This window comes from Malus domestica, chromosome 17 (genome assembly GCF_042453785.1).
Source record: "Malus domestica chromosome 17, GDT2T_hap1".
NCBI classification, from domain to species: Eukaryota; Viridiplantae; Streptophyta; class Magnoliopsida; order Rosales; family Rosaceae; genus Malus; species Malus domestica.
The window spans coordinates 10,164,171-10,235,895 of record NC_091677.1 but is presented as its reverse complement, the minus strand read 5'-3'; the positions used below and the strand labels follow the sequence as shown (position 1 = coordinate 10,235,895).

The window sequence follows — 71,725 nt, the reverse complement described above, 5'->3', positions numbered from 1 at the left end:
ACCCTTCGAACTTACTCCAAGATGTTTTAGTTGAGGAGGGAATGTAATTTCTTTATTGTTCAACTGAGGATAGGTTACATTGTTGTGTAGGACACTCTTTTTCCCTTAGACTAGGTTGAAATCCCCGGCAAGGTTTTTATCGAGACCTAGTATGTACACTATCCTCAGGTTGTACATATTCTTTGCCTTTTAATGAATATCATACCGTTTCTCAAATGTTAGTACCAAAATGTGTTATATTAAATTAATGTACCTAAATGTATGTACCGAAATGTATGCACCGAAATGTATGCACCGAGTACCAAAATGTATTATAATGAATTTAATGTACCTAAATGAAGAAAACAAAATATATCGAAATATATTGTATAACAAAAAATAGTTTATCTAAATGTTTACAACTAAATATATTACGATAAATGAAATGAAAATGAAAAATGAAAATGAAATATAATTAGTACATTAACATTAAGAAGAAAGGGGCTTTTAGATCAAGGTCCAAAAACATAGAGTATTTTTAAGAGTGAGTCCAGTTATCTAATTATATGTTTTTATTTCTTTTATACTCATTTTATATTCTCTTAAAATATTAAAAATCAATTAAAATCTTCTAATATTATGCATTTTCCAACTCCAAAAAATATAATTAATATCTTATAACAAAAAAACTAATATACTAACATAAATTTATCTACAAAACATTCTACCCTAACTCAAGTAACAAATATATGAATGTATATTATGCCTATACGTGAGATATGAAACCTAATTAAAAGATAGAAAAATCATAACATACCTACAAGTAACACACATTAATCTGTGACAGGTTGATTATAAAAAAAAAAAAAGAATATGTCATATAGGTACATGAATATAATTAACTTGTGATATAAGTTGATTATAAAAATTAAAAATAAAATCTATAAATAGGGTTTAAAGCAGAAGGAAGAATGAGAAATAACAAAAAGATAAATAAAAAGAAATAAGCAAAGAGATAGTAATTTGATTTTAATAATAAATCTTATTATTGAACAGATAACTATTGATAATTAAATAATTAAATATAACAAATTAGACTTATTTTAATAAACTGGATTATTCCTACTATTGGTTCAAAAAATTAGACTTATATCAAGTTTCCCCAAGAAGAAAAGGAGAAATAATTAAAACATCAAAATAAAATTAATAAATGAGGTGATTAATGTATCAATGGACTAAAACTAGATTTTGATATTACTCATGGTTTTAGTCTAAAAACATATTTGCCAAAGAATATAATGAAATTTCCTATATGAATAAAGTTATTTATCCTTGATTTTAGGGAACTTTAACGAAAAACTCCTGGTACTGTTCAATTTAACGAAAAATCACATTTTTACACTAAAAAGTCAATTTTGGTATTTTCCACTTTACCTTTTATTTTGTCATTTTCATTAAAACTCAAAATTTTCAAACAATTTTCATTAGTTTTCCTTTGATTTTATTGATAGATAAGTATCGTAAGATGATGTTGACATTCCTAATGATGCGCCGGGCTTTGTTAATTAGTGTCAATCGTGATTCATACTTTTATGTTTATTGGATTGAGGCACGAATGATGATTTTGCATGTAGCCTTTAATTACCGTATAATTACTTAGCCTCACTTTCCTGTAAATTAGCAAAGAAATTTTTGAGTAGGTCGAAAATACGATTAGAAACATTTTGTGTCACAATACTAAATGTGTCGAATCGTGTTACTGACATGCTACAAAATATATCAAGCCGGTGGGACGGACTGACGGTTTCGGTGCTATCGGGTATCAGGTATCAGAAGGCACCGGTTTTTCACCAAGAAAACAAAAACGAAAAGAAATTTTGTAGAACCGGTCAACGAGTTTACAATCAGGCCCACTGACTTGTGGAGCGCCCATGTGAGCCGCGTGTAAGTTTTATTTTTGTTTTTAATTTCATACCCCCGCCCTCATATCAAAACCGGCGATGGAACCCAAGCAAACCAAAATTCTGTTAAACATCCTCACCGACATCCCACCTCATTCTAAAGCACCACTGCACCCTCATCGCCGCCCTCACAGCGGATGCCTTCACGCTAAACTCCGCTGTCACCAATGCAGACCACCACCACTCTCTTCGACTCGTTTCTCTCTCTCTCTCTCTCTCTCTCGGCTCTTGTGCTCTGGTGTGTGGGAGGTTGGGTGGGCTTGGGGGATGGAGATGGTGGCGGTGGGATTGGTAATTTAGCAGATGGCTATGCGCGGAGAGGGAGAGGAAGCAGAGAGAGAGAGGGAGTCTGTTTTAAGATTTTTTTAATCTTTTTTTGTTTTTATTTTAATTATTTTTATAAAACTTACTGTTCAGAAGTCGGGTGTTTTGATTTGTTTTATTCAAGAACACCCAACTCATAGTCATAGCCATGTATATTTGTACACAAAAACAGACAACTTACACTAAACTAAACCCCTTAGCAATATATAAAAAGGAAAATTAATGGAAATGATTTAAAAATTTTGAATTTTAACTATAATGATAAAATAAAAGGTAAAGTGAATAGTAGCATAATTGATTTTTTAATGTAAAAATATGATTTTTCGTTAAAGTAAATAGCACTACGAGTTTTTCATTAAAGTTCCCTGCATATAATAGTCTATGGCAAGTGATCAAGTCATTCAAACTCAACCGCAGGATCAAATCAAACGGCATGAAAAGGTACCTCCGGGGGGCGCCGAAGAAAAATAGATGTCAAAATGAATCATCAGTTTATGCTTTTCCTGGGTTATAATTCATCTTTCATATCCTTAAATGTCTACTAAGTTTCATTGGGAGAAGGGGAAAGCAAGCAAATACCTCACATGGAAGAGTGTATACTGTATACTCTTAACTACATTGATTAATGATCCATGGCGTGTGGGTGGATTTATATATGATCTAGTCTTTCATCCATGATTAATGATCCATGGCAGTAAGGGTTGGTTTAGTATTGCTGTGCTTTGAAAAAAAATTGTTTCTGCTGTGCTGTGAGAATAAACAGCTATGAAATAAAGCAGCAGAGTGTTTGGTAAATTTTTTTGTAAAAGTGCTTTTGAAAAAAAATAGCACTTTTATAGTGTTTGATAAACTTTTATGTAAAAAAGATGTGAAAAAAAACTGGTTTTTCAAAGCTGGGTTTTGCAGCTTTGTGTTTTTGGCTTTTTTTCATCCAAAACTGTGAAAAAAAACTGAAGCTGAATGTTTACCAAACATAAGAAAGCTCATAGCTTTTTTTTATAGCCATTTTTTTCAGAATCACCTCGGTACCAAACCAGGACTAAATCATGTCGGGTTAAGACTTTTACATATATTCAAGCTTTTGCTTTATATATATATAACCACAAATAAACTCTTTGCCATCAGGTGACCAAATAATGTATGATCATTTACTTTTAAATTTGATATCAAGATTAGTTGAGTATTGGATGTGTTTTTAGTGTTTTAGCTACAACCCTTCATTTCAAATTTGAAGGTGAGTGACCATGATTTCTTGGGCACCATGTTATCACAAGAATAGAACTTTGTATAACCATTTCCATAGAAGAATGTTAGCACACTAGAGTTATATGTTATTAAAGGTTATGTTGTCAAATTATAAATCATGAGTAGTGATAAAAACTTATCACAACAAAAACCTAAACATTTAGCATAACCATTTAAGAATTACAAGATAATATGCTAGTTGTTGTAGTGTGTTGATGCATAAAATCAGTGAGGACTTTGGTACAACAGAAAGTGTTAAGTTTGTGACCTTCGCTAGATTGCTCCGATCACTAGTGTGGATAAGTATGTAAATGGATAGGGACAGGGAAGCAAACACAAGATGTACATGGTTCACCCAGATTGGCTACGTCCACGGAGTAGAGGAGTTCTCATTAATTGTGAAGGGTTTACATAAGTACATAGGTTCAAGCTCTCCTTTAGTGAGTACTAGTGAATGATTTAGTACAAATGAGATTCGGAAATATTGTGAGAGAATGATCTCTATTTATAGAAGAGAGTTTCTAGTTTCATTTTGACATTGACACGTGTCGTGTTGTGATTGGCTTCTGATGTTGACACATGTCGCACTATGATTGGCTTCTGATGTCGACACGTGTCACGCTGTGATTGGCCTCCTGGTTGGAGGGAAACTCTTCTGGGTCCTTGATGATATAACATTGACCGATGCTCAGTAGTTTCGGGATTGGTCAAGTATGGTACAAACAATGCTCCCCTAAGTTCCTGAGTGAGGGAAGCTCCTCGATTGGGGACTTGCAAGATCCAAGCCATTGAGTAATCACGAAACTTCTAAGTACCGAAGTGTGGTATCATTTTCACTTGCCTTATCTGTCTCATATGTAGATGTGGCATCTTCTCTGGAAGTACTTTTCCTCCAACCAAGGGTGGTATCTTTAACTGATGAAGATGCACAAGGTAATGTATCAATTTCACATGAAGCTTACTTGTAGTTTCAGGCTTGGTCAAGTGCGATACAAACCCTACATTAGGAGTCCCCCAAGTCGCCGAGCTAGGAGATTTGCCGAATGAGGTAACAGACAAGGTAAGCAATCAGACGTCCAAGCAAGCAACCTGGATTTGAGGTTCGACTTCGACTTCCAGTTGATTGTTCTCATTCTCCTTGTGTCGTAAACAACAACAAGGATAAGGAGAAGCAAATAGAGAAAAGATGATATGAGATACTTTTGCTTTTGAAGAAGTAACTTTCCACATACTTATTCTTGAATTGGGCCAGAGGGTTTTCTGGTTTCCTCCAGAGTATAAGGCTGACTTAAGAATTTGAGGGTCAAAACAAGTCCATTAAATCTAGAATACGTTCGACCTTGATGATATGGGATATTTTTGCTATTGACAAAGTAGTGAATGTATCGGCACGTGTTCTGTTACGCTTGTCTCCACATGCTTCCTTGTATCCTTCTCATTTGCCCTATATGTTCCTCAGGCAGATGTGGTATCTTCTCTGGAAGCATAAGATGTTGAAGATGAGCACTCGAGAGCAATGCCAGGTAAGTAATCAGGCAAAGGGTTCCAGGCAGTCAGTTCCTGACTGGAAGCTTGATTTCAAGTGCTGGCTGATTGCTTTCTTTCTCTTTGTCTTGCAGGTAAGAACAATACCAAAGGAAAAGAAAGGAAAAAAACATGATATGGGATACTCCTGCTTTTAAGCCTGATGATATGAGATACTTTTGCTCTGGTGTGGCTTGTTTGCAGAAGTATTATCGGGAGGAAAATAAGCTGAGTATTTCGAAAGACTCTGCTGAGAGTGCCCTCTCGGATGTGAAGAAAAGTTGAGTATTTTTTTTATTTGCAGGTTTGCCTGGATGTGGAGGATGGAGGTCGACATATATAGGAGTCTTCCTAACAACAAGTAGTAGTGTTATTCCTTTACCCTTCTTGGTCATAGCAATGTAGTGGGAGCTGCAAGCTTCACATGTTTTAACTTTGTTAGAGCACTTTGAAAAAAATGGTTCGTGGTATCTGAAAAGCTGATGTTACGTGTGAAGATTACAGACAAGCTTTATCCAAGGAAATCTGGCTCTCAAAGTTCGGAGAGCGGTGCATCTTCGGTTTTCGAACAAGTAATCCTGTCGGAGATCTGGCTCTCGAGATTCAGATAACGGTGCCTCTTCTATTTTTGAGAAAGCAATCTTGTTGGGAGTCTGACTCTTGAGATTCGGAGAGCAGTGTCTCTTCGATTTTTGAGAAAGTAATCCTGTTGGGAGTCTGGCTCTCGAGATTCGAAAGGTGGTACCTCTTCGATTTTTTAGCACGTAATCCTGTTGAGAGGCTGGCTCTCGAGATTCGGAGAGCGGTGCCTATTCGATTTTTGAGAAAGCAATCATGTTGAGAGTCTGACTCTTGAGATTCAGAGAGCAGTATCTCTTCGATTTTTGAGAAAGTAATCTTATTGGGAGTCTGGCTCTCAAGATTCAGAGAGCAGTGTTTCTTCGATTTTTTAGAAAGTAATCCTGTTGGGAGTCTGGCTCTAGAGATTCGGAGGGCGGTACCTCTTCGATTTTTGAGCACGTAATCCTATTGGGAGTCTAACTTTCGAGATTCAGAGAGCTGTGCCTCTTCAATTTTTGAGCAAGCAATCTTGTTGGGAGTGTTTTCTCGAGTGTGAGTAAAGGTTGGGAATTTTTGCCAGTCTACCTTGCCACAGAGCACGGAGGTTGACACACATTGGGACTTTCTAGTTATCAAGCAGTGGTGTTGTTCCTTTACCCTTGTGGGTAATCGTAGGGTAGCTGAACCTTCAAAATTTATGTGTCTAAACTTTGTCAGAGATTTTTGGCAAAGTTATCTATGGTACCCGAGGAGCTGATGTTGCGTGTGGAAAGTGGTGCCTCTTCAGAATCCGGAGAGTGGTGCCTCTTCAATTTTTGAACCAACGATCATGTTGCCCTTTCTTTTATAAGGGCACCAATTGTGTACAAAAAGTACATTAAGAGAGTTATTGCTTGTAGGAATTTTTCCCTTACTTCAGAGATTTATTGCACCTCATTTCTCCTTCATCATTTCTGAGAATGTCTGGCCTATCTGACCGTCGTTTTGACTTGAACTTTGGTGAAGAGGCATCCATGCCTTCTTAAGACAACATATGGTGCCCATCCTTCTTATCCCCTACTAGTCCTCTTACCGTTAAAGACTCTGTGATAAAGAATGATATGACCGCTGTGGTGGTGGCCAGGAACCTTCTCACTCCCAAAGATAACAGACTACTTTCCAAACGGTCTGATGAGTTGGCTGTTAAGGATTCTCTGGCTCTCAGTGTTCAGTGTGCAGGTTCTGTGTTTAATATGGCCCAACGCCTATTTGCTCGAACTCGCCAAGTTGAATCATTGACGGCTGAAGTGATAAATCTCAAACAGGAGATCAGAAAGCCCAAGCATGAGAATAAACAGTTGCACAGGCTCGCACATGACTATGCTACAAACATGAAGAGAAAGCTCGACCAGCTGCAGGAATCTGATGGTCAGATTTTACTTGATCATCAGAGGTTTATGGGTTTGTTCCAAAAGCATTTATTGCCTTCGTCTTTTGGGGTTGTACCGCGTAATGAAGCTCCAAATGATCAACGTTCGGTGCCTCCTCCTTCTGGGGTTTTGCCTAGTATTGAGGCTCCGAATAATCACCCTCTGGTGCATTCTCTTTCTGGGGCTCTGCCGACTGCTGAGACTTCTCCTGAGCAACTTTTGTGAAGACTCCATCTTGTTTGTTTATTTTGATTCATGTATATGTACATATTTGTAACTTATCAGAGATATCAATAAACAAGTTTTGTTTCATTTCAACGTATTGTGTTAAATACACCAAGGTCTTCTTCACTAAGTTCTTTGAATTTTTCCTTTTGTTGAAACTTGTATGTTGAAGTATTGTGAGTGAAGCATGTAGGTTGAGGTAGTGCTCCCTTAATTTCCCGAGTGAGGAAAACTTCTCTTTTGGAAACTTGAAAGATCCAAGTCATTGAGTGGACATGAGACTTCTGAGTATCAAGGTGCAGTAGCATATGGTAGAAGTCCCCCAAGTCTCCGGTCGAGGGAGTTGACGAATGAGGCATTTCCTTTCTAAGTGGTAGCCCAAAACTCCTTCTTCATATATATTGGTTATGAAAGTTGTTAGGCCCAAAGAAGATGAGGCCTAGGCAATTTTTTTTTTTGATTTTTTTTTAATTTTCAAATTTTTGAATTTTCGAATTTTTGAATTTCCGAAAATATATATATTTTAAGCTTTATAGGTGAAGCTTTGTAGGTGAAGCTTTGAGGTTGAAGCTTTGTTGGGTACCATGAATTGATTTTGCTTTACACTATCTTGATCAAAATAGTGTGAAGCTTTTGTGTTGAAGCTTTGTAGGTGAAGCTTTTGTTGGTGAAGCTTTTGTGGGTGAAGCTTTTGTTGGTGGGGAAGCTTTTGTGGGTGAAGCTTTTGTGGTGGGGGAAGCTTTTGTGGGTGAAGCTTTTGTTGGTGAAACTTTTATGGGTGAAGCTTTTGTAAGTGAAGCTTTTGTGGTGGGTGAAGCTTTTGTGGTGGGTGAAGCTTTTGTTGGTGAAGCTTTTATGGGTGAAGCTATTGTGGGTGAAGCTTTTGTAGGTGAAGCTTTTGTGGTGGGTGAAGCTTTTGTTGGTGAAGCTATTGTAGTGGGTGAAGCTTTTATGGGTGAAGTTTTTGTAGGTGAAGCTATTGTGGGTGAAGCTTTTGTAGGTGAAGTTTTGGAGTTGAAGCTTTGTAGGTGAAGTTTTAGAGTTGAAGCTTTTGTTGGGTACCATGAATTGATTTTGCTTCACACTATCTTGATCAAGATAGTGTGAAGCTTTTGAGAATTTGTAGTTGTCATCCAATGATGAAGCTTTTGTTGGTGAAGCTTTTGTAGAGAAGCTTTGTTGGGTACAACGAATTGATTTTGCTTCACACTATCTTGATCAAGATAGTGTGAAGCTTTTGAGAATTGGTAGTTGTCCTTCATTGATGAAGCTTTTGTTGTTGAAGCTTTTATGGTGAAGCTTTGTTGGGTACCACGAATTGATTTTGCTTCACACTATCTTGATCAAGATAATGTGAAGCTTTTGAGAATTTGTAGTTGTCCTCCATTGATGAAGCTTTGTTGAATTTCCCCCTTTTTTTTTTGGCAAAACTAGAAATTTGAAAATGTGGGAGAGACAACATATACAAATTTTGCTTCCACACTATTGAGCAAGAGATTGTGATGCAAGCCACACCTTGTAGTAGTTGAAGGTTTGGATGAACCATATAAATTGAATTTGCTTCAAACATTCTTGAATTTGCCTCAAAAGTTTGAGAATTGTAGTTGCCCTCCATTGATGAAGCTTTTGTTGGCACCATAAATTGGTTTTGCTTCACACTGTCTTGATCAAAAGTGTTTGCAGCTTTTGAGAATTGTGGTTGCCCTCCATTGATGAAGCTTTTGTTGGCACCATAAATTGGTTTTGCTTCACACTGTCTTGATCAAGAGTGTGTGAAGCTTTTGAGAATTGTGGTTAAACTCCTTTGATGAAGCTTTTGTTGGCAACATAAATTGGTTTTGCTTCACACTGTCTTGATCAAGAGTGTGTGAAGCTTTTAAGAATTGTGGTTGCCCTCTATTGATAAAGCTCTTGTTGGCACCATAAATTGGTTTTGCTTCACAATGTCTTAATCAAGAGTATGTGAAGCTTTTGAGAATTATGGTTGAACTTCTTTGATGAAGTTCTTGTTGGCACCATAAATTAGTTTTGCTTCACATTGTCTTGATCAAGAGTGTGAAGCTTTCTACGAGTTATAGTGTTTGAATTGTTACAAAAGGGAAATGTCTGAAGCAGATGTAAGAAGGCTGAATAGCTTGATCTTCGTATGCCATGCACTGAAGTTGTTGTTGGCTTGCAATAAGACTTTGTTGGTGACTATAACTCTTGTTGGGCATAAATGCTCCCCTAGTTGAGTTGTCAAGCTTGAGGGTTTTTGATTACTTATGAATGCTAGGAGTTCACATGTACAAGTTATACCACTTGTCTTCTGGTAGGTGGAATGAATGGTGAGTTGCTTTCATCACTTAGTTGGTGGTAAGAATGTGGGTTCCTTCATCACATTTCATCACCTGGTTGGTGGCACGAGGATGAGTTCCTTCTTCACCTAGTTAGTGGCATGAATGGCAAGTTGCCAAATGATATTAGAGTACGGGTTGTACATTTCATCACCTGGTTGGTGGCATGAAGGAGAGTACAGGTTGTACATTTCATCACCTGGTTGGTGGCATACATAAAGGAGAGTACGGGTTGTACATTTCATCACCTGGTTGGTGGCATGAAGATGAGTTCCTTCTTCACCTGGTTGGTGGCATGAGTGGCAAGTTGCCAAATGATATTAGAGTACGGGTTGTACATTTCATCACCTGGTTGGTGGCATGAAGGAGAGTACGGGTTGTACATTTTATCACCTGGTTGGTGGCACGAAGATGAGTTCCTTCTTCACCTGGTTGGTGGCATGATTGGCAAGTTGCCAAATAATATTAGAGTACGGGTTGTACATTTCATCACCTGGTTGGTGGCATGAAAGAGAGTACGGGTTGTACATTTCATCACCTGGTTGGTGGCACGAAGATGAGTTCCTTCTTCACCTGGTTGGTGGCATGATTGGCAAGTTGCCAAATGATATTAGAGTACGGGTTGTACATTTCATCACCTGGTTGGTAGCATGAAGATGAGTTCCTTCTTCACCTGGTTGGTGGCATGAGTGGCAAGTTGCCAAATGATATTAGAGTACGGGTTGTACATTATATCACCTAGTTGGTGAGAATAAGGGCAAGGTGTCGAGGCACATTGTAGCAAGTATCGAAGAAACAAAGTATGTTTAACCCTTTCGAAGCACAATTGGGTTATGTATGGATGTGCTGGAATGTATGATGTTTATGTATGAATGTGTTGGAATGTATGATGTTTATGTATGAATGTGTTGGAATGTATAATGTTTATGTTGATTGATATAAGTGATGATTATGAATGTTTTGCTATGCATGAAGGGATCCATGCTTTTGATATGTGAACCATGTTAGTTGTAACACTTAATATCACATAGTTTGTGTCAAAGTACGCATGTTGAAGTTCTGAGTTGGAGTATAAGGGTAGGTTAGCGTGGACCAAGGGTTCCAGTGCTAGGAACGCAAAAGACTCAGAAGAAGTTGTCTGAATTCCCTCTTCTTTAAATATTTACCGAATGGCTTGTGTGACAAAAGATCTCAAGCGGTTGAGAGTCAAAACATTTTAATGTGTATGCCTTCTTATAATAGCATTTCCTTCAGTACCTAGTCGTCCACTTTGAAATAGTGAAGCTTGGCCCTATAGTCATAATAGTTGACGATACGTTCACCCATGGTTGTCTTGATACAAACTTTTATCCTTCTTGTTGTAATGGGCTTGCTGAGAGTAAAAATCCTTCCTCTTACCAAGAGACAGATACATTTAGTGACTTAGCGAGTAGCTAAATGAGGCAGGAGATGATGCAATGGGTGTCTGAATGGCCAATATCTCCTCACTTGGTAAAACTTGACTTCCACTTCCCATTTGTTGATAGGGGTTAACCATATGGGGGTTCCCTTGGTATATCCTTACTTCGGTGAAGACGTGGTTGTAAGCCTATGCCATCACTTCAGAGTAAGTCTTCTAAGTGTTGTCATTGATCATGTACTTGAAGAAACAATCACGTAGGCCTACCGTGAAGGCCTTGAGGGCGGTCTTCTCATCTGCCTCAGTGCAGCAAGAATACTCATGGCTGAAGCGACCGGCATACTCTCGTAGTGACTCGTCCGGCTTTTGGCAAATAGTGTACAAGTCATCTGCAGAATGTAAGTGATCGGTTTGGAAGATGTGTTAATAGACAAACAGTTTCCTCAATTCCTCAAATGAGTCTATTGTCTCAGGTGGAAGACGGTAATACCAGTTTAGAGCTCCGCCAGAGAGGGTAGAGGGGAAGAAAAGACATCGTTTTTCGTCGGTGTGCATCTGATATGCCATGGTGGACTCAAATAGGTTAAAGTGTTCAATTGGGTCCTCCATTCCAATATAGAGTTGTAAACCAAGCTTTTGTTATGTCTTCGCTTGAAAGGGGTGTTGAGGATCCTTCTTGTGAGAGGGCCAGGCCTGGGTTGGTTCCAGTCAGGTATCTCGGCCTGACGTTCGGCCTTCAACTTGTTTACTTCCTCAAAGAGCTGTAGGACAAGGGGGTCCTGAGTGGAGTCATGTACCACTGGAATTTTCTTTCGTAAGTCTCCATCGCCTCTTGGAAGTAGGAAAGTTTGAGTAAGGGCGTGTGATTTTTTCTTGGACTCGCCGTATTGACTTCTAGGGCGAGTCTGTCGGAATACCTCAGAGTCCCCCTTACCTTCATGTTCCTCTGGGACCTGTCGTTCTTTCCCTAGATTGACAGCTGGCTTGGGTCGTCAAAAGGGACCGAGTATTTCAGAAACCCTTGGGTCATTGATCTTTGAGCATATATGGAAGGGATTCTCTCGACATTGCTTTAGGAAGTCTCGGCAGTCACGATTAACGGTTTTCGATCCTTCCAACCCTTCTGCAAGGAGGTGTCTTCCTCCACTTCTTCTACTTCGGGTCGAAGCATCCGGGTTGAGAGAAGTCTCACGTTGATCAATGTTTTGATGATTAGCTCACTCCTCATCAGGGATACCTATGTCGAAATGAGGTGACCCTCTGTGTTGGGGGGCACCCAGATGATGGTTGATGTCCACAAGGGCAACGAGCTCGCGTGTTTGAGTACGCCTAGTTTCGTGGAGCGTCTCAAAGAGCTTCTCATACTGCTCCTGAAGGACCTCATTCTTCAATGCTATCTTATTGTTCTGAGCTTCTAGCTCATCGACTTTAGCTTGAAGAGCAACCCTATTTCCTTCCTTCTTTCGTTGTTTCGCACTAAGTGCAAGATGGGTGTCATTCTGTGTGTTCTGGCTTCCTTCGCTCCCCATGTTGGAGAGGGATGCCTAGTCAAAAGAGAGTGTATGAATGGTAGAAACCTGCTTGGTAAAGCTGAAGAGAGTGGGAATAAATGTCGTTCCCACAGACGGCGCCAAATATTGATGCACAAAATCAGTGAGGACTTTGATACAACAAAAAGTGTTAAGTTTGTGACCTTCGCTAGATTGCTCCGGTCACTAGTATGGATAAGTATGTAAATGGATAGGGATAGGGAAGCAAGCACAAGATGTACGTGGTTCACCCAGATTGGCTACGTCCATGGAGTAAAGGAGTTCTCATTAATTGTGAAGGGTTTACACAAGTACATAGGTTCAAGCTCTCCTTTAGTGAGTACTAGTGAATGATTTAGTACAAATGACATTCGGAAATATTGTGAGAGAATGATCTCTATTTATAGAAGAGAGTTTCTAGTTTCATTCTGACATTGACACGTGTCGTGTTGTGATTGGCTTCTGATGTTGACACATGTCGCGCTATGATTGGCTTCTGATGTCGACACGTGTCGCGCTGTGATTGGCCTTCTGGTTGGAGGGAAACTCTTTTGGGTCCTTGATGGTATAACGTTGACTGGTGCTCAGTAGTTTCGGAATTGGTCAAGTATGGTACAAACATAGTGCATAACTAAACCATCTGTTTTGGGGACTTATTAACTTTTGTTTCCCTTGATAAGGAGCATTCGTTTGTTTTTTAATTTGGTAATTTATTTGCACGGGATAATTGAGACATTCCCTTCTTTCATTAGCTTTTGATATCCATGAGAAAGACATGCATTCATCTCAAAAGAAATAATTTCCTGCTCACAATAATGAGATGAGAGACCTTATATGTGCTTGTAAGTAGTTAATCTACTTTCAATATTACTAATTAATTTTATGATGGAGTCTCAGCTTTCTTTAATGAAAATTTATTTATTTATTCAGTACATGTATGTAAATATTTCTGTATATTTTGATGTTGATTGTGGACCACTGAAATTCTTCTTCCCACTCCCAACCCGCACCCCACCCCCCAAAACCAATTTTCCTTGAACCTCTAATATATGTGAAGATTAAAGCGAAAGCACTCCTCATGGGAAACAAGTAAAAATTGATCAACCAATCGGCATATAAATTATCTAGGGCAACGAAGATGTTGCCACTTGTCGCCCATTTGTGCGTTGGTAGCTGCAAAATAAAGCAGTAGTTTCATGTATATGAAAACCTTAGTTCCCAACTACAAGACATTGAGAACAAGTTATAAATTGATTCAAATAAAAATGAGTTTGGGGGTTTGAGAAGTTTTTGTTTTGACCGGACTGGTGTTGGAGATCTGTGTAACTTGAGGAATGTTTGAGCTGTGGGCGTGGAGGGGACCATATCTTGGTCTCCATGATGTTTCATCGTAATTGTACAATTTTTTCGGATTATACAATCCCCCTTCTTTGAACTTAGAGCTTTACCTACAACTCGTACTAGTTTAACATATATTGCTGATTAAGAAAGTGGTTCCAAATGCTAGCACATATATTACTGATTAAGAAAGTGGTTTTTTTTTAATTCAAAATGGATCACTAATATTAACATAACTCATCACTTTGATGTTTGACAGTTAAATCATAAATCATTTTGATTATTTCTTGAAAAATCTGTCAATATCATCGTTAATTTTTACAAAATGATCAAATTGATTTATGGTCGAAAAACTCATGAACCACTTCTATTGATTTTCATTGTCAAAGACAAAAATGAAGGGTTATACCAATTTCAATAATAATTTTGGATAAAAAAACCTTAAGAAAAGTAAACAAGAGAGATTACGGCATACAATCTCACTACATTCTAACTAGTTTCGTATTAGTACTTGCCTTAAATAATAAATTAGTTACGTATATATATGCCTATTAACCAACTTGTGAGTATAGGGAGAGGCCAATTAAGGTAAGCCAGTGACGAACAAGTACCTCCAGGACAAAACATGAGGCTAATTAAACATAACCCGTAATTATCCACAAGAGTAGAGGTGTACGATTAAGAAGTTAGTAGCCAATTTGTGCCATGTACTATTGTTTCTGTTGACAACGAACGACATGATGAAGTTGACATGCGTAGGTATGCTTCGGTCAGTAAGTGGATGCTAGTCGGAGGAAATTTTATATTGGCTATGAGGATATAGAGTCACTAAGTGATTGCCACGTATCGTGAGTCTCTGCTCGTTTGGGGTTGGTTCGTGTGCTCCGGTATGAGTAATTAATTATTGGCGATACTTCAATACGATACTGAGTACGTGGAGATGCTAGTTGGAGGAATTTTTCTAGAGAGTATTTTTACTCATCATAATTTAATGTGATGTATATTTACCACTTTATTAATTATTGTTAGATGAATTTGAATTTTGAGATTCGTGTAGTGGATAAATATAAATCTCAAAATTCAAAATCATCTAACGATGATAAATAGGATGATGAGCATACACCACACTAAATGGTGATGAGAAAAAATGCACTCATTTTTCTATTGACTATAAGGATATATAGTCAATAAGTGATTGCCATGTGTCGTGTGCTTCCACTTATTCGGGGTTAGTTCGTGTGTTTCAATATGACTGCTAATTATTGGTGACGTTTGGTAGGTTTATGGTGCTTTACAGGTGGCTTATAGTCGGTAACTTTGGAAAAAAATTTAGTGGTGACGGGAACACAAGTGGTACACTACGTGTTTTAATAGGAATTGTGGAAAATTTTATTTTTTAAGTTATTAAATTTTTAGCACACATAACTAACAATTTGTTTAGTGATACGTGATGTACCACCCTTTGTACCGATCACACTAAAAAATTTCTCGTAACTTTGAGGATCATTCATTATGGTACAAATAATGTTCTTCCTCACTTCCCAAGTGAAGAAGAACTTCTCGGTTAGGAACTTGGTAAATCAAAGTAATCTTTTTTTTTTTTCAAATTTTTATTATAAAATTTATCATTAGTCTTCAATCGAAGACGGTTGCCAAAGAAGATGTCTTCACTAAGCCTTGTTATAGTCGTCAAAGGAGTCATGTTGGTGAACTTATCTTGCCTCCCAGCTTTATTTGGGCCAAGGGTTGCCGAAGGAGGTGTCCTATCACCTAGCATATCTCCACCAACTAACCGAATCACACTTGCAAAGGTCGATTCATCACACTGTTCCGTTGATTCAACTTCGGCCATCAACAAATTCATTCCAATGATAATCAATCTACTAATTGAAATTGTTGATATCAAAATCTAGTCAATTACCTTCTTAGTTTTGATTATCCGTATGCCAACCAACCATGAATTTTAAATGAACATATATAACTATCGTAGTAATTAATAACGTTGTGGTGCTCACCAAAAACTATATGTTTATAAAATTGTAATATGCCCCCTTTTTTTTTAAACGATGGGTTGCTAGTTGGTTTCACTTCTATCCCGGGAGAAAAACGTTGTAGCGCACAGTTTTGTCAATTGGAGTTATAAAGTAAATCTTGGATACCATTATTTTTAGGATTCTCCTGAATGGATTGAAACTCATTTGTTTAATGATATAAGTGAAGTCTAGGACTCAAACTGTTTGTAATAATTTATTGAGTTAGTTTTGGGGTGATCTACCCCCTTATGTTAAAAAAATGATGGATTTGTTGTGGCCTATATTTAATTGATAGGGAGAGGGGGCCGGCGGCACAGAGAATATATATATATATATATATAGAGAGAGAGAGAGAGAGAGAGAGAGAGAAAGATATGTGTTTGTAGGGTTGTGTAAAGGATGTGTTATTCCCCCTACACAGTGCCTTTATTTATAGTATAAGAGAGAAGAAATCATTCTCCTTCAAGAAATACAAGTTATAATAGGGAAGAATAACTAGAATCAAATCAAATCTAGGATTTACACAAATACACTTAAATTAGAAGTTTATAACACTCCCCCTTGAGTGTGTAAATACTCAAGTAGATTCAGCATCATGTAGAGTTAAGGAAGTTGACTCGTCGGCATTGATCTGGGAACATGCTATTCTCAAATAAAGTAGTAACTTGCATAAGGAAGTAAGTCTAACAAAAAACAAAAAAACAAAAAAACAAAAAAAAAAACCCTAAGGCAATGGTAAAAACTCAAGTAGGGACAAAATCCATAGTTTAAGGAAAAATGCATGAGTAATGCAAAGTCAAATGAAATGTCTACGGGACGTCATCATGGATATGATCAACCCAAGGTGGGTGTCGGGTCAAAACCTCGTTAGGTAGCAAAAACCCAGTGGGAAAAATGCTCTTAATCATAGGGAAAAAGAGTACATTAAGATTAAATAAGTATACTTCAAGATACTCCCCTTGAGTTTGACACAATTCCAAAGAGAACTAGCAATGTTACAACTCAAAAAGTTTACGCACATCAATTCCCTGAACAAGCTTCTGAAACGTCGCCTTTGGTAGTGATTTGGTGAAGAGGTCGGCCATATTATCGTGTGAACGGATTTGCGTGACTTCAATCTTCTAATGCTCTTGTTATTGATTTAAGAAGAAGAACTTTGGCACAATGTGCTTGGTGTTGTCTCCTTTGATGTAACCCTTCTTGAGTTGTTCAATGTATGTTATGTTGTCTTCATAGATCGTCGTCGGGATGTCAACGACGGGGTAAAGATTGCAGGAGCTTCAAATATGGCCCAGAACTGCTTTCAACCAAAAGCATTCTCGAGTTTCTTCGTGTAAGGCGAGAATTTCAGCATGGTTAGACGATGTGGCAACTAAGGTCTGTTTAGTTGACCTCTAAGAGATTACAGTGCCTCCAATGGTAAAGACATAACTCGTTTGAGAACACACCTTATGCGGATCAAATAAGTATCATGCGTCGGTATAACCAACAAGGCGAGAATCGACTCAAGATAAGGGCATGCGGCATCATTAGAGGATCCGTAGGGATAGAACAAGCCCAGATCCGTAGTACCTTTAAGGTAACGGAATATGTCTTTAACACCAATCCAGTGTCTGCGTGTTGGTGCATTTACTGTATCTTGCCAAAAGATTAATAGCGAATGAGATGTCGGGTCTAGTGCATTGAGCTAAGTACATAAAGCGCCTATCGCACTTAGATAAGGAATTTCAGGCTCTAAAATCTCTTCATCATCTTTTTTCGGACGGAAGGGATCTCGTTTTGCATCTATCAATCGAATGACCATAGGAGTACTTGAAGGCTTCGCTTTATTCTCGTTAAAGCGGCTCAACACCTTATGGGTCTAGTTCGATTGATGTACTAAGATTCCATCTGAACAGTGTTCTATCTCGAGACCGAGACAATATCGAGTCTTTCCTAGATCTTTCATCTCAAATTCTGACTTCAGGTGCGCGATAGTTCTCACGAGCTCTTCAAGAGTTCCGATGAGATTTATGTCATCAACATAAACTACAACTATCACAAAACCAGAATGTGACTTCTTAATAAACACATAAAAGCATAGTTCATTGTTCACATATCCTTGACTAGTCAAATACTCACTCAAACGGTTATACCACATTTTTCTGGATTACTTCAAACTGTAGAGTGAACGCCTGAGCCGAATTAAAAGCTTGTTCCAGGGTTTGGAAATATTTGATCCAATCAATGTAAGTCCTTCGGGAACTTTCATATAAATTTTCGTATCAACATCCTCATAGAGATACGCAGTTACTACGTCCATTAATTGCATACTCAGTTTTTTGGAAACTGTCAAACTAATAAGGTAATGAAAAGTAATCACATCCATAACGAGTGAATAATTTTTGTCATAGTCAATCCTGGGGCGTTGTGAGAAGCCTTGCGCAATAAGACGAGCTTTGTAATGCACAATTTCGTTCTTCTCATTATGCTTCCGAACAAAAACCCACTGGTAACCAACGGGCTTCACATGTGGAGGAGTAGGAGCTACAAGTCCAAATACCTTACGTTTCACAAGCAAATCGAGTTTGACTTGGATTTCTTGTTTCCAATTTGACCTATCAGTTCTATGTTGACATTCATCAAAGGAACAAGGTTCAATGTCATCGCTTAATATGATCTCAGTCGCTACTGCATATGCTAATGCATCGTGGACGATTATCTCATTTCTACACCAAACATCATCCAAGCTAGTATAATGGATTGAAATATCACGATTCTAGGAATGTGGATTCATCTCTTCAAGGATGCTTCCGTAATCTAGAATTTCCTCATGAGTTGGATAAAATGAGTAAGCGACATCCAGATTCATGGTAGGCTCTTCAGGGGACTGTGCTATGGGTTTCTTCTTCTGGGGGTGTGAATCCTTTAAACCAAGTGGTCTGCCACGCTTATGTGTAGGGGCAGATGATTGGCTAGCTGCCAATGTACGTGGATCGACCAAAATGGCTTCCTGGGCCTCAAGAAGGGAAATATATGATACATTTGGTACATCCATCTTTGCAAGCACATTTGCAGTTGGAATATGTGATCTTGTCGCTCATGTTAGATCGGTGAAAGCATTTGCCATGCTCTGAGCTATGCACTGAAGATCTAATATGTGTTGCCATTTAGTTTTAGACTAAGCGGTGTGGGGATCTAAATGAGACAAAGTGGGAGTCGTCCAAGATAATTCGCATCATTCTTTAGGAATGTTGACGCTCTTATCTCCCCCTAATGACAGAAAAACTATCTTATAGAAGTGATAATCCGTGAAACGAGCAGTAAACAGATCACATATCAAAGGTTCTAAGTAACGAATGATTGAAGGATAATCATATCTGACATAGATTCTCATCATTCGCCGAGGCCCAATTTTTATACGTAAGGGCGGCAAAATCAACACATAAATCGCACAACAAAAACCGCGCAGATGCGATATGTCTGGTTCGTATTAGGTAACCAACTGAATAGCGTTATATGGTTGGGTTGCAACAAGCTTTAGGCAAACCAACATGGCTGCGTGTAATATTGCATGGTTCTGAACAGCAATAGAGAGCATGTTATGTATAACCAACGATCAAACAATCATTTGTAAGTGCTTAATGAATGTGTCTCCCAGACCGTTCTGGGTGTGAACATGGGGTACTGGATGTTTAACTTCAACCTCAACCAACATGCAATAGTCATCAAAAGTTTTAAATATGAATTCTCCAGCTTATCCAATCAAACAAATTTAATCGGATAATCAAAGTGGTGAACCCTGAGCTTGATAACCTGAGCCAACAGTTTGGAGAATGCAGCATTCCTTGTGGACAATAAGCACACGTGTAACCAACTTGTGAAAGCATCAACTAAAACCATAAAATATCTAAATGGTCAGCATGGAGGGTAAATCGGTCCATAAATGTCCCCATGAATCCTTTTGTAGAAAAATATGAGGATTCAAACGAATCTTGTTATAAAAAGGCTTAATAATAAGCTTTCCCATGGAGCAGGTTTGACATGCGATTCCTTGAATCGAACCTAAACTTCGGGTTAGTGGATACCCGTGTGATGATTTGAGGATCCAGTGCATCGTTGTTCGTCCAGGGTGTCCCAAAGATCATGCCAAAGTGTAATTTGGTAAGCGATCCTAGAGGTAGGGCTGGCCACATAGTGGCTTTCTATAGGGCGTATAGTCATATACAGACCACTCGGGATACGCTCAATCTTCTCTAGAATATGGTTCTGGCCATATTTGTAGGAAGTGATGCACAAAAATTCAACTCCATTTTCTACATAGGTTTCAACGTAGTAATTATTATTTCTAATATCCTTGAAACTCTATCAATGGTCAAGATTATACCATTGGATAACATTGTACGTGCCTTACCGTATCCTTCAATCAAGTTGGATGGGCCGGAGAGGGTTGTCAGAGGTGCATTCTGAGGTATGAAGTTAATGAAATAGATGCGCTCATGCAAAATGGTGTGCGTGGTTGCACTATTTGCTAGACAATTAACTTTCCCACTAGTCATACCTAGAAATAAAAATTAATTTGAATTTGTCACATGCATAAAAGTTCTAAAAATAGATATCCGTTCAAAGTAATTTAAGTACTCAAGGATGGTAATTAATAAAAACTTAATATCCAAACACAAATCACCAACAAATAATCCAAACATAAAGGAAATTGTTCAAAATTAAACCAAAAAACAAAGGGGGAATTTGGCCACTATGTGAAATTCGGCCCCATTATTCTAAAATTTATCTGGAAATAGTTCATGTCTAAGATTCTAATCTTCCATAGCGGTGGTATCCTCCTGAAAGTCAGAAACCACAATCTTGGTACATTCTGGTTCATCCATTTACACAGATTTTGATTCAAACTTCTTATGACGAAAATGATATTCAGCTACAACCTTCTGGGAAGCACGGCAAACACGGGACCAATGGTCATTTCAACCACAATAGTAACACATGTCCGCATCCATGGTTTCAGGTGATTTTCCCTTATTCTTGAAGTTTGGGGCCTTGGGAGAAAGGTTAGGATGCTTCTAGGCTCGGTTTCCCCCCTTAGATAGGCATTGGCTCTATTGACCTTGATGGGGTGGTTTTTGGCCGCCCCTACCATGCCTGTGTTGGTGTTTTGGGCGTTGGTTTGTGTTATAATGTGCTTCAGGCACATCAATCGCCCTAGTAGGTCGAACTTGATGATTTTTCATCACTAGATGATTTTGCTTTTCAGCGAGAAGTAAAACAAAGATCAAATCTGAAAACGTAGTTAACTTTTGAGCCTTATATTGTTGTTGTAGAACAGTATTAGTAGCAGAGAAGGTTGAATAGGTCTTCTCCAAAAGATTCTCTTCTGTTAAGGTTTCATTACAGAACTTGAAAAGTAATCAGATTCGACAAACTTCAGAGTTATATTCATTCACAGACTTAAAGTCTTAGAAGTGCAAATGTTGTCAGTCATGTCTTGCTTCAGGCAAGAAGATGTCTTTTTGGTAATCAAAACAATCAGCCAAAGCAACCCAGAGTGCTCATAGATCATTCTCAGCAAAGTACTCGATTTACAGTGTATCATGAATGTGTCTTTGGATGAAGATCATGGCAATGGCTTTCTCAGCTTCGCCAACTGGGTTGTGCGTCTTATTTTAATGGCAGGACGCAAATTCTTTGCAATGAGGTGGAGCTTCACATCTTGGACCCCCTTAAGGTAGTTTCTTCCAGATACCTCCAAAACTGTGAAGTCGAGTTCGTTCAAATTCGACATGTTCTTATCACAAAATAAATGGACAAGATGTAGTTAGTGTAATGGAGAAAAAATCAATACATTCACATAGGAGTACAACATTCAGCTTCTAATAGACATGTATTGGTTTAAATTTACATGGAAAAGCTTTGCATTTTCATGGGTGATGTTTTTAAAGAAAACTTCAGGTTTTCAAACAAGGCATGTTTCTAGAAACTTCAGGTTTCGAAATAATTATGAACTTTACGTTCATATGTTCCTGCAGAAAAACACAAATATATATACAAAAATATGCAACAAGAAAATATGCAAATAGAACTTCAGGTCTAGAATTATAATTGAATTAATTATTTAGACTTCAGGCCAAATTTAAAGTGTGGGTGAAAAATTATAAAGCCCATAGGACCTAAAAAATAATTAGGCAATTAAATTTGGGGCCCAAAATAAAGGGCCAAAGCCCACGTGTGGGTTAATCAAATTTGTACTTTGGTCTAGGCCCAAAAACTGAGTTTAGATAGACACGGGTTGATCAAGCCCCAAACAGAATTTAGGCTGCGTGCCTAGTACCAGCAAACAATTTGCAAGAACCCAATAAAAAAACAAAGGCCCATATGGGCGTTGATCAGATGCAGCGCGGTGCAAGTGCACTGATGCACTAGTTGCGGGTTGGGATGGCGTGTATGCGGAACACAGATGCACTAGGAAGGGGGCTAGGATCATGTGCATCATGGGCACAGGGACACCATAGCCCTACGAGCTGGTGTCGCGTTTTAGGTCGAGTCGTAGACTTGGGCCGTATCAAGCGAGCCCTCTAAACAAATTTTCATTGCAGGCCTAGAAGGCCAGCCCAATTGGACTTGGGTTTCAGCTAAAAGAACACCCTAACTTTGTTGGGTGTGGTCATTGGGGACGAAGACCAGCGCTGCAGCTTCAGGCGGCAGTGTTCAGGCCAAAAGAACTAGGTGCGAGTCAAGGGTTTAACATGGAATGTAATGGTGTGATGGAGAAAAAAGGGAAATCTCGACATCCATAAGCCCAAAAACCCTCAAATTTGATTTTGGGGTTTTTGAATCCATAGAGATTCATACGAATCTCGGCCAAATTCAAAGTCGGCGACGACTACAGGTCATCGAGAATGGAAAGGCACAGATGCACTAGGAAGGGGGCTAGGATCATGTGCATCATGGGCACAGGGACACCATAGCCCTACGAGCTGGTGTCGCGTTTTAGGTCGAGTCGTAGACTTGGGCCATATCAAGCGAGCCCTCTAAACAAATTTCCATTGCAGGCCTAGAAGGCCAGCCCAATTGGACTTGGGTTTCAGCCAAAAGAACACCCTAACTTTGTTGGGTGTGGTCATTGGGGACGAAGACCAGCGCTGCAGCTTCAAGCGGCAGTGTTCAGGCCAAAAGAACTAGGTGCGAGTCAAAAGTTTAACATGGAATTTAATGGTGTGATGGAGAAAAAAGGGAAATCTTGACGTCCATAAGCCAACAAAACCCTCGAATTCGATTTTGGGGTTTTTGAATCCATAGAGATTCATACGAATCTCGGCCAAATTCAAAGTCGGCGACGACTACAGGTCATCGAGAATGGAAAGGCATGGCTGCAGGCCATGCATGAGACGCCTTGAAGGGCGTCAGAGTTTGGCAGGTGGACGACGTCGAAACGATGTCATGGGTCTAGGTTCCAAATGCGTAAAGCTTCTAGCTTCGGTGTAGGCTCGGTTCATGGGTTCAAAGAACCCTAAAAAAATTCGATTTTTTTTTCAATTGATTCAATGCATATTTAATTAAATAATTTAATGAATGAACATATATAGGATGGACATTATGGTGAATGTTCATGCTGTCAAGGCTACAAAAATATCGAGATAAAAACCGTTGTTTTGAAATAACCTGATTGTGTGATGATATTGGTGAACTGGTTTGATGCAGAAAACTTCCACATCATATTCCTAAGCGCAACAGTAGGAGCGTGTTGATAACGTGTTGTGGCCTATATTTAACTGACAGGGAAAGGGGGTTGACGGCATAGAGAAAATATAGAGAGATGTGTTTATAGGGCTGTGTAGGGGATGTGTTATTCCTCCTACGCAGTGCCTTTATTTATAGTAATAAGATAGAGAAGAAATCATTCTCCTCCAAGGAATACAAGTCCTAATATGGAAGAATAACTAGAATCAAATCTAATCTTAAATAAGAAGTTTATAACAGGATTGAATATAACTATTTTCATTTTCGTCTAGATATCTAAAAAAAAAATTCTATGTACCCAATTGATATGTAAAGTGACTTCACCCCAAACGAACATTCATATACAAAGAAAAAGAACACCAAACACCATAACTGTTTGCATCACATTTATGTAAATGGTGAGAGTCCGTCACACAAACACACTTGGAAGTGGACATATTATTGTTGATGTATTGTAAGACTTACTCGCTTTAATAGCCATGACTAATCTTGACGCCCGTTTAGAGCAATTCATGGCATGAATGGTTAAGATCTACCCACATGCTTGTGTATGCCCGCACCACTCTTACACTTTTTAATTTATAGGTATCATTTTCTAACCCAAGAAAAAGAGGTTCCTATCATTTTAAGTACAAGCAATTTGTGACGCAAACCCACATGGGATATTTTTATATAGTCTATATAGACACCGACCCAAGGCAGCAGATTCTCTTCCTATGTCACATCTCTCCCCTTTTGTGATGCCAACACTTAACTACCAACCCATGTGTATTTCTATACTTTATACTTGTAACAAAAGATATCATCAATTCTCTCTCTCTCTCTCTCTCTCTCTCTCTCTCTCTCTCTCTCTCATAACTTTTATATTTGCTTTATTTGCTAAGGCATTCTTTGAGGGCAAAATCACTCTCATTAGATTCTTGCACTAATGCAATGAGAACAACCCCACCCCGACCCAAAAGGAAGAAATTGTAAGACTAGCATTTGTTAGCATCTGCATTGCCTTTAGCTTGTTAAAATTGAGTGGTTGAACAAAAGAAGAGATGCCCACTGCCTCCAATCTCTCATCTCTCATCTCTCTTTGGCTTATTAATTTAAACTGCATTGGGGGTTACTCAAATCATGCTCAACTACCACCTTAGCTATATTATAGTGGGCATATAATGGTAGATTATGAACAACAGTCACACGGAGAGATCTAAACTTTTAGGACCATTGTTGCTAGGAAGAGCTTTTTGTGCAATAGGGTAGTGTACTCAATGAATGAGCACAAGCAACCTAAGTATGCCATATTTTTCAAAAAATTCATGTCACTGATCTAAACTTATATGATAAGTTCGTTCTTTTTTTTATTTGAAATGGGTAAGTTGATTCCTATAGGGTTTTAGACAAATTTATAATTGTGCGTTCACACGCCATTAATTGATACTAATCTGACATTTACATTCAAGTTGCCATTATTAATTATAATAAATATGAGCATTGTTCTACCATAGATAGGAAAGATTTTTCAGTGTGCTTGAAACACGAGGCAGAACACCACATGCGTATAATTGAAGGGACACTTAAAAAAAAACTCCTTATAATGACATGTGTTCCTCTCCTTTTTCTGAGCACACTGAAAAATCTCTCAAACCTATTGTACACCATTGCTCATAATAGTTATTATAATTATTAATGGCAACTTGAATGTAAATGTTAGCTTAGTATCAATTGCAATTAGTGGCTTAACTTTATTTATGAAGCAAAAAGAGGAGGGTCTAACATGCTTTTTATACAGAATGGCTCTCACCCTCTGTAACCCTAGATATACTCTTACTCTCTCTAACTCTATATATATGTACATGGAATCTACGTTATTATTGTGAAGTCCATAAACAACACAAGTGGGGATGCACCAACTTTAGGTAAACCACGTTGTGTTTTTGTGCATTTATATGATTTACAATCACATATGTATTGGTTTAATAATTGGCATCAAATACGAGCATAGGCAACTACCGTTGCAAAGTTTTTTATGGCGATTTGTTTAACCCTATACTTGATTCTACGCATGGGACATAATTACCACCAGCCAAACTTGGATTAATAAGAGCATCTTCAAAGGAAGGGTCTAAAGTCAAAATTAGCAATAACAGTAAAAAAAAGACTGCATTAGTTATTTCTAACCAAAGTGTCAATTCCTATGTGATATGATGCGGATCGACAACAAAGGTCGTTGCTGTTAAATTTGATAGCAACTTCAAATTCTTTTTAGTGATTAATAAATGTTTTTTTAAATCATTTTTTTTAATTATTTTTTGTTTTATAAATACTTATTATGATTATGAAAAGTAAATGACGTAATAAATAATATTTTAAATTTAACATATTGAGTGAAGAAAATATAAAAATCAAAGTACCACATAAACCTTTAAATTTAAATTTTATGTTTAAAATATGTTTTGAGATTGTCTGAAGCCGATGGAAATGTAAATAGGTGAAAAGCTAAATTAACCCAATCATAATGTTAATGGGGGTTTCCAAGTGGCCTCAACTATATAAGACAAGGGAGTTGAAACTCGAAGACAATTTTTTATTTTTGTTTTGATTGGGAGGCATAGTAAGAATAGAATTAGACTTGGCTTTACTCTGTTAATTAAGGTTAATTTGTGTTTGGCTTGATACTAAAATGTGCTCCAACAACAGGCAGGACGTTGTCAATGTCATTCCACACGAATAAAGAGAAAGAATATGGAATTACACATATATTATCATTTTAAAATACAAAGCAAAAGAAAAAGAATGAATTCTCGATGAATGCTTTTCCTCCATCTTAATTTTCAAAGAAGATGACACATACAATGTTTCGAAATCACAGCAAAACTGTTTCATTTCTAGTTAGTCTAGGGCTTAATAGGAAGGGCGAATTTTGAGGCAATGGAAATATTGCTCTTTTGTGACAAAGTCATAAGTTCAAGTTGTAGAAACATCTTTTTTGCAATACAAAGATAAGATTGTGTACAATAAACGTTTTTCTCCTAATAGAACAAAAATAAGCGTATAAAAAAAAATGATCGTTGAAGTGTGTAAGTCTCGTAAAAGAACAATAATAAATGTCTATAAATAGTTGATCACCACTACTTTTAATAGTAGTGCATGATGACTTTTCGTCTGGTAACTAATAACATTTTTGTTTATATTCTAAACTTTTTTTGCAATGATAATAACAATTCTGTTGCATTGTAATTTGTAAGGAAGAGTGTTAATCCAGTAGTACCAAGCTCATGCTAAACTGTAATATCAAAATCAAACAGCTAACACAGTGCAGTGTAGTGGCAAGCTGGACTTGCCAGCTGCATCAAGTTGTATAGACGGCACAACACAACCCAACAAGGCAACGTTTTCTGTTTTTAAAAACAGAAAAGCATAATTAGTTCTCCACCGTACGATCTTCCAAACTCATTGGAGAATCAAATTTCCTGCTTCTTGTCCGGTGTTTGCCTTTTCAACACTCAGAGCCAGTGATTTTAGTGAGAGAGAGAGAGAGACAGAGACAGAGAGAGGGGAACACAACAACTTGTGCTGTCCATTCCATTAGACATTAAAAAAATAAAAGAAAAAATAAAAGAAAAAAGGAAACCTTCATAAAAAATGTAAACTTTCATTGAGTTTCAGTCACTTCCTAATTGGGTTTCTTGTGTGGTTGCAACCTGTTTGAAGAAGAAATGGGTAAGTCGCCAAACACAAGTAAGTCAGTCAGTCAGTCACTTGGTTTTTCATCTTTTTGCCTTTTCTATTTGTGGGTTTGTTTGTTCTTGTTCTTGTTCTTTTTTTGCTTATTCCAATTCTCCATCAAAGAATATAATTATTTTTTCTTCTGTTTATCCCTTTGAATTTGTCTGAGTCAGATGAAAACTAAACTGGGTTCCTTTGTTTTCAGTAATGGGGAATCCCAGTGGGAGTAGAGATGATGGAGAAGGTCCTCCTGGAGTTAACAACTTTGGAGAGTACTGTGATGGATATGTAGAAGAACCCATGTCTCGGAGCCCATCTCTTTTCTTCACTTCCCGAGTAAGCTCTTTTTTTTTTTCTTTTTGTTTCTTTTTTTTTTTTTCAGTTTTTCAAAAATTTCATGTGTGTTTGCTTTTGCTTTTTTGGCATCAGAAAATGTCTGAAGAACAGTATTCTCAAATGGGAATCTCTATCTCTTGGTTGGATGTTTGGATTGGCATTTGTAAATTGACAATATTACTGTAAGGGGGTGAAAATTGTTTGCTTTAGTTGAGTGCAATTTGTATTATTAGTTTATGGAAAGAATGTGGCATCATGTATGTGATTTTCACACTTTCGTTGTCTCCTTCGACACTCGTCCCTTTTTTTGTGTCTCTGGAGTCGCAGGATATATTCAATCCAAAGGCTAGAAAAACTGCAAGGTGGAGTGCAGAGAAAAAGGAAGTGCGGAAATCATTTATCTTTTACTGTTTGATCTTTTAACAATCATATGATAGATCTTTCAAGTTGAAGCAATGAACTGAAGGTCAATAATTTATTGACACTTAACAGTGTAATTAGAATAATTTGAAATTTATTCACCTGTTGTATCTGTTGGTTCAAGAAACTGTCTCCTTCTGCTAAGGTTATACTTTCTAGTTTTTTTCTAAATAGAAAACTAATTGCAGGTGAATTTGTTCCATTTCAGATACTTGTCTTTTCTCTAGTATTTACTATTTACTGTGATGTACAAAAGGCAATCAAATTCCCCCCTGCATGCCTATAAAGCACACAGGGATGGAGCTCTCTAAATTTTATCTGCATTTTCAGTATCCTGGGGAACCCTTACCAAGACCTGCTGAGGCATCACCGCAACATACAGTAGTTAATCGTAATGTACATGATGAGAAATTGATGTGGACGAAGATCTCATGGAATCACGGTGGAAGCCAAGTTGCTATCACAGGATCATGGGACAATTGGGAGAGTAGGTACTAAATTATATAGCATTCCTTATCTAAAAATTTCCAACTTTGCTTCTGTTGTGAGCATCATTTTTGGCATCAGGCTTTGATATGAATAACTTTCATCTCCTTATATCAGGGAGCTCTTGCAGAGTAGAGACAATGATTTCCTTACCATAAAGTTGCTTCCACCAGGTCTCTACCAGTACCATTTCATTGTTGACGGGTGTTTGATGTGTGATCCAGAATGTCCATGGGTCTATGATAATTCGGGGAGTGCGTATAACATCTTGGATTTACAGGTATTATTATGACTCATAATGTGATCTGTTTCTAGTCCATAAATGATTAAAATGTTATCTTCCTTGTACTAGTCCTTTTGCTCCCCATCCTTTTTTTCGTTATCTGTTCAGGTTTACCTTTCACTTTGGTTATAAATCAAGTTTTTAGGATGAAGTCTTAGTTTATTTGAGTGAAGATCAGCCGTGTTGGGAGCAAATAAACAGCTTTTTTATCATTTTACAATTTCGTACCAGTGACAACTACACTGTAAACTATAAAACATTGCACTCGTTTGAGCCATTCAGTTCACCTCCATTCACTCTCTCTTGCACAGAACATCTAACGCAAAATTACCTACACCGATTTTCAGCATTTTAATGGTAAGAACCTCAACGCTACAAGCAAGCGAACTGAATCTTCTGTATCACATTATTGGGATTTCTACTTACTTTTACTTGCATTGCAGGAAGAGCTTATGAATACACACCGAACCCCTTATGATCCTAGCCTGTATTTGAACCCCAAATATTACCGAAATCTCCTAATGATAATATGTACATAATTTTCCGATTACATGTGGCATATCCAATAGTACTTGTCAGTCCATTATCAATTCGCCTTGCTGATAACGTTTCTTCGGTGTAATCTTGAGCTGCTTCATGTAGGAGAGTGTGCTTCTTGTTCTTTTTTTCTCTATCTTTTGCACACTCTAGAAGTATCACTTTACATGCTTCATCATTATAGTATATAAATTGATTTCACTCCTCACATGGATTATGCAGGAATGTGTTTCAGAATTGCCTCAGCATCTGGCAATGTTCGAACCTCCTCCATCCCCACCTTCAAGCTACGACAACAGACTCTTAAGCGAAGATGATTTCAGTAAACCTCCGCTGGAAGTACCCCCACAACTACACGTAGCATTTCTAAACAAGCCATCATCCTCCAACAACGGCGACCAGCCACCAATGCCTCATCCTTCACAATTGAACCATTTGCACATCCAGAACCAAATTGGCGGCGAGTTTTTTGCACTCAGCTCTACACATAGGTTTCGTAATAAGTTTGTCACAACGGTATTATACAAGCCACGGAGAATAGCAAATCAGTGATTTTGTATCTTTATTTTGTGAGTAGAAAATATTTCATAGAAGTAATATTGTTTAGAAGATTGCTGTCACTTACTGGGGTTGAGAAATAGTTAATGTAGGTAAAAAAAAAAACCATTTGGATGGTTTGCCAAAATGTAATGAACGTGTTCATTTTGTATATGATGTGCTACCTTTAACAATATATGCGTAATCGAAACTCGATGTTTAGTTTCTTCCTTCAACTCGGCCACGCTTCGCTACCAAATATATATTTACCAATAACTGCAAGTGCATTTCCCATTTACAAGCCAAGAACAGAACCAAAAGTACTCAACCGTGATTAATATATATGAAAAACTCATAACATATACCAAACATATTGGTGAAAAAAAAGACTATGCAAGCAAAACATTTGAGAACAACTCAAATGGTTGAAAAACTCATGTGCTGTTGATTGCTGCTCCTCAAGCTGCAATTAATCGCGGTCGATCATCATCGAACTGGTACCTTAATCCAACCATTAGCAAAACCAATGGCCAAGATTACAAAAGGTGTTGACATGCCAAATATGATGATGTATGGAAGGGGGGTCATCATGGGATTTTCACCTTCCCTTTCTCCTGCTGTTTGCCAATACCTGCAATATTGCATATATTAAATTCTTCTTAGTTTTTTCTTCTACAAGCGATATTGGGAGATGGGAGATTCAAAACTTCAAACCTCTGTTGCAAGGGTGAATAATCTTAACCAACTGAGCTACAACCCTTTTTCTATATTTATGTTTAATTACAGTGTGATAATTCTTAACATGTTTTATGAAGAAAAATTACCATTGATAAATTTGGTAACTGATGAAAGCGTGGGAGAACTTACTGCTCTGGTTCTTGTTCTCTGGTTATGAACTTTTTCTTCCCTGATCCCTTATTGACTTCTCCATCTCCACCACCTAACACCATTGAGAAAAATTTCAAAACCTAATGAAGTTGGAAAATTTACATTTAAATATAAGTAAAATAAATGGGGAAAAAAGAGAGAATATTTACTTACCTAATTCTGCATGAATCTTGAAACTGTGTGGCCTCCTCTTGTGTGAAATGGAAGTGAAAGAAGGAGGATATAGTGGCGGCGACGGGGTGGAGGGGGCTAGAAATGTGGTGGGAGAAAAGAAGGCCAACTTGGCTGCCATATTTGTGGGAAGAATGAGCTCTGTGTTGGCCATCTCTTCAGCTGCACCACAAATATATGTGAGTGGTTTTGGATATGGAGTGTGGTGTGGTCACGGTGGAGACAGATAGTCAGTCATTGGTTGGTACTAACCTTATCCAACCCCTCTCCATATATACAGGGGCGGAGTTAGAAATTTCTTCTAATGGGGGCAACCGAAAACAACTAAGAAAATCTTATTATATTATGGTTTATACGCAAGGATGGTTTCAAATGATGATGTATCACAATTCCAATATTACAAAAATTTCAATATAGTAGTGGAAAGTGGCAAAGTGATGAGAAAAATATAAGTACATGATAGAAGGAAGAGGGGTTTTTTCGGTTTGAATGACAGAACAAGAGTACTATTGCTCATATAATATTTGATAAGGAGTATAAGTATAATGAATGTATGTTGGATATTAGATGCATATATTTTCTTCAAAAATAACTCGTGTATATTATATAATTGTAAACTCCGTCGTGTAAGTTTATCTTACATTGCCGGTCCCAAGCCTGGATAAAGGAGGAGGGGGAGGGCGTCAGGTAGTCGACAGCCGGCACTCCATTATCATGTCGAATCCTTATGAAAATGAATCCAGAACGAAATCGTGCTAAAGTTAGGGCGTCACCCGTAAGTGGCGCGCTGTGTGGCCCGAGCACAGTGATAAGTGAGCAAGGGTCGCTGTATCTCCATCGGCACCCGGATGCAGTGTTAAATGAGCAAGGGGGCTATAGAAACTTCTTTTCGAACGACTCCACTCAAAGTTGTTTGGGAGCATATGCTCCTATAAACTTTACACGGGACACACAAAAGAAGTACTTTGATCCTATTAGACGGGGAAGGGTGAAGAAGCTAGGATAGAAGGGTAGAGTTCAAGAGAGCAAAATGCGTTTAGGAACGTGGAATATAGGAACCTTGACGGGAAAATCTATGGAAGTAGTAGAAGTTATGGTGAGGAGAAGGATAAATATTATGTGCCTACAAGAAACTAAGTGGGTTGGTCGTAAGGCAAAAGATCTAGAAAACTCAGGGTTTAAACTATGGTATTCGGGCACAAATAGAACGAGAAACGGTGTTGGCATCATCGTGGACAAGACCTTGACACAAGATGTTGTAGATGTCAAGAGGGTAGGAGATAGAATCATGGCAATCAAGATTGTAATAGGACAAGAACTTATCAATGTGATTAGTGCGTACGCACCTCAAGTAGGGTTGGATACGAGTTCGAAGGATAAATTTTGGGAAGACCTTGGAGACTTGGTGCAAGGAATTGCTCAGACGGAGAAGTTATTTATAGGAGGAGATTTAAATGGACACGTGGGCAGGGAGACAGGCAACTATGGAGGTTTTCATGGTGGCCATGGTTTTGGGGAGAGAAACGAGGATGGGGAAGCTATCTTGGATTTTGCAATGGCATATGATCTCTTCTTAGCCAACACATTCTTTAAGAAGAGAGAAGAACATGTGATCACCTACAAGAGTGGGTCGTCAAAAACACAAATAGATTTTCTTCTAATGAGGAAAGGGGATCGTATAACTTGTAAGGATTGCAAAGTTATACCAGGAGAGAGCGTGGCTAATCAACATCGCTTGTTGGTGATGGATGTACATATCAAAAGAGTGAGAAAAAAGAACAAGACTTGGAAGTGCCCAAGGACTAGATGGTGGAATCTAAAAGAAGAAAAACAAGCCATTTTCAAAGAGAAAGTAATCACCCAGTGTGTGTGGGATAGAGAGGGGGAAGCTAACCAAATGTGGGATTCCATGGCTAGTTGTATCCGAAAAGTAGCAAAAGAGGTATTAGGAGAGTCCAAGGGCTTTGCCCCACACCAAAAGGAATCTTGGTGGTGGAATGAGGAGGTACAAACAAAGGTGAAGGCTAAGAAGGAATGTTGTAAAACCTTATACAAGGATAGGACCGATGAAAATGGTGAAAGGTATAGAAAAGCGAAGCAAGAGGCGAAGAAAGCTGTGAGAGAAGCTAAGTTAGCGGCTTATGACGATATGTATAAGCGACTAGATACCAAAGAAGGAGAGTTGGATATCTATAAACTAGCTAGAGCAAGGGAAAAGAAGACAAGGGACCTAAACCAAGTGAGGTGCATCAAGGATGAGGATGGAAATGTTCTTGCTACAGAGAACGCGGTTAAAGACAGATGGAAAGGTTATTTTCATAATCTTTTCAATGAAGGACATGAAAGGAATGCTTCTTTAGGGGAGTTGAGTAACTCAGAAGAGTGTAGAAACTACTCTTTTTATCGTAGAATCCGGAAGGAAGAAGTGGTTGTAGCTTTGAAGAAGATGAAGCATAGAAAAGCAGTAGGCCCAGACGATATACCAATCGAAGTGTGGAAAGTTTTGGGAGAGACAGGTATAACATGGCTCACTGACCTTTTCAATAGGATTTTGAAAACGAAGAAGATGCCAAATGAGTGGCGAATGAGCACTTTGGTGCCTATCTACAAGAATAAGGGCGATGTACAAAATTGCATGAACTATAGGGGTATTAAGCTAATGAGTCATACAATGAAGCTTTGGGAGAGAGTCATTGAGCATAGATTGAGGCAAGAGACACGGGTTTCGGACAACCAATTCGGGTTCATGCCAGAGCGCTCAACCATGGAGGCAATCTATCTCTTACGAAGATTGATGGAAAGATATAGAGATGGGAAAAAGGATTTACACATGGTCTTTATAGATTTGGAAAAAGCGTATGATAGGGTCCCAAGAGACATTCTTTGGAGGATTTTAGAGAAGAAAGGAGTACGAGTAGCATATATCCAAGCTATACAGGATATGTATGAAGGAGCAAAGACTGTCGTAAGAACTCATGAAGGACAAACCGAAAGCTTTCCCATAACTGTAGGATTACATCAAGGCTCATCCTTAAGTCCTTACCTTTTTGCGTTGGTAATGGATGAGTTAACAGGACATATTCAAGATGATATTCCTTGGTGTATGCTTTTCGCAGACGATATAGTGTTGATAGATGAAACTCAGGAAGGGGTAAATGTAAAGCTTAACCTTTGGAGAGAAGTGTTGGAATCTAAAGGTCTTCGCCTAAGCCGATCAAAGACAGAATATATGGAGTGCAAGTTCAGTGCAAATGGAGGCCAAAACGAGTTAGGGGTGAGGATCGGAGATCAAGAAATACTAAAGAGCGACCGTTTTCGTTACCTAGGATCTATCTTGCAAAAGAACGGAGAATTAGATGGAGATCTCAACCATAGAATACAAGCTGGATGGATGAAGTGGAAGAGTGCATCCGGCGTGTTGTGTGACCGCCGTATGCCACTGAAGCTCAAGGGAAAATTTTATAGGACGGCAATAAGGCCGGCGATGTTGTATGGCACAGAATGTTGGGCGGTGAAGCATCAACACGTACACAAAATGGGTGTAGCGGAGATGAGGATGCTTCGTTGGATGTGTGGGCACACGAGAAAGGATAAGATTAGGAATGAGGATATCCGGGGTAAAGTAGGAGTAGCCGAAATTGAAGGAAAGATGAGAGAAAATCGGTTACGGTGGTTTGGACATGTGCAAAGAAGGCCTACTGACACTCCGATTAGAAGATGCGACTATAGGACAGAGGTTCAGGGCCGAAGGGGTAGAGGAAGACCTAGGAAAACTTTGGAAGAGACCCTAAGAAAAGATTTAGAGTACTTGGATCTAACGGAGGACATGACACAGGACAGAAAACAATGGCGTTCTAAGATTCATATAGCCGATCCCACTCAGTGACTTGGATTTTCCAAGTCTCCAACCGAGAAGTTTTCCTCACTCGGGAAATTAAGGGAACACTACCTCAACCTACATGCTCCACTCACAAAGCTTCAACATACAAGCTTCAACAAAAGAAAATTCAAAGAACTTAGCGAAGAAGGCTTTGGTGTATTTAACACAATACGTTGAAATGAAGGAAAGCTTATTTATTGATATCCCCGATAAGTTACAAATATGTACATATACTTGAGGCAAAATAAACAAACAAGAGGGAGCCTTCACAAAGGTTGCTTAGGAGAAGTCTCAGCAGTCGGTAGAGCCCCAGAAAGAGAAGGCATCGAAGGGGGATCATTCAGAGCCTCAGTACTGGACAAAACCCTAGAAGGAGGAGGCATCAGAGGTTGATCATTTGGAGCTTCATTACGCGGTACAGCCCCAGAAGACGAAGGCAATAAATGCCTTTGGAACAAACCCACAAATCTCTGATGATCAAGTAAAACCTGACCATCAGATTCCTTCATCTGGTCAAGCTTCCTCTTCATGTTTGTAGCATAGTCATGTGCGAGCCGGTGCAACTGTTTATTCTCATGCTTAAGCCCTCTAATCTCCTGTTTGAGACTCATCACTTCAGCCGCCAATGATTCAACTTGGCGGGTTCGAGCAAATAGGCGTTGGGCCATATTAGACACAGAACCTGCACACTGAACACTGAGAGCCAGAGAATCCTTAACAGCCAACTCATCAGACCGTTTGGAAAGTAGTCTGTTATCTTTGGGAGTGAGAAGGTTCCTGGCCACTACCGCAGCGGTCATATCATTCTTCATCACGGAATCCCCAACGGTAAGATGACCAGTAGGGGAGACGAATGATGGGCGCCATATGTTGTCTGGAGAAGGCGGGGCTGCCTCTTCAACAAGGTTCAAGTCAAAACGACGGTCGGAGGGGCCAGACATTTTCAAAGGTGTTGAAGAGAGAAGAGGTCGGACAAATCAAGATCTTAGAAGTGCAAGAATGGAGCTTCTACTGGTGGATATTCAAGTGTGCTTTGGAACTTAATGTCAGCCCCTATAAAAATCTGCACTCGACGAAGCTTCAGAAATCGAAGAGGCGCCTGCTCAGAAATCGAAGAGGCGTTTGCTTTCTCAAAAGCTGGGCTGCTCAGAGACCACGAGGGTCGATCTCAGAAATCGAAGAGGCGTTTGCTTTCTCAAAAGCTGGGCTGCTCAAAGACCACGAAGGCCAATCTCAGAAATCAAAGAGGCTTGCTTTCTCAAAAGCTGGGCTGCTAAGAGACCACGAGGGCCGATCTCAGAAATCGAAGAGGCACCTACTTTTCCAGCCTTGTCAGCACCTGTCACACGCACACTCAGCTTTGCGGAAATTATGGGCATTCTGTCGAAGATTTCTGGCGAAGTAGAAAGCACATGAATCGTACTGTTCAATCACCCACTTCTCATACGCAACAGTAACTCATGGGTACCACAAATAACTTTGCCAAAGTTCTCTGACAAAGTTGAGACACGTGAAGCTTGCAACTCCCGCTACATCGCTCTGACCAAGAAGGGTAAAAGAATTGCAAAGAAACAACACTAACAAAGTTTAGACACATAAATTTTGAAGGTCTAGCTACCATATTATTACCCACAAGGGTAAAGGAACAGTACCACTGCTGGATAATTGGAAAGTCCCGGTGTGTCAACCTCTGTGCTTCGTGGCAAGGTAGACAAGCAAACATGCCAACCTTTACTCACATTCGAGAAAACACTCCCAACAGGATTGCTTGCTCCAAAATCGAAGAGGCACCGCCCTCCGAATCTCGAGAGCCAGACTCCCAACATGATTATTTTCTCAAAAATCGAAGAGAGGGTAAATGAACAGTACCACTGCTGGATAATTGGAAAGTCCCTGTGTGTCAACCTTTGTGCTTCGTGGCAAGGTAGACTAGCAAACATGCCCAACCTTTACTCACATTCGAGAAAACACTCCCAACAAGATTGCTTGCTCCAAAATCGAAGAGGCACTGCCCTCCGAATCTCGAGAGCCAGACTCCCAACATGATTACTTTCTCAAAAATCGAAGAGAGGGTAAAGGAACAGTACCACTGCTGGATAATTGGAAAGTTCCTGTGTGCTTCGTGGCAAGGTAGACTAGCAAACATGCCCAACCTTTACTCACATTCGAGAAAACACTCCCAACAAGATTGCTTGCTCCAAAATCGAAGAGGCACCGCCCTCCGAATCTCGAGAGCCAGACTCCCAACATGATTACTTTCTCAAAAATAGAAGAGACACCGCTCTCCGAATCTCGAGAGCCAGACCCCCAGCAGGATTGCTTTCTCAAAAATCGAAGAGGCATCGTTCTCCGAATCTCGAGAGCCAGATCCCCGACAGGATTGCTTGTTCGAAAACCGAAGAGGCACCACTTTCCCAACTTCAAGAGCTGGATCTCCTTGGATAAAACTTGTCTGTAATCTTCACACGCAACATCAGCTTTCCAGATACCACAGACCACTTTTTCAAAGTGCTCTGACAGAGTTAAAACATGTGAAGCTGGCAGCTCCCACTACCGTGTTATGACCAAGCATGGTAAAGGAATAGCATTATTACTTGATGTTAGGGAGACTCCTATATATGTCGACCTCCATCCCTAACGGACAGGCAGACCTGCAAAAATGCTCAACCCTTTCTCTTATCTGAGAGGGCACTCCCAACGAAGCCTTTCGAAATATTCAGCTTTCTTTCCCCCCGATAATACCTCTGTAAACAAGCTATACTAGAGCAAGAATATCTCATATCATCAGGGTTAAAAGCAAGAGTATCCCATATCATGCTTTTTCCCTGTCTTTTCCTTTGGCCTTGTTCTTACCTGCAAGACAAGGAGAAAGAGAGCAATCAGTCAGCACTTGGAATCAAGCTTCCAGCCAGGAACTGACTGCCTGGAACCCCTTACCTGATTACTTACCTGGCATTGCTCTCGAGTACTCATCTTCAACATCTTATGCTTCCAGGGAAGATACCGCATCTGCCTGAGGAACAGATAGGGCAAGTGAGAAGGATACAAGGAAGCATGTGGAGACAAGCGTAACAGCACACGTGCTGATACATCCACTACTCTGTCAAAAGCAAAAGTATCCCATATCAGCAGGGTCGAACGTACTCTAGATTTGATGGACTTGTTTTGACCCTCAAATTCTTCAGTCGGCCTTATACTCTGGAGGAAACCAGAAAACCCTCCAGCCCGGTTCAAGAATAAGCCTGTGGAAAGTTACTTCTTCAAAAGCAAAAGTATCCCATATCATCTCTTCTCATTTTTCTTCTCTTTATCCTTCATGCTGCCTGCAAGATAGGGAGAATGTGAACAATCAGCCGGAGCTCTGATTGCTTACCTTGTCTGTCACCTCTTTCAGCAGATCCCCTAGCCCGGCGACTTGGGGGACTCCTACTACATGGTTTGTATCGCGCTTGACCAAGCCTGAAACTACAAGTAAGCTTCAAGTGAAATTGATACATTACCTTATGCATCTCCACCAGTTACAGATACCACCCCTGGATGGAGGAAGAGTACTTCCAGAGAAGATGCCACATCTACCTATGAGACAGATAAGGCAAGTCAAGACGATACCACACTCCGGTACTTAGAAGTTTCGTGGTTACGAGATCATTCTCCCACAATATTTCCTAATGTCATTTGTACTAAATCATTCACTTGTACTCACTAAAGGAGAGCTTGAACCTATGTACTTGTGTAAACCCTTCACAATTAATGAGAACTCTTATATTCCGTGGACGTAGCCAATCTGGGTGAACCACGTACATCTTGTGTTTGCTTTCCTATCTCTATCCATTTATATACTTATCCACACTAATGACCGGAGCAATCTAGCGAAGATCACAAAAAGTGACCGTTTTCGCTACCTAGGATCTATCTTGCAAGAGAACGGAGAATTAGATGGAGATCTCAACCATAGAATACAAGCTGGATGGATGAAGTGTAAGAGTGCATCCGGCGTGTTGTGTGACCGTCGTAGGCCACTGAAGCTCAAGGGAAAATTTTATAGGACGGCAATAAGGCCAACGATGTTGTATGGCACAGAATGTTGGGCGGTGAAGCATCAACACGTACACAAAATGGGTGTAGCGGAGATGAGGATGCTTCGTGGGATGTATGGGCACATGATAAAGGATAAAATTGGGAATGAGGATATCCGAGGTAAAGTAGGAGTAGCCAAAATTGAAGGAAATATGAGAGAAAATCGGTTCCGGTGGTTTGGACATGTGCAAAGAAGGCCTACTGACGCTCCGGTTCGAAAATGTGACTACGGGACAGAGGTTCAGGGCCGAAGGGGTAGAGGAAGACCTAGGAAAACTTTGGAAGAGACCCTAAGAAAAACTTGAGTACTTGGATCTAACGGAGGACATGACACAAAACCGAGCGCAATGACGTTCTAGGATTCATATAGCCGACCCCACTTAGTGGGAAAAGGCTTTGTTGTTGTTGTTGTTGTTGTATATTATATAATTGTAGTTTGCAACTAAACAAATGAATTACTTGAATGGGAGCATCTGGCCCGAGTGAGCCTTCATTGGCTCCATCCATGCATATATATGACCAACGTATGACCAACGTACCCCAACACTCAAGTCTCAACTTCAAGTAACCCGTTTCATTTCTTAATTTGGGGTATTTTTTTTTTCTTAACAAGACTCGTTCGAGACTATTTTTATTAGAATCAGTGCTCATTAGCACTTTTGTTAACAGTTTTTTTTTTAATATTATTATAAACACATTAAAATCTTTATTACAAATTATGAAAAAGCTAGTGGAATTGTTTTCTAAAGAGTTACCTGTCATGTGCTTATCTAGAAAACACTTCTATGACCTCGAAGTTTTTTTAAGTTTTTCTGCCAAGTATAATCTATTAACATGTCATGTGTTTATCCAAAAAATACTTTTATAACTTTGAAACACTTTATAAGTTTTTCTGCCAAACGTAATAATAAATTGCAATCATGTAAACTTTTTAAGTTTTTCTGCCAAACATAATCATAAATTGCAATCATGTAAAAGCATGTATGAAGGTAAAGTTGGAAATTTTCAAGTCCAATAAATACATATATGAAAGTAAATTTGGTGTTTCAAGTGTTGTAACTTGATTTCCATTATTTCTTTGCTACCAAAAAGCTAATTACCAATACGTTTTAGCATTTTGGCATACCCTTCCAATTTGTTATTTTTAACCTACGATATTATTTACACTAAAGGGGAGATGATGGCTCAGCCTCACAATGGACTTGCTAATGTAGTTCAAATTCGTTTTTGACGAAAATCGAACATAAATCCTCTCACTTACAAGTAAAGAAGAAAACTACTAAACCGTATAACTATAAAGTGGCCCCCAAATTAATGATACAAATAATCGTAAAAATAGATGGTAAATATAGCATCACCCTTTTACTATCTACCCCAAAGGGAAAAATACTTTACCAATTCTACCAAGATGACAGCCATGGCCTAAATAGACCATACCTACAACCAAGGACCAAAATATCGATAATATCAGCAAAATATCGCCGATATTATCGTTTTTTTTAGATAACGATATTTTAACAGTTATCCCTTAATTATCGTCAATATATCGCGATAATATCGATAATATAACGATATGATCAATAAGGGTATTGATCTTCTGGTCCAAGCGCGAAGATGCTTTATTGTTTGGGCTTCGGGTCCTTTTTATAATCCCTCCACCAGCTTCTTCTTTATGACTTGGGCGATGTGGGACAACAGCAACAACTCTAATTTCACAATTGTATTGTATTCTTTGCTTTCCCATTCAACAGCCACCGGCTTTATCCAACAAAATTGCGTTTTTATTATGGGTAATGATCTTTTGGACTTATACGAGTTGCAATTTAGTTTTTCAATTACCCACCAAAGAATTTAAGGCTACTTCGATTTATACATTTTAGGTTGGGGAATGAGTTTAACGATGAGTACTAATTTTCTCACATTGCACCATTAGAAAAATATCATATTGATATACATCTTTTGGTTATTTGCTAATTTGACTGTTCGCCAGAATAATGATATGATAGGCATTTGATTTATTTGTGGGCTAACGAGGGAAACCAAACTAGCACATATGAACAAAAACTCGTCATTGTAGAGCTTCGGCTTCTATTCAAATTAGTAACATGAAAGGAAAATCAATCATACAATTTAGTCTAAATTGTGGAAGTGACGTTTCTACGTCAATCTTATATTTACTACATCATCAATTTAATTAAAAACCTATAATTACCTAAGTAGAACCGTTCATCTCATTGTGGTGTCTTCGATTACCAAAACATAATCATGTACTATGTCTATATGATTTTGTATTAACACGTTGGATAAAAATATCACTCAAAATTTTGATATGGCTTTCAAAATTGACCAAACATTTTTCTTTTTTCTCGAAACTAGATGATGTAAAATGTGATTAACCAAATTATTATTATTTTTAAAAAATAAAGAAAAATTAGTATCCGATCCCTAGTTTCTAATGTTCATTGACTAAGATCTTATCGATTTTTATATTTTGATCAAATTCCCTAGCATTAATGAATTACATGTAAGTTACATAACTTTCATAACAAAAATTAGTAATTGATTTAGAGTTTTAATAATCACATCCTTATTAAACTCCTAATTAATTTTCAATTCAAACATTTCAGATATATAAAAAATAAAATAAGAATAAGTTTGTACCCATTATAAGAATAAATCACTCATGTATCTTATCATGTAATGTATAAAGTATAAAATATTGTACTAATTCATTATGTATAAATGATTATGGTGTGTTTAAACTTCTTTTATTAATTACTACATATTTTCTACACTCACAATATTTGCCAGCTCGCTATATAATCAACTTAAATCAATTAAATCCATCATACAATACATTTCCTTCCAATTTTTTGTGATAAACTAATAGATAATTGACTAAATAAACATCCTGAAGAGTTTCAATAAAAATTTCCAAGTTTTTCTTACAATTTCCGTGGTTTCCATATTATTTTTATCGATATCGATAATATCCCGATATTTCCATCAATATTTCCCTATTTTTAGACTACCGATATTTCTGATATTATCGATATTTTATACCTTGCCTACAACCCAATTGCGATATATGTCCCATAAAACACAGTAAAACTGTCATTTACCAAGTTGTTGCGGAGTTCGCAATCAAAGGCAGTTCCTCGCTACCGGCTTTTGATTGTGACCCGCCACCTCGCTACCCATAAAAATATACAGACAAATTTCCCACTTTCAAATTCAAAGGTCTTCCTTTTGGAATTTGGAAATTCTCTTTCCTGTCCCCTGTCCTCTCCACTCATGTATCTACAAGTCATTGGTCAACTGATAAATCAAAGCCGTTGATCCGAAAGACATTTCAACCTTTGAAATCTATCTGTGCTGCTCAAGGATTGGATTTTGACCATAAACCCTGTTTTTTTTCTCCAGTTTTCGGATGTGGGTTTTGTGATTTGATTCTTGCTTTCCGGGCTTTGATTTGTCCTGCCAAATTCGAGTTGCAGCAAAAGGAGGCTCGAAGTTGCAGCAACTGGAAGCTCAGATTTCACTCCCATGGATGCAATTAGATCAAGTTTTGGCTGATTTGATCTCGTCGCACCGACTGTTTTGGAGGTTTTTGATCCCTACCCTTTTGATTGTTCACTCTGTTCTCAAATGGGTCGGTGCTGTTTTGAAGTTTAAATACTTGGTTGTGCTTGTTTGAGAGAATTAAAGACTCCGTTTTCTAGCTGCAAGTATTTGGTTTTCCACTTTTTCTGCATATCTGGTTTCTGAATTCTATGAAAATATGAATGGTGTGGCTGTAACTGTCATATGAAGTGTGTTTGTTCCCATAACTGCTGTTGAATCTATGGCTATTATCAAGAAACACCGTCTAAAGGATGCAGCGGCTTTTCGCCGTTTCTTGCCATTGGTTTCTATTACGTTGTTAGGGGTTTTCCTGCTGATGTTCCTCCTGAGATTTAATTCAATTTCAAATTTTGTTACGCCATCTTCGGATGATTTTGGTGAGGTATCGATAAGGACTGGTAATCGTTCACATGTTAGACAAATACTTAGCCTCCCTAAGCAGACTGAATTCTCACTTAAGTTGGAAAAGAGGAATCAGCTTCCCCCTAGGAACTTAGATCTCTATCCAAGTCTAGCCAAGGATCACATAACTATAGTTCTTTATGTGCACAACCGGCCGCAGTATCTCAAAGTAGCTGTTGATAGTCTGTCTCGGGTTGTAGGTATAAATGAAACTTTACTGATCGTAAGTCATGATGGATACTTCGAAGAAATGAACAAGGTTGTGGAAGGGGTCAGATTTTGCCAAGTGAAGCAAATTTTTGCACCTTACTCGCCCCACGTCTTTCCCAATAGCTTTCCAGGGGTTTCGCCTACAGACTGTAAGGAAAGGGATGATGCAAAAACGAAACACTGTAAGGGGACTCCTGATCAGTATGGAAACCACCGTTCTCCGAAGATTGTGTCATTGAAGCATCATTGGTGGTGGATGATGAACACAGTGTGGGATGGATTGAAGGAGACCAAGGATCACAATGGTCATATTCTTTTCATAGAGGAGGACCATTATATTTATCCCAATGCTTATCGTAACTTGCAGATACTCACAGAATTGAAGCCTCAAAAATGCCCTCATTGCTATGCTGCCAATTTAGCACCGTGTGATGTGAATGCAAGAGGAGAAGGTTGGGATAGTTTGATTGCAGAGAGAATGGGAAACGTAGGATATACATTTAACCGGACTGTTTGGAGGAAAATTCACAAAAAGACTTCAGAATTTTGTTTCTTTGATGATTACAATTGGGATATAACAATGTGGGCAACGGTCTATCCCTCATTTGGTAATCCTGTTTTCACTTTACGAGGGCCTCGGACTAGTGCAGTACACTTTGGCAAGTGTGGTTTGCACCAGGGACAGGGGGAGGCAATAGCATGTATTGACAACGGCATGGTGAACTTTAACCTGGAGGAGATAGATAAGGTTGCAAACATCAACTCGGACTGGGAAGTGCAGGTCTTTGAGAATCAGCCAGGGTACAAAGCCGGATTCAAAGGTTGGGGAGGTTGGGGGGACAAGAGAGACCATCGGTTGTGCTTGAGTTTTGCTCAGATGTATCATTCATAGATAGACATTGCTTCTTCAGTGTCGGTATTTAGCCATCTGTTGTAACCGGTAAGATCTGGATTTCGTTTTTGTTAAGTGATAGCCAATGGCATGAGTAGCTGTGAGATGTTTTGTATCATGTTACAGATGATGTTTACGTTTGTTTCTTCAGGAGTCAAAATATTGTTCAATATAAATCATAATTTTCATTTCTTTTCTTCCATTTTCTGTTATGCTTATTACTTTAAGGCATCTCGCAGAGGAAGTATGGGTTCAAACATGTAATCAGCTTGGTAATGTGGTTGATATTGTGTGGTGGTGTGTATTCTCAAATCAACGAGAAACACGTGGGTGTCACTGGAGATATGTCCCAATGTTTCTATGGCACTCATCACGTGAGTTTGACTAGTGCTATAAGCACACGTGACAAGAAACAATGTCTCCTTCGCATTTATCCACTACACTTTCATGAGTGGGAAACAAATAAAATTTGATAAAAGAAACAACAATGATAACAATTGGAAGTCGGATTCTCTCCTCTTCGTCTTCTCTCTATTACACTGGAGGGGATAGAAAATGAACGGGAGATAGTCCGATTCCTAATATTTGACGCTTACAATTTTCCAAAGAAAAACTTGATTTGAAAGATTCTTCCCCCTCATTAGTTGACACATGTCAAAATCCTGTGCAGTTGCGATGCATTTGGGCATAGACACATGACATTAGTACGTTTTCAACCTTGCAAATTTGTACTTGGTTACCGGAGGAAAGGACTAGTGCCCATAATCACATGCTTTGCTGCATGTGGATTTGTAATTTTCCTTTTTAAAATTTTTTTTTTATCTTAGTTGGAGTTCACTTGATCAATATTCAAAACAAATTCTTAGCTCTACTAACAATGTGACAATTGTAGTAAATGAAAGTGCGATGATTACAATTAGTGTATTGGTAAATACAATGTGATACAATGATGGTATCAACTGTATATAATTCATGTAACAATTAAGCAAAAATACACATACATTACTAGCTTCATTATCTTTAACCAAAAAGGATTCATAAAAATTTTCAATTCTCAAAACAAGCAGCCATATATTAATCTTCTAGAAAACTTGATATAGTCTAGCTAGCTATTAATCTAATATAGTGATACTTCTCTTCTTAATGTCAGAAGATACATCACTTATGGGGAAAACCCATTCATGCTCTTTATGCTGCTTTCAACTTTGCAACAAACATCTAATGAGAAATGCTTAAGTGACTCTTTCAACTATGAACTGACAAAATATCCATAAAAAAATCTCATTTTAAAAGACTTTTCTTAGCATTTATCACATCATAAGTCAAAGATGCATGATTGTTTTGCGCACTAACTGTCACCAACTGCTAATTTGCATTGTAACATGATTAACACAAAATGCAAATCCCACAAAACCCATGTCAAAACTGTGCTTTCCCCAGTCAAAAAGTCCACCTGTTACCTATATTACGGAAATGTATCATCTTCGTATCATTTTCACTAAATTCACTTAATCAATCAATTCAAACCTTGAAATTTAACCTAACGGTTACAAATAAGAAATATTTTTAAAAGTTATAATAATTTTAACCGTTGAATTAAATTTTAAAAATCTAAATTAGATGATTAAGTGGATTTGGTGGAAAGGATCCGGAAAATGATCCCTTTCCCTATATTACCTCACCAGGAGTAACTAGCAAAACAATGGCTGCTTCATTTTCTTTTCTTGTTTTTTAGGCAGCTCATAAAACTAACAGAAGAAGATGATGAACAGTACAAAACTTCACAAATTAATAAAAAAAGCTGAAATCTTTGCTTATTTAATTTCTTTGCGAACCCCTCTCTCTCATGGGAGTCCGGAGCCGCAGAACCTGGTCGGTTTTCACGTGGCTGCCTGATCCACGGCCTGCAAATTTTGGTGGTCAGTGACACCCCATCCCTCCTCTCCCACTGTTTCATATATATATATATATATATATATATATATATATATATATATATAATGCATATAAATGTTTTGGTTTTATAAGTTATTTTGTTTTCTAATTTATTTATTGAATACTGTGTGGTATTAAATTATCTTGGTGTAGGGATTTGAACTTTGTCGGAGGAGATAGGAATGTCAACTAGCGAGTGTAAATATACAATCTTTTTACCTCTCTGAAGAAGCTGGTACAATTTGAAGCAGTAAAAGTAATCTGGGTTCTGGTTTTTTAGTTTGTATGGAGGTTTTGTGAAAGTGTATACTAGCAACCCAATTTGGAGATCATGAGGACTGTGAATTACATGACCTTCTTTTCTGTGTAGTTTTCTTGGAGTTATGGTAATTGGAAAAGGGATTGCTTTTTTGACATTGAAATGGTGGTGGGTTTCCCTCCTTTCCACTTTCGTGATGGTTTTCGGGCCCGGAAGATTCCAATGACCAATTGTAGGGAATTTGGCTGTGGTTTTGGATTTATTTTCAGTTTTTATATAACTTCTTGATTGTTTTTAGGAGCTCATACTTTATTATTTCAATGGTTGTTGAATTTTGGTTATGTGGTTTCGATTTACTTGATTTTTGCGGCTGGGGAGAATTGAACGTAGCTCTACTTGGTGAAAGAATAAAGAACACTTGGAGGGTAAGAACGTTGGAGAGATGTCGTCGGTGTCTTTGAACAAAATGAATAGTTCTAGAAGCAGCACTGTATCTGAACGGTGTTTTGATTACTCTGCTTCGGTTGACGGCAATATCTCATCTTCCACTAACAATGTCCCCTCCAGCACTGTATCTGCTTATCTCCGAAATATGCAGCGAGGAAGCCTTATTCAACCATTTGGTTGCTTGATTGCTGTTGATGAGAAAACTTCACTGTTGTTGCCTACAGTGTAAATGCCCCGGAAATGTTGGACTTGGCCCCTCATGCTGTTCCAAACATTGAGCAGCAACAAGCTTTGACTTTTGGAGCGGATGTGCAGACACTCTTTCGGTCCTCAGGTGCTGCTGCATTGCAGAAAGCAGCCCATTTTGGGGAAGTGAATCTTCTCAATCCCATATTGGTGCATTCTAGAACCTCTAGTAAGCCATTTTATGCAATTCTACATCGACTTGATGTTGGCTTAGTAATAGATTTGGAACCAGTAAGTCCATCTGATGTTCCAGTGACTGCTGCAGGAGCATTGAAATCTTATAAGCTTGCAGCCAAAGCCATCTCAAAATTGCAGTCTTTGCCAAGCGGGGATATATCATTATTCTGTGATGTTATAGTTAAGGAAGTTGGTGATTTGACGGGTTATTATCGCATAATGGTGTATAAATTTCATGAAGGTGAACACGGGGAAGTTATCGCTGAGTGCCATAGACCTGACCTGGAACCTTATCTGGGTTTACATTTCCCAGCGACTGATATACCAAAGGCTTCCCAATTCTTATTTATGAGGAATAAGGTTAGGATGATATGTGATTGTTTAGCCGCTCCAGTAAAGTAATCCAGGACAAGAAATTAGCTCAACCATTGAGTCTTTGTGGAAGGATCAACATTGAGAGCTCCTCATGGTTGTCATGCACACTATATGGAAAGTATGGGTTCCATTTCATCTCTTGTGATATCTGTTACAATCAACGACGATGTTGATGAGATGGACAGTGATCAGCGGAAGGGAAGAAAATTATGGGGCTTAGTGGTTTGCCATCACACAAACCCTAGATTTGTTCCATTCCCTTTGAGATATGCCTGTGAGTTTTTGATACTAGTTTTTGGTGTACAGATCAGCAAAGAAGTGGAGCTGGCTGGTCAGTCGAGGGAGAAACATATACTACAAATAGACTCTGCTTTGTGACAGGCTCATGAGGGATTCCCCTGTAGGGATTGTTACGCAATAAGTGATGGATCATGTTAAGTGTGATGGAGCTGCATTATGTTACAGGAAGAAATTATGGTTACTTGGGGTTACCCCAACAGAGGCACAAATTGAGCATATTGCTGAATGACTTCTCAAGTACCATAGTGGGGGCACAGGCTTAACTACTGATAGCCTTATGGAAGCTAGTTATCTAGGTGCTTCAGCTCTTGGCGATGAAGTTTGTGGAATGGCTGCCATTAAGATTACCTCAAAGTTTCTGTTTTGGTTTCGGTCCCACACCACAAAGGAAATCAAATGGGGTGGGTTAACACATGATCCTGATGACAAGGATGATGGAAGAAAAATGCATCCAAGGTCATCACTCAAGGCTTTTCTGGAGGTGGTTTAAGTGGTGAACCGTACCTTGGGAAGATATTGAAATGGATGTCATCCATTCTTTACAACTGATACTGAGAGGATCATTATCAGACAAGCCTGTGGATGATTCCAAAGTGATTGTGAAGGCTCCATCAGTTGATGATAGGATACAGAGAGTCGATGAACTGCGCATTGTCACAAATGAAATGGTTCGACTTATTGAGACAGCTGTAGTTCCCATTTTTGCTGTTGATGCCTCTGGTACTATAAATGGGTGGAATACGAAAGCAGCTGAACTAACAGGATTAGCTGTTGAGCAAGCTATTGGTATGCCATTAGTTGATATTGTTGGAGATGATTCTATTGAGTGGTGAAGGACATGCTCACATTCGCATTGCAAGGTAATGCTACTATTCATCCTTTGACTCTAGAATGTTAAATCCATCATCCATGTCACTCCATTCTAGGAAAATTTAGGTTCTAAAGAAAAAATTGACACTTGACTGTTTTGCGATTATGTTTGTCTAGATGATAAGTAGACCAGAATAGGTGATTCAGACATGCTCAGAATCAGAATAGTCTTTGGGCCCTTTCAAGGTCGTACCCAGTGCACAAGGCTCCCGCTTTACGCAGGGTCTGGGAGAGGTGAATTTAAAAAGGTCGTACCCAGTGCACAAGGCTTCCGCTTTACGCAGGGTCTGGGAGAGTCTTTGGGCCCTTTCAAAAAAAAAAAAAAAAAAAAAAAAGAAAGAAGAGTCTTTGGACATTTGTACTGTCTTTGGTGATAAATAAACATGTTGTCAGATGGATAACGGTGAATGGTTGTATGAATTGCGGTTTGGTTTTCTAATTGCTAAGAGCACTTTTTTTCTGGGATGTCTGCCTTTTATATTCCTTCAAGCTTCTGGCTAAATTAATTTTCACAAAAGTCGAAGCGAATGATTCCCTTATTGCCCAAGCTTTGATTGTGTTTGGTGTGTGGGTTGCTTCCTGACCCACACCGCTCTTTACATGAATACCCTTTGTAACCAGTAATCTGGTTATCCTTTTTTCTCATAACCAATGTGTATGAAGTTCTAATAATTTAGTTGTGTGCTTTTCGTTTACCTTATATACTTATTCCCTTATACATTTCTTGGGTTCCTTCTCCTTATTCCGCAATTTCACTGATGTGATTGTAAAATGGCAGGTGTAGAGAAGAAAAATATTGAAATCAAACTGAAAACATTTGGTCAGCAAGAAAATAACAGTTTTGTAATCTTGGTGGTTGATTCATGTTGTAGCCGAGACATCAAGGAAGATGTAGTTGGGGTTTGTTTTGTAAGCCAAGATCTTACCAGAGAAAAATTGGTTATGGAGTCTATGGACAAATACACCCGTTTGCTAGGTTGTTGATGACACTGATATCGAAGGTATTGAGGAATGGTATGTTGTTTTTTTCCTTCTTCAAATCGAAGACTGTTTTGCGAAATTGTGCACCCTATCAGTTTTGTTCTTTCAATATCAGATTAGATTGTAGCGCACATATTTGTGTTTTGGAATGGCAATAAAAGAAACTTCATAACTTGTTTTCAGTATTGATCCTGATTCATGAGGAACCATAATCCCTTGTCATTTGCACTAATTTCAATCCTACTTGCAGCTACATGGAAACAAATTCTAGTGAGTTTAACCTCGGGGAAACTGTGGAGGTTGTCATAAATCAAGTTATGATTTTGAGTCAGGAGCAGCAAGTGAAGATCATCCATGATTCACCAGCCGAGGTGTCATCCATGCTCTTGTACGGAGACAATTTGAGGCTACAACAAGTCCTGTCCGATTTCTTGACGAACGCACTCCTTTTCACCCCTGCATCCGAAGGATCGCCCATTGTGTTCAGAGTGACTCCAAAGAAGGAACGTATAGGCATGAAAATGCACATTGTTCTTCTTGAGTTTCAGTAATCCATTTCATATTACTCAAACAGTTATGGAACTTGCCATCTTACAGCCTAAATTAAGAATGCTAACTTCAGTTGTGTGGTTAAAATTGCAGTATCACTCACTCAGCATGGGGAATTCCAGACGACCTAATTCAAGATATGTTTCACAGCAGCCATCGCGTCTCAAAAGAAGGGCTAGGCCTACAAATGAGGCAAAACATGGTGAAGATCATGAACGGCACTGTACGGTATCAGAGAGAAGCAGAGAGAGCATACTTTATAATACTTCCGCTGGTTCACCAGATTGGCAGATGAACCTTCTGGTCTGTGTATATTACACACAGAGAGGCAACACTCCCCCTGCAGTTTCCTGACGCTTAAACCGGAGTGGCATGTCCATAAATAAAAGCCTGTAGCAGTCAGCGGCGGACCAACAATTGTTCAGAGGCTGGAGGATACTAATTTTTTCACTGGCAAGCTCGGTAAGCTGCAATATTAACTAGAGATTTTAGAATGAGTAATAAAGTTTGCTTCAAGGTCGATACCAAGATTTTTTAAGCAAATACGGTTCAAGTTCAGCGGAAGACTTCCCAGATTTGGAGGGGTAGTTTGGGATGTTTGAATAATGAATAGGTTAGGTGAAGGCAGTTTGATGCTTGGAACTTAAGTTAATTTAAAGTTTATATGCTAACCCTTTTGTAAAACAGAGATTATTGTGCGCTTGATGAAATTGGACTATGCAAATATGGTCTACATACTTCAAATTCAACCAAGTTTTATGTTGTGGCCTGAAAGTTGAACCCCTTGTTGACATACTTGCACCAAGACAAGAACTTCTCCACCACAATGTTCATTTCTTCAACCGGAACCCTTTAGTTTCCGGCATCTACATATGGATGAAGAAGCTCACGAAAAATCTAAACAATCAGTCACTTTATTGTGATTTTTACTGTGCATCAATGTATCATATATGAAAACCCTGGAAATACCATCATTGTGACTCGTTAGATCCAATAACACATTGTGGCGATATAATAATAAGAAGGGATAATACTTAGGTACTCACTAGTGAGTGCTCACCTTTTAATTTTAGCACATGTTTTATTGTTTTAAAATAATGGACATGTCACTAATTTTTCTTGTGCTTTAAAATACAAGGAACACGTGACATTTTTTAATTGGGCTAAATCAAAAAGTGAGTACATAAAATACTAGTGGTGGGGTGTATTTCTGCTTACCACCTTATTTTTTACCATTTGATAAGTTTAAATTTTGAAATTTGTGTCGCCTAGGTGTGGATCATGCTCGGAAAGCAGATACATTGTGAAGCACTTAAATTGGGACTTGATATGAACGTTACAGTCAAATGCTCTTCTTGCATTATATTCCGACACTGGAACTATACAATATTTCTTGGACATGATGCAATCTGGACTGGAACTTAATAGAGTAAAGCTTGTGTTTCATTGCTCTCACTTCCTGAGCTAGGCCGGCAGATTCATGTTGTAGTCTCAAAACACAATGCCATCGAGGTAAGGTTTATTCAATCTTTTGAATGGACAGACGTGTCTGCAAGTGTTCTTTGAGCAGGTAAGGTTTATTCAATCTTTCTGTGCATGTATGTTCTTCGGGTTCCAATAACTGCATCATTAAGTTCTGTTTTGGGATCTTGAAGGCTAGTATTGCTGCCAACTTTGAGAATCAGACCAGAGAAGGGATGCAACCGGCATGCCTCTTGAAGAACATGCACGGAATATTCTTAACCTTATGCTTTCAATGTCTTTACAACACGAAATTGTACTGTCTGTGCAATACGCAACAACAGATTTGGCGAATGGATCCTATCTTGTGCTACACTACAAGAGATGGATGGAGAGTGTCTTGTCATTTGGATACCGGATGATGAGCATATTCGCTGTTCCTGTAAGGAGTTTGAGCATTTGGGGGATTTTATGCAGGCAATCCCTTCGCGTACTAGTACTGAAGAACTACTTTCAACTCCCTGAAAAATATTTTCTGCTCCGTTGGCGGCTAGAAAGTTCATTGGTTATGCTCAAATCAGCAGCGATGAGTGTGCTCAGGCCTTTCACGGGCTTGCTGATACCCTATTGACAGTCTCATTAATCTCCAAAGATTTAATTATGTTCATAGGCTCATAGCCAACTTACGAGTCTTCTCGAGCATGTTAGGCATATGCTAGTGATTGACGAATATGCTGCGATTTCTGCAGCTACTAACATCAGTGAATCTTAGTCGCCTTTGTTCATAAGACTCAAAATCTCTATCAAGTTAGGTGGTGCGGAAGGCATCAAATTGTAATCATTAACATTAATAAGGTTACTCGAACATTTGTAAACAAAATTAAGAAACATGGATACAAAACATATCGACATGCTATCAACACATTTCTAATAATTTCTGTATGAAATGAGGTGTTCTGCATTCACAATCACTTCATATGCAGATGCGACATTTCTAATTTCCTCACAATCTTGATGTTGCTAAGCCGTCCTACTTAGATGCAGTTTCTGTCTATTTTTCTATCATGTATTGCTGTAATGATTAAGTTCGGCTATGAAATGACGTCGGTTCTTCATTAAAGAACGGACTGGTGATATATCATTTATTACTAACAAAACATATTGACATGCTATCAACACATTTTTCAACAGTATAACATTAATGAGCATGAAGAACAAATGTCGTGCTAAGAGAGTTATTAGATGATTGTAGAAAAGGCTGCTTCTTTGTAAATACTCTTCAATTATAGCTCAAAATTTACCTGGTTACATCATAGTTTGAAACGCACCACCGACCAAGGCATGTGAAGAAAGAATTTCTCGTCACTTATTATTGTAGAATGATTCGAGTACGAGACCTCCTCGAGCTGAATGAAGACATTATAGTACTAAACTAATGATCATGTGTCTATGACTTTATTTTTTATCAAGCCACACAAGAAAACGTCTGATTGGGGTTGTCGTGTTTAATGTCACCCACTCCACCCTTGTGTTTAATTGCAATACTTGTGAGTGCTTGCCTCCAAGGAAACCAAGTAAAGTGCCAACTGCCAACTGCCAAGTCAACTTCACTCTCATGATGCTCTCTCCCCTTTTTTCATCTTTTTTTTTATTCCCATCATGGTTTTCTTTTTCCCCAGTTTTTTTTTTTTTAAGTGAAACGTGAGTAGTAATGAAATTGTATATTGTGTATGATAGTAATATGAAGTGACATGAGAATCAAATTTTATTATATATTTGTGTGATGATAACATCAGGTGACATAAGAATTAAACCTCATTATATATTATGTATATATTATGTGTGACGGTAACATCAGGTGACATGAGAATTAGACGAGAATAAAGCGATTTTGATAAAATAGATAAAATATTGGTAAATAGTGATGCATAGTTAGTTGGTGGTGCATTTTGTCTCTCTTTCTTGTGACTTATATGCTACCTCATTATATATTGTACGTAACGGTAACATTAAGCAACGAGAGAGTCAGATGAGAATAAAACGATTTTGATGAAATAGATGAAATATTGGTAAATGGTGATGCATGGTTAGTTGGTGGTGCAGTTTGTCTCCCTTTCTCGTGACTTACGTGCTCACCTTATGAGAATGTTGTGTATCCCATTATATATGCACTTAATTAAGCTCGTTATGATGTCAAGGTCTCTAACCTTTGTCGGATGATCACTCTGTGCATGGTAAATCAAAACAAAAAAAGCATAGAAAATGTGCACACCTTGTTCCAAGCATGGACATAATTGGACAGCTCATCATATACACATGCAACTAAAGTTTATAAAGATTGTAGTAGCAAGGTTCGATGGAGGGCGCAAAACATGATTAATTCTCCATTTAAATGGGAATATGGATTAGTACTACGATTTAGTGGTATTCCTCTTCACTTATTAGTGAGAGATCTTAGGTTTGCTTCTCGCCGAAAGCAAATTTGGACTATATTATTGATAGCCCATTATGAGGCTAAGCTCACACCCTCCTCCTAATATAGATAATATCGATTGTTAAAAAAAATAGTGTTGTATTATCGGACATATATTTAAATCTTAATTTGGAATATAGTTATAAAATAGTGTTTTATTTACCCACGTTGTCGGACGTATATTTAAATCTTAAATTTAGAATATAGATTTACAGAATAGTGTTTTATTGTCAGACGTATCTCTAAACCGTGTAGCTTGGCAAGAAACATTGTAATGAATTTATGAAAATCATAGTCGGGTAATATAAACATTTCTAAGGGTCTGACAAAAACATATTTTGGGCCATACTGTTTGATCCAAATAATTAACTATTGATAATCCAACAACATAACGAGAAAGAGAGCTTCCTAGTAGCTTGATGAAGCGGCACATATATCAATTTCGTGTATATGCACACATTATTGACTGGTAGGATGTCTCTTATATAAGGTATGATCAGACTAATTTGAACTCTTGCTTGACTTGGACTGTTTGCTAGAGAGTAATTGTCTGCTTCTGAAAGACCTGGAAACCAAAAGAGTCAAGTGAGCAATTGCTTGGTATCTTCTTCAAAGCTGGATAAACATTGGACAAACATAAAGCAAGAACAATTTGTTTTTTTCTGAATTCAACTTTATACCTTTTCTTGTATCTAAATGAAGGATTTTTTCTGGATTCGTGACATTTTGTTATTTGTTGCAACTTGCAACTTAGAACGTGCAGTGGGATATGATTATGAATACTTTTTTCACGTCTTTTTCCAATCTCCGACCATTTTTTTACTGTGGACGTGATTTGCTTCACACAATTTGATTTTATTTTACGGAATATCAACCATTTTATTATTAGAAGTGAAGTTTGTTAGAGAATTATTAAGCCCCAAAAGCTGATAGTTGTTGCAGAAATAAGTTAACAATGTATATCAAATTAAAGCTCTTCGTCATGAAAAGAGACAGACATACATAAGATTGCAAAAAGCTATGATATGTCAAACAAAATTAGACGGATAGTCATATCTAGAAAAAATATCAGTTCACTCCATAGCCTTAGTTACAAGGGCTGATAGTGCAAAATTAGGTATAAACACCATGTTATGGTTTCAACATAAAATTTTAAGTCCTATACGCAAACGCATTTGAGCTAAAAATTGCATCATTGATTCATATGAGGGTAAAAGAGATTATTGGATGGTATTTCTACACAATTCAAACAATAATACAGAAGAAACAATAACCCAAAAATTCATCAAGTCACCAAAAAAAAAAAAAAAAAAAAAAAAAAAGAGAAAGTTAAAAAAGGTAGTCTTTTACAGTTAACAAAACAAGGATCCATCCACATAGCGCATCAGATCACGACTTCTCAGTATTGGTAGGATTTGAGCCAACCACAGGGGTAGTTGGTTCGGTCAAGCTTGATGTTCACAACAGTTGTCATAGCGGATGAAAAGGGGTTCATGGATTTCATTTGAGGATTTTTTTTGGGGGGTGGAGTTGGCTGGTTGGGAAGAAGCTACGTTGTTGTTGTCGGCCATGGAAAAAAAATTGCAGGATCTTGTCGGTAGACAATTAGGCTCAATACCATGTAAAACTTTAGTAGGCTAGGTTTTCAGTTGTTTTTGCACACCCTTTCAATCGAGGGTTGCTTGTATTTATATGATCATAGCGATTACATCAGTGGGTTTGAAATACCCTATTTACACGCTAGTTTGAAATTCAAACTTCACAACAGCATAATAAACTTAGCTAAGAAACATTCAAAATATTCCTGGACTTATCCGACTCCCATTGAGATAAAGAAGAATCACGCACACAACAGACTTGAGAGTTTGAATGTAAATGGGAAGTCTGACTTGGTCTAACAGTTAGTTCTTTAATCTCACTGACAATATCAAAACATGATTGACTGTTGGACTTCAAGTTTAATTCCTTCTTTCATTCTCCTAATGAAATCATCACACTTCTTGTTCAACTCCTCTGCACTCAGCACTTCAATCCCTTCCTCTTCATACAAATCACGATCGTCCACCACAACAAAATTGTTTCTGCAGCATTCATCTTCTTCCTCTACTGTAATCAAAACCCTTTTTTCATCTTCTGTCACTTTCACTTGTTCGATTTCGACGTTGACAACTTCTTCCTTTGCTTTTGGTGCTTCTGTTGCCTTAGTTTCTGCCAATTCAGCTGCTTTTCGCCGGCACTCGATACTCTTGGGAACATGTTCATTGTTGAGGTTAGAGCTCCCTGGTGGAGAAGTCCCAATGAGACCAGAGTTCTTCACAATGAACACCACAAGTCCATTGCAAAGTAAAAACATGTAGTTCTTATCAAAAGTGTAGCTGAACAAGTTTACAGAAGATGTGAAGGAATTGAAGGAGTAGAGAAAAACAGAGATCAAAGAAGAGTAGGAGAGTAAGGCTGAAAACACTGAGACTGAGAGCAAAAACTTGATCACTTTGTGGGATTGGCTGAAATTGAATTGGCTTGCGGATTGGTTGCTTGAAATCTTGATATAATCCATGGTTTCTGAGAAAAAAAAAACTCCAAGCGTTTTCCGAAAACGTTAGGATGGTGCACGAGTACGTTTAAATCGGATCGTAGAATTGAAACAGAGCTGCAAATATTTTCTCAGAGGTGCTTTAGGCTCTGCACTTGACAAGGAAATGAAGCTTTTGGGTGCTTTATATAAGTTTAGAAGTGTGAATACAATAATTTTTAGGGTATGTGAACACTGAACTTATTTAATGTATTTTGCAGTGGTACCCTTCAGAGAAAAGATCCCGAGTCAGTCAACTACCAGTTTAATATTTATTTTTTTATGACTAAGAGCAAGACTTTGAATCAATGGTCCTTCCAAAAACAAAAATGAATTATTATGGTGATTCTTTTAGATGTCTTATAACGTTACGGTCCGTAATACTGTTACGTTGCGATCCTTACTAATAATATAAGAATTCGTAAAGTGAAACTAACATATGTCATATATTATTAGGATAGGACTCTATTGTGACAATGTATTCTGTTATACACATCATTCTCATTAAGGTTAAATAGTTTAGATTTGTTTTTGAATTTTCGCTATAGAGGATACATCTTGTTAGATAGTAGCTTTCTATATTGGTAAAAGTTGGCACATGTGTAGGCATGCACGCAATCAAAGTAACTAATTACTCAATGGAAAAAAAATAAGGAAAATAATGAAAAAGACTTTAAAACTGTGCATTATAACAAAAAATCATTTAATAACTTTATTTAATGATAAGAACAAGAGAAGAAGAAGAAGAAAAACTAAAACAAAAAAACATCGCTCAGCGCATGCAACACCCACACCCACACCCACTCCCTTTTCTTTGTAATATGCTCTGTCCAACTTCATTAATTCCTTTTAAAAATTCTACCATCATCATCACAGATTCTAACATATATGATATATCAACATGAATTAATTTCTTTTAGTTGCTCCTGCGTCCCTCTTGCATGTAGTGACGCAGATATCAAGAATTCTGCAAAAAAAATTTATTTCCATTAGAATTTAAATTTTGAGGTATCATCTTCTGCATTGTCCTTTGAACCGCACAAAACCCTGTTTTGACTTTCCTTCATCGTCCAATTTGTTGACTGTAGTCCAGCGGAGTCCAGAGTAATGTCATCATGATTAAAAGGATTAGAATCATGTTTATGGCTTATAGGTAATTGGCCAAACACTGGTTCTTTCTGCAAGGACATCAAAATCATCAGTGCCAGAGTAATTTGAACACGGTATCATTCATTTTTTTTCCTAATTGCAGAAGATGAGCAATATTGAACTCAAGTACTATTTCACGAAAAACTCATATGGAGGCCCAATCGAGAAAATAGCCCTACACAACTTAACATAAGATCATAAATAGCCCTACAAAAGTTCATAAATAAGATGTCTGCTGCAAGAGTTTAATAGCAGAGTGGTCAAAACCAAAAGGGAAAATAACCAGTAACAAGTTTCATGGTTTACGTAGATTCAGGAATGTAGGAGAAAGCTTCAAAGACACAGCAAGTGCACGCCATTTTGTTGATTATGCCAGTTTCACATATATAAACACATTTATATGTGTTTATATATAAATGTGTTCGTAAATAGTGTAATAAGTTTCATAAATAGTCATAAATTTTCATAAACAGTATAAAAAGTTTCATAAACAGTTTGTGTGAGGACTTGCAGGTCAGCGCGTCAGAATGTTTTTAAATTTTTTTTTTAATATTAAAATTATGTCTTTTTCATTAAAATTTAAGTTCTTTTGTCATTTTTATTAAAATTTAAGGGTTTTTCATTAAAATTTAAGTCTTTTTTATTAAATAAAGTTATAACATGATTTTTTATTAAAATAAACTTAACCCAAGCTCTTTTTATGAAAGTTTTAAAAAAAAAATATGAAACCATTCCTTAATTCCCGAACATTCAAAACTTTTTAGGTAAAGTTGGGGGAAGAACCTTAATGTTTCATGGAAACTTTAAACTTCATATGCCCCTCAAATTGCATCTTAGCTATTTTCAAGTCGCTATATAAATTTTTTAGTTCATCCTTAACAAATTTTGCCTAAGTTTGATAAACTTTAAAGTTCTTTATTCAAACGACAATTAAAGAATTTCTAAAAAGAATTGTTTTGACACATTTAAAAAGTTATTTTACACTTCTATATGCAAGTGATATTAGAGAATGGGAAACATCGACACTAGTGTACATATATTCTTGACTTTTTAGCCAAAATGGTTCTGAAATTTGGTATAATTTCTCAGTTTGATTCATGAGATTTAAAATCAATAGAAATGGTCCCTGAATTTGTCCACCATTAGTCATTTGATTCTTCCATGAAAAAAGCTCCGTTAAAATCCTCGATTAAAAAAAAAGTGGAGGTGTTTTGACAAAAATACCCTTAATTTAACGAAAATTTTCACAAAATTACGAAATATACCCTCAGGGACTATTTCTATCAATTTTAAATCTCACAAACCAAAGTGAGAAGTTATAGCAAGTGACATTTTACTGCAGTGGTGGAAAGAACTTGAGTCTTTACATGACGGCGTAGATTCAAACCTCATAGGTGGTTAATCTAACAAAATCTATCATATGATATAAAAAATAATAATAAAAAAATGAAAAGTTATATCAATCTCAAATACCATTTTGTTTCAAATATCTATATTCTTTAACATTTGAGCTACGATGCCGTTGTAATCTCACTTTTTTTTTTAACTTGTAACATTTGAACAAAAATTAATCTCTGGATGTCAACTTAATACTTTAGGATTGACTTAGATGTTAAGGTTGACCTCTGGTCACTCGGTTTTGGGAAGTAGCAAGTAGCCAAAACCTTATGGTTTGTTCAATTAGGTACCGTTTGGTACGTGGGACGGGACGGGACGGAACAGAGTGAGACGAGGTGTTATGTCCCACGTTTGGTACGCCTAAAATGGATGGAGCGAGTTGTTCCACGGGACGAATTTTGGGTGAATTTTCGTTCCACCTCACCTCCTGGAACGACTCGTTCCACATCCATGGAACACAAAAGATAAGGGGCATTTTTGTCTTAATTTTATAATTTTGTGTTCCACAAGGGTGGAACAAGTCGTTCCAAGGGGGAGGTGGAACGAAAATTTAGCCAAAACTCGTTCCATGGGATAGCGCGTCCCACTGTCTTTGGCACACCAAACGTGGGATGAGGGCATTCCGTCCTACTGCGTTCCGTCTCATATCAAATTCTTATTGCAACATACCTTTATGTCACTATAACTTTTGACGAGGTTCACATCTTTTCTTTTCCAATGATAGAGTTTATTGTTTCTACTCATCTTTAATGATAGTGTTTTGGGACGTAAACAGACAACAGAGAAAAACAAATACAATATAATATAAAAAACATGAAATTTAATCCAAAGAAGAAGCAAACAAACAAAATATCCATAAATTGACTTATACTTTAGTTGGATGATTCAAAACTTCAAAAATCACCATCAATCAATAAAAAAAGCTTGTTTTTCTCTATTAGAGCTATTAAGGTTTTAGCTGGAATGAACGTATGATAAACAAATGGTGATGCTAGGGTTTAATTATAGTGTGGTGGTTTATTGATAAATTTGAGTTTTATTATTAATTTCCTTTTGTACTTAATAGTAATTCTGCAATAGAGTAAAATAGAGACATTCAAAATTTAATTAAGTATAGAAAGAAGTTACATAGATGTAAATAAAATTTCCCAATCCAAATTATTTGGGTACAAAGTCACAAACTTGTAGGCTGGTCAGGGATGGGCTGTGGGGCTGATGCCTGGGATAGGCTATAGGTTTGTAGAACAAATATGTCACTTCTGAAATGGGGTCAACAATCCATGAAGTCTAAACCATTTAAGAGTTGGCCCATTTTTGGTACTGATGTTTCATTTTCATTATCAACCTCAATCATATTATCTACACTAAAGACTATCAATAATGTTGTTCAAATTCTTCTTTGGCGAGAATTGAATCTAAGACCTCTCACTTATAAGTGAAGAAGAATATCACTAGATGGTAGTACTAAGTGAGTGAAGAGGAATACCACTAGACGGTAATACTAAGTCGCATATATTATACTATTGGATATGGCTTTTAGTGTGAGGTAAATTCCTATTAAATATTAAGTTAGGAAAATGTTTTAAGGAAATATCATATGTACTACGATCTAGTGGTATTCCTCTTCACTGATTAGTGAGAGGTTTTAGGTTCAACTCTCGCCAAAGGCGAATTTTGAACCAATTTATTAGCCCATTGTGAGGCTAAGCCCACCCCCTCCCCATGTAGTAAATATCGATTGTTCAAAAAAAAAAAATCATATTTAACTACTTAAGGAAAAATATTAACTTCAACTAAATAGTTTAGGAAAAGGGTAATATTAGGGAGATTAATTTTGTAAACTAAATGATGTGTCATCAATAGGAATGAGCATGTTTATCAACGCTTAAGTAATAAATCAATCAACAACTTCCATGTCTTTTAGTTTTCAAAATTTAGTATACAAATTTAGTCTTCCTAACATTACCCTTAGGAACAATAACTTTCCAATGAATTGTGACTAAATAAAGACATGTGAGATTACCATCTTGTCCTTAATTTTATTACTTATACAACATAAGAACCCTTACAGACCGGGTTGACTTTGAGAGTTTAAGGTTTCAAATGGTCATTAAATATGGAGTTGATCATTTTGGGTGTAGTGTTTTAGAATGTCATTGGGAGAAGTTTAGGGGTTTCAAATATGGAGTTGATCATTTTGGGTGTGAGGTTTTGGAATGTCCTTGGGAGGAGCTTAGGGTGTCTCTAGTTTTGGACTGATCCCAAAATTTGGGAACCAGACCCTACGCCCTAAATGATAAACGTCGTGAATTTTTTTTTTCCCTCTAAAAAAGTACTATTCTTGTTCATAACAATTCATTGGGAAGGTTAATGGCTTATATGGACTTATGATGGTAGGGTTAGGCATTATTGTCATTTTAATTAGTAAATTAGTTTGACTTTTCAACTAGTACCTAAACTAAAAATATAATATTTTAGTTGAAATTCTTCCTCCCCCTAGTTAGTTGTTCCTACTTGTCTCAAATGCTAACAATATTAAACTTACATTGTCAATTCTGATGAACGGGTTAGATAAATTGCCTTAATTTGTCTGGAGGCGGTGCAGTTTGTGCCCAATTTCGGGGACAGCTATGGGGGCTAAGAAGCTGAGTTTTGCCGATGGATGTGAAGCATATACATAGAAAAAAAGTGCAATCACCATCTCAAACTTATAGGATAAAACTTAAAATATAAACTTTAAAACCCCCCAAACCATCTCCAACTATTGAGCTAACATAAGCCCGGGGAGAAAATATATCTCTGGGCTAAATTTCCCCCAAGATTTAAGTCTGGCTTAAATTATTCTGGATCCACCAAACTGTCATATTTCTAACTTTTTTTGTTTATTACTTATAATCAAGGTTCTAAAAAACGTTAGGAGCTAGTCGGACGGTGAACTAACGCCTAGCTCCTAGGCAGCTAGGCGGATTTACATAAATTTACACTATATATTATAAAATATGAGATATGTGTTTAATTTTAGAACTTCTACAAAGAATAGTGGGCCTAGCTTGTTTTTTCTTTGAGCAAAATAGTGGGCCACAAAATGGACCAAACTTGAAAGAAAAGCCTTTTTTTTCAATTAAACCAATAGCTTTTCCACAGCCTTTCTTAGTTTCTCCAATGCTAGTCCCAATCAACCATCACTTGTTTAGTGGCTCTAGACTCGGATTTATTATCAACAAATCTCTTTCTCTTATTTCTCTCTATGCATAGAGATCCCTTTCTTTCTCTTCAGTTATGCCTTTCTTTTCCTCCCCTCCCCTTTCTAGTTTTTCTTTCGACTCTCTCTCTCTCTCTTCAATAGAACGGACGGATCTCTTCAACAGATCCCTTTCTCTCTTTGTAATAAAACCCAACGAACGGATCTCTTAAATAGATCCCATTCTCTCTTAAATAGATCCCATTCTCTCTTTGCAGTAAAACTCAACGGACGGATTGTGTGAACTGTTCATCCATGTATATTCTCAATCTACTTGGGTTCATCGATTGATGTAGGGACTTGCAAAATCCAAGGCGCTGAGTAATCACGAAACTTCTAAGTACTTAAGTGTGGTATCGTTTTCACTTGCCTTATCTGTCTTATAAGTAAATGTGACATCTTCTATGGAAGTATTTTTCCTCCATCCAGGGGTGGTATCTTTAATCGATAGAGATGCACAAGGTAATGTATCAATTTCACTTAAAGCTTACTTGTGGTTTCGGGCTTGGTCAAGCGCAATACAAACCCTATAGTAGGAGTCCCCCAAGTCTTTGAGCGAGGAGATCTGCCGAAAAAGGTGACAGACAAAGTAAGCAATTAGAGTTCCAAGTAGTCAGTCTTAGATTGAAAGTTTGATCTCGTGTTCCGGTTGATTGTTCTCCTTCTCCTTGTTTTGTAGACATCAACAAGGACAAAGAAAATGACATGGAGAAGAGATGATATGAGATACTTTTGCTTTTGAAGAAGTAACTTTCCACAGACTTATTCTTGAACTGGGCTGAAGGGTTTTCTAGTTTCTTCCAGAGTATAATGTCGACTCAAGAATTTGAGGGTCAAAACAAGTCCATCAAATCAAGAATGCGTTCGACCTTGATGATATGAGATATTTTTGTTGTTGACAAAGTAATAGATGAATCGGCACGTGTTCTATTGCGCTTTTCTCCACATGCTTCCTTGTATCATTCTCACTTGCCCTATCTATTCCTCAAGTAGATGTGGTATCTTTTCTAAAAGCATAAGATGTTGAAGATGAGTACTCGAGAGCAATGCCAGGTAAGTAATCAGGCAAGGGGTTCTAGGCAGTCAGTTCCTGCCTAGAAGCTTGATTCCAAGTGCTGACTGATTGCTCTATTTCTCCTTGTCTTGCAGGTAAGAACAAGGACGAAGGAAAAGACAGGGAAAAAGCATGATATGGGATACTCTTACTTTTAACCCTGATGATATGAGATACTCTTGCTCTGGTATGGCTTGTTTGCAGAGGTATTATCGGGGGAAAGAAAGTTGAGTATTTTGAGAGGCTTCGTTGGGAGTACCTTCTCAGATATGAGCAAGGGTTGAGCATTTTTGCAGGTCTACCTGTCTATGGAGGATGGAGGTCGCCATATATAGGAGTTTCCCCAACAAGTAGTAATGATATTCATTTACCCTTCTTGGTCATAACAATGTAATGGGAGCTGCAAGCTTCATGTGTTTTAACTTTGTCATAGCACTTTGAAAAAGTGGTCAGTGGTGTCCGGAGAGCTGATGTTGCGTCTGAAGATTGCAGACAAGCTTTATCCAAGGAAATCTGGCTCTTGAAACTCGAATAGTGGTGCCTTTTCGGTTTTTGGGAAAGAAGATATGTTGAAGATCTAGCTCTCAAAATTCGGAGAGCGTTGTTGATGTGAAAATTAACTTAACACACAAATTTAACCCTTTTTTGACACTGTAGTATAAGTATAAGTAGGGATCGTTCTGGACCGGGGATTAGGAGGGCTTGCTAATAACCTCTAAACTGACTCAAAAACATAAAACTAAACTTAAAAAATACTTAACAAGACTCACAAGACTCAAAGCAAACTTAAAATACTCAAAACAGTTTAAAACAAATAAATAAACTTAAACTAGACACTAGGAATGACTTTGGACGAAAATTGACTTTTACTTGAATCAAAACATTTAAAAACACAAATTAAAACATATTCTAACTAATTAGACACACTAAAGTAAAGGGGGATTGAAGCTTTGTAGGTGAAGCTTTGAGGTTGAAGCTTTGTTGGATATCATGAATTGATTTTGCTTCACACTATCTTGATCAAGAGTGTATGAAGCTTTTGAGAATTGTAGTTGCCTTCCATTTGTTGAAGCTTTTGTGGTGAAGCTTTTTTAGGTACCATGAATTGATTTTGCTTCACATTATCTTGATCAAGAGTGTGTGAAGGTTTTGAGAATTGTAGTTGTCCTCCATTTGTTGAAGCTTTTGTTGGTGAAGCTTTTGTGGTGAATCTTTTGTAGGTGAAGCTTTGAGGTTGAAGCTTTGTTGGGTACCATGAATTGATTTTGCTGCTTTGTTGGGTACCATGAATTGATTTTGCTTCACACTATCTTGATCAAGAGTGTGTGAAGCTTTTGAGAATTGTAGTTGCCCTCCATTTGTTGAAGCTTTTGTTGGTGAAGCTTTTGTGGTGAAGCTTTGTAGGTGAAGCTTTGAGGTTGAAGTTTTGTTGGGTACCATGAATTGATTTTGCTTCATACTATCTTGATCAAGAGTGTGTGAAGCTTTTGAGAATTGTAGTTGCCTCCATTTGTTGAAGCTTTTGTTGGTGAAGCTTTTGTGGTGAAGCTTTGTAGGTAAAGCTTTGAGGTTGAAGCTTTGTTGGGTACCATGAATTGATTTTGCTTCACACTATCTTGATTTTGCTTCACATTATCTTGATTTTACCAAATGATAATAGAGTACGGGTTGTACATTTCATCACCTGGTTGGTGGCATGAAAAAGAGTACGGGTTGTACATTTCATCACCTGGTTGGTGGCATGAATATGAGTTCCTTCTTCACCTGGTTGGTGGCATGAATGGCAAGTTGCCAAATGATATTAGAGTACGGGTTGTACATTTCATCACCTAGTTGGTGGCATGAAGGAGAGTACGGGTTGTACATTTCATCACCTGGTTGGTGGCATGAAGATGAGTTCATTTTTCACCTGGTTGGTGATAAGAGTGGCAAGTTGCCAAATAATATTAGAGTACGGGTTGTACATTTTATCACCTGATTGGTGGCACGAAAGAAAGTTCATTCATCACCTAGTTGGTGAGAATAAGGGCAAGGTGTCGAGGCATATTGTAGCAAGTGTCGAATGATACAAAGTATGTTGAACCCTTTCGAAGCACAGTTGACTTATGTATGGATATGTTGGAATGTATGATGTTTATGTATGAATGTGTTGGAATGTATGATGTTTATGTTGATTGACATGAGTGATGCTTATGAATGTTTTGCTATGCATGAAAAGATCCATGCTTTCGATATGTGAAACATGTTGGTTGTAACACTTAGCATCACATACTTTGTGTCAAAGTACGCATGTTGAAGCTCTGAGTTGGAGTATAGGGGTTGTCTGAATTCCCTCTTCTTTAAATATTTGCCGAATGGCTTGTGTGACAAAAGATCTCAAGCGATTGAGAGTCAAAACATTTGTAATGTGTATGTCTTTTTATAATAGCATTTCCTTCAGTACCTAGTCTTCCACTTTGAAAGAGTTAGGCTTGGCCTCATAGTCATGATAATCGACGGTACGTTCACCCCTGGTTGTCTTGATATGAACTTTTATCCCTCTTGTTGTAATGGGCTTATTGAGAATAAAAATCCTTCATCTTACAAATACGTTTGGTGACTTAGCGAGTAGCTAAATGAGGCAGGAGATGATGCAATGGGTGTCTGAATGGCCAAGATCTCCTTACTTGGTAGAACTTGACTTCCACTTCCCACTTGTTAATAGGGGTTAACCATATGAGGGTTCCCTTAGTATGTCATTGCTTCGGCGGAGGCGTGGTTGTAAGCATGTGCCATCACCTCAGAGTAAGTCTTCAAAGTCTTGGCATTGATCATGTACTTGAAGAAACAATCACGTAGGCCTGCTGTGAAGGCTTTGAGGGCGGTCTTGTCATCTACCTTAGCTCAGCAAGAATACTCATGGATGAAGCGACCAGTATACTCTCGTAATGACTCGTCCGGTTTCTGGTGAATAGTGTACAAGTTATTTGCAGAATATAAGCGAGCGGTCTGGAAGATGTGTTGAGAGACAAACAGTTTCCTTAGTTCCTCAAATAAGTCTACTGTCTCAGGTGGAAGACGACAATACCAGTTTATAGCTCCACTAGAGAGGGTGGAAGGGAAGAGAATACATCGCTCTTTGTCGGCGTGCATCCGATATGCCATGGTGGACTCAAAGAGGTTAAGGTGTTCAATCAGGTCATCCCTTCCAGTATAGAGTTGTAAACCAAGATTTTGTTTTGTCTTCGCTTGAAAGAAGGTGTCGAGGATTGTCTTTGTGAGACGGCCAAGCCTGGATTGGTTCCAGTCAGGTATCTCGGCCTGATGTTCGGCCTTCAACTTGTTTACTTCTTCAATGAGCTGTAAGACAAAGGGGTCTTGAGTGTAGTCATGTACCACTGGAATTTTCTTCCGTATGTCTCCATCGACTCTTGGAAGTAAGAAAGTTTGAGCAAGAGCGTGTGGTTTTTCCTCGGACTTGCCGTACTAATTTCTAAGGCAAGTCTGTCGGAATGCCTCCGAGTTCTCTGTACCTTCATGTTCTTTTGGAACCTATCGTTCATTCCTTAGATTGGCAGCTGGCCTGGGTCGTGGAAGGGGACCGAGTCTTTCAGAAACCCTTGGGTCATTGATCTTCGAGCTCATGTGGATGGGATTCTCTCGACGTTGCTTTAGGAAGTCTCGGTAGTCACGATAAATGACTTTCGATTCTTTTAACCCTTCTGCAAGGAGGTGTCTTCCTCCACTTCTCCTACTTCGGGTCGAAGCAGCTGGGTTGAGAGAAGTCTCATGTTGATTAATGTTTTGGTGATTAGCTCGCTCCTCATTAGGGATACCCATGTCGAAGGAAGGTGACCCTCCATGTTAGGGGGCACCTAGATGATGGTTGATGTCTACAGGGGCAACAAACTCGCATGTTTGAGTACGCCTAGTTTCGTGGAGCGTCTCGAAGTGCTTCTCATATTGTTTTTAAAGGATATCATTCTTTATTGTTATTTTGTTGTTCTGAGCCTTCAGCTAATTGACTTTTGCTTGAAGAGCGAGCTTATTTCCTTCATTCTTTCGTTGCTTCGCACTAGGTGCAAGAAGGGTGTCATTTTGTGTGTCGTGGCTTCCTCCGCTCCCCATGCTGGAGAGGGATGCCTGGGAGAGTGTACGAATGGTGGAAACCAGCTTGACAAAGCTGAAGAGAATGGAAATAAGTGTCGTTCCCACAGACGGTGCCAAATGTTGATGCATAAAATCAGTGAGGACTTTGGTACAATAAAAAGTGTCAAGTTTGTGACCTTCGCTAGATTGCTCCGGTCACTAGTGTGGATAAGTATGTAAATGGATAGAGACAGGGAAGCAAACACAAGATGTACGTGGTTCACCTAGATTGGCTACATCCACGGAGTAAAGGAGTTTTCATTAATTGTGAAGGGTTTACACAAGTACATAGGTTCAAGCTCTCATTTAGTGAGTATTAGTGACTGATTTAGTACAAATGACATTAGGGATTATTGTGGGAGAATGATCTCCTTTTATAGAAAAAAGTTTCTAGCTTTGTTCTGGCGTTGACACGTGTCATGTTGTGATTGGCCTTTGATGTTAACAAGTGTCGTCCTGTGATTGGCCTCTTGGTGTTGACACGTGTTGCGCTGTGATTGGCCTCCTGGTTGGAGGGAAACTCTTCTGGGTCCTTGACAGTATAACGTTGACCGGTGCTTGGTAGTTTCGGGATTGGTCAAGTATGGTACAAACAAGTTGCATCAACCGCTACCTAGCACCGCCTAGGCAGCCCCCCTAAATCCTTTCTGCCTTACCTGAGCGATTTAGCCCAAATCGGATCGGGACTCTATCGCCGAGCGTCTAGGCCCATTTTTTAGAACACTGCTTATAATCAAACGGCTATGATCAAATGAGATCAAATCTAATGGTAAAAAAAAAAAATATTTGACAACCCAAAATTAAATCTAATGTCTAAAATAATTTCAGAAAACTATTTAAATCAAATTTAAGGGTAAATGACATTGTATCCCCTTAGGTTTGGGGTCAATTTCAATTCCTTACAACATCTTTAAAACTTTTCAATTTCATACATTTACTTTATCATTTTATTTCAATTTCATACATCCGTTAAAAAATCTATTAAGTAAACTGTTAAGTGATGACGGGGTAAATATGAGATCCACATTTGTGCTAATGTGGCTGCCAAATTTGTATCACGTGGCAATTTTGTATTTTTTTTATGCATTTAAAATATAATAATATTTACCCTATTTAAATTATTTAAAAATAAAAATAAAAAAACCCAAACAAACCCAGAAAATGCAGAACCCATCTTCTCCCTCCCTTCCCGACCCCTTTACCTTCACCGAGCCCAAACCCCTCCACCTTCGATGCTTTTCACCGCCACCATGTCCATCTCCAATGCTCTTCACCGCCACCATGTCCAACCCTCTCTCCCATCCCACCTCGACTTCATCCCCGCCGAGCCCAACAATTACTTTTTATGGGTTTCTGGGTTCGTAATTGCTTTTTCTGGGTTTTTGGGTTCATGTTCATCTTCAGCTGGTGAATAACGAAAGTTTTCTCACCGACGACTTCAGATCCAAAAACCTGAAAGTCGTGTTCATCTCGGATTGCAGAAGAAAAACACGGGACTACAACAAAGTCGTTGATTTTAGGGCTTCGTGGGCTGTAATGTGTTGTTGAACTTAGGGATTGCTAAAGCTCGAGGCTTCGTGTTGGCTGCAGTGTGTTGTCGAAGGTGAAGGCAGAGAAGATCTGGGGGCTGATAAACAGGGTTGGTGACGGGAGAAGGGGTAGCTCGGGTGGGCAAGGGGTGGGTGAAGATGGGGGATGGGAGAAGGGGGTGCTTGGGTAGGGAAGAAGAAGTGGGTCGGGGAGGTGTAGAGGGAAGAGTGGATCGGAGAAGACTTTCATCCTCCAACTCATGAACTTGTAGTGCATCATACATTTTGTAAAAATTCGAAAGAAAGATTAAAAATGGAGCTCCAAAAATTGAACAGGAACTCATCATCCGTTGAATTATCCGCCTTTGTTGATAATCATTCTTCCCAAACACTGCAACATCAGGCTCCACGATATTAAACAACTTGCTCACAACCGTCGCAACCCCTTTGAAAAACACCGGCCTGCTCTGCCTGCACATCCCCTTCTCCAACCTCTCGACCCTAACCTACGCCTCGTGCCCCGCCCTCTTCTCCTCCAAGCACAAGCACAACACCGTTTCGCCGCCGTCGCTCTCAAACGCCCAATTACTCGCACGTGCGCTTGCGTCCGTGCTTCCTCCATAGTCATGCAGGTTGGGGGGTTGAATACAATGTTGACGCCGTTGGGAATTTGGTGAGTTTCCTGATGTCGCCTTGGAAATCGGACAGGTATGTGGAGAGGTCTTCAAAGGGGATGAACTGGCCCATAGGATTTAGGGTTTGGGTTGGAGGGTTGCGAGGAAGGGGAAAGGGAATGGGTTTTGGGTTTTGGGTTTTTTTTAAATTTATTTTTAAACAGAGTAAATTATTATATTTAAATTCATTAAAAAAATTGTCACGTGGCACAAATTCAGCACAAATGTGTCAGCCACGTCAGCTCTTAACGGATCAATGGATGGAAAATGTAACAGATGTATTATATTGAAATAAAATAGTACTTGAGGTATGAAAGTAAAATGTTTTTAAGATTTTGTATGAGGTTGCAATAGACTTCAAATCTGAGGTGGTAAAGTATAATTTACCCCAAATTTAACTTAAAACTTTATAAATACCTATGTATTTGTATGATTTTTAATTACTTATCGGAATTTAAATATTTTTATATTAAAATGTTCGTAAAAATAAATTAGGATAATCTACATACATTTTATTTTCAAAAAAAATTACTGAAAGGAAAAATTAGGCTAAAATTATTATTTAATAATTTCAGGCTAAAATTTTAAGCCATAAGGATTTGAGGAGAAAAGCAGTTTCTGAGTTATGGATTAAAATTTTCTGGCTTAAATTTTTACAATTTATCCCCACAGGTTGGAGATGGTTTAAGAAAATTAAGATGTAGTTGAATTTTTGGTAATTAGTTACAAGGAAACAATTGAGGAAAGTAAAAATAACACATTTGCAGCAAATTTAAAGGCTTCTTCTATACAAATTGAACAAAAAACCCTTATAATATTAACATAATAATTGCCAGAACTTGCCGTTGGAAGACAATGACGGGACGTTGCTAAGTGTTATATATTATGATATCGTTTTCACTTTGGGTTTTCACCAACATTGGAAAAACTACTACGATACCACTTGCATTCATAAAACATATACGAAAACTAAAATTGAACTCCCAAAACTTGAATGTTTTATAGCATCTTTAAGGGAGGTGGCAATTTGATAGTAAAATTAACTATGCTGTATAACGTCAGAAGAACGCATCTCCAACAGATGTATACTTACAAAACTAGTTGCTAGCTCACCAAAAAGTGCAAAATAATATTGTATACTCACAATTTCTTCCTCAGTTTTTTTTGAGGTTCATCTCTTCCCCTATTGCATGGCTACTCACCTGAGCCCCTGTTCATCTTCTTCAACCTCGATCATTCCCTCCCTCTTCATTCAAAAACCTCAAATGAGCACTCGCGGCTGCTGTGTCTTTCAGTGACGGTTCGTTTCTTGGTTTCTGTAGATTATACAATATCATTTTGGTCGTTTTGTGTAATTGTTTGAGTAACAAGTTTAGAGACCTAAACCGAAAATATAAACAAACAAATACCTAAATTATAAGGACAATACAATTTAGTTAATCTTATCTTACAATTAGTGATTGTAAAGTAACTTGCTTTGGAAGTTGAGGTGTGTTTTGGATTTCGAATCCACCTCTTTTACTTTGATGCTCCATTTAGCTGTCAGCATTGCGGATGCAAATTTCTTCCTCCTTGATCTTGGACAAAATTGCACCTACAAAACAATTAACACCTTAAGTCAAGGCCAAGAGCCTCACGCGCCCACGATGAATGGGGGGGGCTTTGGCCGAAGTACCTCCGATGCCAAAGTTAGAATTTAGAGAGAAAGTGTTTGAGAATTTTGGAGAATTTTAGCAAGAGTGTGAGAGCTCCCTTTTGGAGAAAATGTGAGGCTTTTTATAAGAGAGTAGCCGGCCTCCTTGGGTGAGAGAGGACCGGCCACCTAGCTTTTTTTGTGGGCTAGATCCTTGATT

The 71,725-nt window shown here is 38.2% G+C and overlaps 5 protein-coding genes and 1 pseudogene across 6 annotated transcripts; 4 read left to right on the top strand and 2 right to left on the bottom strand.

Moving 5' to 3' along the window:
• Positions 1–27,071: 27,071 nt before the first annotated feature.
• Positions 27,072–30,146, top strand: LOC103405044 (SNF1-related protein kinase regulatory subunit beta-2-like). 2 transcript variants are annotated; one of them, XM_029097626.2, is made up of 5 exons: positions 27,072–27,305; positions 27,517–27,647; positions 28,398–28,558; positions 28,671–28,833; positions 29,596–30,146. In XM_029097626.2, the coding sequence occupies exons 1-5, from the start codon at positions 27,302–27,304 to the stop codon at positions 29,923–29,925; spliced, it is 789 nt and encodes a 262-aa protein (XP_028953459.2). In that variant the 5' UTR covers positions 27,072–27,301; the 3' UTR covers positions 29,926–30,146. The 2 variants fall into 2 exon arrangements, with proteins under 2 accessions (XP_028953459.2, XP_008342234.3); XM_008344012.4 differs by having other exon boundaries at positions 27,098–27,323.
• An 85-nt stretch (positions 30,147–30,231) lies between these two features.
• Positions 30,232–31,235, bottom strand: LOC103426274 (uncharacterized). Its single transcript, XM_008364365.4, has 3 exons — positions 30,952–31,235; positions 30,778–30,850; positions 30,232–30,541 (listed from the first exon to the last, which is right to left on the bottom strand). Exons 1-3 carry the CDS (start codon positions 31,121–31,123, stop codon positions 30,397–30,399), a joined length of 390 nt encoding a protein of 129 aa, XP_008362587.2. The 5' UTR covers positions 31,124–31,235; the 3' UTR covers positions 30,232–30,396.
• A 10,833-nt stretch (positions 31,236–42,068) lies between these two features.
• Positions 42,069–44,242, top strand: LOC103426276 (alpha-1,6-mannosyl-glycoprotein 2-beta-N-acetylglucosaminyltransferase-like). The gene has a single exon (XM_008364368.4). It carries the CDS (start codon positions 42,771–42,773, stop codon positions 44,052–44,054), a length of 1,284 nt encoding a protein of 427 aa, XP_008362590.3. The 5' UTR covers positions 42,069–42,770; the 3' UTR covers positions 44,055–44,242.
• Positions 44,243–46,506: 2,264 nt separating this feature from the next.
• LOC103426277 (phytochrome C-like) lies at positions 46,507–50,946 on the top strand (annotated as a pseudogene).
• LOC139187598 (phytochrome C-like) lies at positions 49,899–50,547 on the top strand. Its single transcript, XM_070816337.1, has 3 exons — positions 49,899–50,191; positions 50,287–50,416; positions 50,518–50,547. The coding sequence occupies exons 1-3, from the start codon at positions 49,899–49,901 to the stop codon at positions 50,545–50,547; spliced, it is 453 nt and encodes a 150-aa protein (XP_070672438.1).
• A 5,108-nt stretch (positions 50,947–56,054) lies between the features above and the next one.
• On the bottom strand, positions 56,055–56,684 carry LOC139193343 (uncharacterized). The gene has a single exon (XM_070816336.1). It carries the CDS (start codon positions 56,682–56,684, stop codon positions 56,055–56,057), a length of 630 nt encoding a protein of 209 aa, XP_070672437.1.
• Positions 56,685–71,725: the final 15,041 nt, after the last annotated feature.

What these genes read in the sequence shown, in the direction of transcription:
- LOC103405044 (XM_008344012.4), top strand. Translation starts at nt 27,302, where the DNA reads ATGGGTAAGTCGCCAAACACAA. An exon ending in CTCTTTTCTTCACTTCCCGA is followed by an intron (nt 27,648 to 28,397) that starts GTAAGCTCTTTT and finishes CTGCATTTTCAG; the next exon opens with TATCCTGGGGAACCCTTACC. An exon ending in ATAACATCTTGGATTTACAG is followed by an intron (nt 28,834 to 29,595) that starts GTATTATTATGA and finishes TGGATTATGCAG; the next exon opens with GAATGTGTTTCAGAATTGCC.
- LOC103426274 (XM_008364365.4), bottom strand. Translation starts at nt 31,123, where the DNA reads ATGGCCAACACAGAGCTCATTCTTCCCACAAATATGGCAGCCAAGTTG. An exon ending in CAAGATTCATGCAGAATTAG is followed by an intron (nt 30,851 to 30,951) that starts GTAAGTAAATAT and finishes CAATGGTGTTAG; the next exon opens with GTGGTGGAGATGGAGAAGTC. An exon ending in AGAGAACAAGAACCAGAGCA is followed by an intron (nt 30,542 to 30,777) that starts GTAAGTTCTCCC and finishes GCAATATTGCAG; the next exon opens with GTATTGGCAAACAGCAGGAG.
- LOC103426276 (XM_008364368.4), top strand. Translation starts at nt 42,771, where the DNA reads ATGGCTATTATCAAGAAACACCGTCTAAAGGATGCAGCGGCTTTTCGC.
- LOC139187598 (XM_070816337.1), top strand. Translation starts at nt 49,899, where the DNA reads ATGGAAACAAATTCTAGTGAGTTTAACCTCGGGGAAACTGTGGAGGTT. An exon ending in ATTGTTCTTCTTGAGTTTCA is followed by an intron (nt 50,192 to 50,286) that starts GTAATCCATTTC and finishes TTAAAATTGCAG; the next exon opens with TATCACTCACTCAGCATGGG. An exon ending in TGAAGATCATGAACGGCACT is followed by an intron (nt 50,417 to 50,517) that starts GTACGGTATCAG and finishes TATTACACACAG; the next exon opens with AGAGGCAACACTCCCCCTGC.
- LOC139193343 (XM_070816336.1), bottom strand. Translation starts at nt 56,684, where the DNA reads ATGGATTATATCAAGATTTCAAGCAACCAATCCGCAAGCCAATTCAAT.